Source organism: Elgaria multicarinata, chromosome 3, assembly GCF_023053635.1.
Source record: "Elgaria multicarinata webbii isolate HBS135686 ecotype San Diego chromosome 3, rElgMul1.1.pri, whole genome shotgun sequence".
Taxonomy (NCBI): domain Eukaryota; kingdom Metazoa; phylum Chordata; class Lepidosauria; order Squamata; family Anguidae; genus Elgaria; species Elgaria multicarinata.
In genome coordinates, this window is record NC_086173.1 from 164644198 (window position 1) to 164703897 (window position 59700).

The following is a 59700-nucleotide window of genomic DNA, read 5'->3' on the forward strand; positions in this document are numbered from 1 at the left end:
TCTAATCATTTTAACTATCACAAAACTCCCACATGTCTGTTTGGCATTTATCATCTGAAGTTTACACATTTGGCACCCACTCTGACAGTAATTCACCTCAGCACATATAACTCACAGTTTTATTTTATATATTGAAATCCTTCTCCATTTAACCCCTTTCTCCACATAGTTTGGAGGAAGGTAGTTTTTATCCCTTGCCTCAGGCGTATCAAGTGGTGGTGCTTGGCTTGAGCAGGGAGTAGCCGCGGCCAGGCTTGGTGTTCAGAGCTTGTGTCGTGACAGTAGTCTGTTCCTTTTCCTTGGCACCCAAGTTGTGCATCAAATTCACTATTTTGTGCATTAAACCCGGAGCTCCGATGCCATCAGCCCACCCCACCATCGATCCAAGTGACCAAAAATGCAAAAGAAGTGGATCAGATCCTCTTATTTCCACCCACATTTGCCAGTTTGCTAGATTCTACCTTTAGGAGAGGAGCTTGAATGGATACTTCAATATGGCTCTATATTTATTTGAATAATAATAATAATAATAATAATAATAATAATATAATAATAATTTTTTACCCGCCTCTCCCTTTGGATCGAGACGGGGACAACGGGGAACAACATTAGTACAGGAATCAACAGTGACCTAGGGTGGTGGTGGGCTCTCCCACAGTAGAGGCCTTCAAGAGGCAGCTGGACAACCCTCTGTCAGGGATGCTTTAGGGTGGATTCCTGCATTGAGCAGGGGGCTGAACTCGATGGCCTTGTAGGCCCCTTCCAACTCTGCTATTCTATGATTCTATGATTCTACCTAAAAGGTTGTCCCACAGAGGAGGGCCAGGATCTCTTCTCGATCCTCCCAGAGTGTAGGACACGGAATAATGGGCTAAAGTTAAAGGAAGCCAGATTCCGGCTGGACATCAGGAAAAACTTCCTGACTGTTAGAGCAGTACGACAATGGAACCAATTTCCTAGGGAGGTTGTGGGCTCTCCCACACTAGAGGCCTTCAAGAGGCAGCTGGACAACCATCTGTCAGGGATGCTTTAGGGTGGATTCCTGCATTGAGCAGGGGGTTGGACTCGATGGCCTTGTAGGCCCCTTCCAACTCTATGATTCTATGATTCTACATCTTAAAAATTAACAAAAATTAACAAAAATACAAGCATACACAATTTATAGGCAAATTAACAGTTAATTAGCTCAATTTGAAAACTGGTAATAAATTGGTGGATCCAATAAATTGGCTAATCCAACATAACCTTACTCACACTAAGGTGAAGCTGTATAGCCAACTAGACGGTAGTTACATACATACTTCATTCAACCAATCAATCATACACATCCAACTAGCAGTTACACACACACACACAATAATAATAATAATAATAATAATAACAACAACAACAACAACTAGCTGTACCCGGCGTAACATACGCCGTTGTAGCATATCTTAAAGTTTATTAATTAAATATCGCATTTTATTTATTCATTCATTCATATATTTCATTGTAAACACAGTTAACAATCTCGTTCTTTTCAGATACAACACTTAATGAGCCCAAGCCTGTACGGAAACATACCTAAGCATTTTGGTCGCAGCCTCCCTCCCGGCCACCAAGGGCCCCGGCTGTGCCTCGCTCATGCTCCCGACCGAGGCGCTGCTCCCTTCGTGGGGGGGGGGGGGGAGCGAAGAGGCAGAAAGGGGAGGAGGTTTTCCTTGAAAAAGAGTCAGGCGAGGGGCAGCAGAACGTAACAGAGCACCGTCCCGATCATGCTTGTACAGAAACATTAAGACGTTACACATTGTTATAGTTGCTACAGAAACATTAAGACGTTACAGGTTGTTACTGTTGCTTAGCAACCTGTATCAGCTGAAGCCTGTATGGAAACATACCTAAGAGGTTTATATATATATATATATATATATATATATATATATATATATATATTATTATCATGCTCATGCAGACTGCATCTCTCACATAGAATCTCACATACATTCGTCCCTTCTGCCTCTCACCCAGAGGGTAACCCACTTCAAACCACCACAGGTTCTCACCCTGAGCAGAAGAAGCAGGCCTAACTCACAAACAAACAGGGATGAAAGGAGCAAAAGAAGAAGAAGAAAAAAGGGAGGTGCCCTCGCCCTTGTGGCATTCCGAAGGGGCAAACCAAAGGGTGCACACCCTTTGGGGTCACCCCCTTTGGGGGCAGCCTGCTGGTAGCAGCCCGCCATCCCACAGCGACGCCATAGATATTTGTCTTTGGGCCTGAGATCGTCCAATGCCCAAGAGATCGTGAGGTGAGCTGGGTCTTCTGGCAGGTGACTTGATTCAATGCACTTGGTGAGAGTTTAGTACAGTGATATCCCTCCGTTCTTCCATCATGGAAGCGAAAACACTGGATGTAGGGTGACCATATGGAAAGGAGGACTGGGCTCCTGTATCTTTAACAGTTGCATAGAAAAGGGAATTTCAGCAGGTGTCATTGGTATGCATGCAGCCCCTGGTGAAATCCCCTCTTCATCACAACCGTGAAAGCTGCAGGAGCCCTTCCTAGCATGACCAGATACAAAAGAGGGCAGGGTTCCTGCAGCTTTCACGGTTGTTATGAAGAGGGGATTTCACCAGGGGCTGCAGGCATACAAGGACACCTGCAGAAATTCACTTTTGTAGACAACTGTTAAAGATACAGGAGCCCTGTCCTCTTCTCCATATGGTCTCCCTTCTGTACGTGAGTTTTCCAAGTCATTTCCCATCCAGGCGTTGAGCACACCCAAGCCTGCTTAGGTTCAGCAAGAGGGATGCATCATGTGCATCATGGGCCCTTATACCATGCACAGAGGTCCCTGCAAGGTAAACCAACACAGGGAAGTGTGGCAGTTCATCTGTTGTCATCACCCCCAGGTGCATCCACTGGCTTCTGCCTAGCGACATCGTCCTCAGCTTCCTCCCAGACTTCTACCAGCTTGCATCCATGAATATCCACCGAGCTTCTGTCAACCAGCTTAAGCCAGGTCCGTCGGCCAGACATCAGCCAGCTTCCGGTCCTGGATATCCGCTGCCTTCAGCATGCAAACTTGCCTCCCATGTAGCAAGTCCACCTGCTTTCGCTAAGGAACTCGCCTCTTCATCCCATCCCTTGCATGACCCGCTTCGCTCTGCTGGCTTGCCTCCTTCATTCAGACAACTTGTTTCCTCCACCTGAGACCCACGTTGGTCTGTGTGCTTGCCTGTATGGAAGAGAAAGGTTGAATGGGTACATTAATGTGGCGTAAGTAGGCTTCTCAAAGAACTCCGGGGCAGTTCTGTCTCAAAAAAAAAAATATGTAAGAAATGGAATGAAATCCAGCGGCTGAAGGACAACCCACCCAAGGTGGAGAGATTCCCATGACAGACATGTTCTTAAGAGACCAGTAGCTTCGAAGAAGACGAAGAGTGATGCTGAAAGTCCCAATCCTTCTGTGCTGAGATGCGATTGGCAAGAGCAAAAGGGGGTCAGGGAGAAAGGGCCCAGGGAGGAAAAGAAGGAAGGAAACCATCTTCAGTTTTTTATTTTATTTATTTTATTGCATTTATATCCCGCCTTTTTTCTCCAAGAAACCCAGGGCAGTGTACATAATCCTCCTCCCCGCCATTTTTATTCTCACAACCACCCCTGCGAGGTCTGAGAGTCTGTGAATCCCTTATATAGTCCTGCCTGCTGTGCATATCTTGATGTACACTATCTCTTAGAATCATAGAATCATAGAATAGCAGAGTTGGAAGGGGCCTACAAGGCCATCGAGTCCAACCCCCTGCTCAATGCAGGAATCCACCCTAAAGCATCCCTGACAGATGCTTGTCCAGCTGCCTCTTGAAGGCCTCTAGTGTGGGAGAGCCCACAACCTCCCTAGGTAGCTGATTCCACTACCACCACAGAGCTAGCTGGAGCGGAAACAACATAAACCGTTGTCAACAGGCCCAGCCAGGATTTCAAGAGGAGGGAAAGCAAGAAGAGAAGTTATGCGATTAATGTTTTTTTAAAAAAAATATTTTTATTATTGAAACAACAAACACAAATCAAAATCACTTAATACAAGACATTATAATACCTTACTATCATATATTCAATGTTAACCTATTAAACATAATATAATAAACATAACAGTGCTCCCCCCACCTCGGGATCTCATTCTTGTTTCCAAAAACTCATAGTTTCATCTTGTGAGGGAACTGGCTGTCACTTCCGGTTATGACCTTACCTCGGAGTAAATGAAGCCGTGCTCTTTGCGCATGCTTGAGGTCCGAAGCAGACATTCCTGCCGAACTGGTTTGAACAAGTTCTGTCATGCTGTCAAGGTGCGCACGCAATTCCTTTGTATCAAATGTGTGCGCGCGCAAGTTCCCTTTGTACGAAGGGCAGGCGTTCCCTTTGAATGAGGGGCGTGTATAAAAAGCCCCTCCCCCCAGTCCCGAGGGCAGCCGCCCGTGGACTCATCCCGTGCTGCTGTTTCGCTAGCGAATAAAGCTATCTGTTTGGACAAGAACTTTGGTGTGGACTCCGGTTTCTCCGTGTGGGCTCCAGTTTTTCCGTAACATTCCTGGCGCCCCAACGTGGGGCCGCTTCCTTCAACAAGGAAACCTCACGGAGTACTGGACAGCCTGCCAGGGAGATTTCCCCCACCAGCTCGCCTCCTTGCAACCCCCCCCGCAGGCGTACGTCGACACTCATTGGGAGCGCGCCTTCAGCTTGCCTTCGGCTTTGCTGATGCCTGGTGATCTGGGGATGGACTGACCGGAGGGGGTGGCGTGGACGCAGCTGAACCTCTGTGGAAGTTTTGCTACAGATACCTTTCTAACCGGCGCCGGAACTTCAAACAGGCAAGTAACAATGAGCTCTCTGTAATCTGTTTCTGTTCTGTCCAGCCAGCTCCCAGGAGCTGAAGGAGGGGCTGGATCAACCCCTCAGAAGCCAGAATGTTTCTCTCTGTAATCTGTTTCTGTTCTGTTCAGCCGGCTCCCAGGAGCTGAAGGAGGGGCTGGATCAACCCCTCAGAAGCCGGAAGGTTTCTCTGTTTTCTGTTTCTCTGCTGGGCTGGATTTGGGAAAGAGGGTGTTGTCTGTGTAATTGGTGTGTGAATGGCAGCCTGATTTCCATAGTTGGCCGTTGGATCCATCAGTCCTCTGGTGCCATTTGGTACCTGGAAATTCCGGCAACGTGGGCTGGCAGCGTGTGATTGTGAACCTATTGTTTCACCAGCTGACTCCCCCACTACCGATAGCCAGTTGGTTCCCCGTCTACCCACCTGATTTGTCTGTCTGTCTGGTGAATTTAGAAAGTTAGGATGGGGGGAGGTTCTTCCACTCCATTAGATCTCATGGTAGAGCATTTTGCACAAGTTTTTGATACTTCGCAGTGTAATGTTCAAACCATGACTTATAAGTGCCATTGGACTTGGCCGAGCCTAGGCCCCCTTGTGGCCTGGCCGCCACAAGGCACCTTTTCTGAATCCTATATTACCAGAATATATAATTTAGCTATAGTAGAAGGGGGGCCTCTGACTCCAGAAGATATCCCATACATTGAAGGGTGGCTGAAAGTGGCTAAGCTCCCCCCACCATGGGCGAAAAAGATGGTTGAAAAGGCAGCCCTAATAATGATGAACCAGGCGAAGAAAGATAAAAGAATCCAACCCCACCGCCTGAAGCAGCTCACTTACACTGCTTCAAAGGACAAACCAATCATACCTTGTCCTCCAGAAGAACTGCCGCCGCCTTATGTTTCGCCTACGGCGCCCCAGATGAGGCCCCCACCAGTGGTGCCCACTGCTCCAGTCCCGCTACTACCTGGACAAGCAGACATTCTGCCCCCCTCACCGGCCCCGAGCGCGTCATCTCCTCCCCGCCAGGAGGATGTGCCTGGCCCCAGCCTACCACCACGTCGCCAGGAGGATGTGCCTGGCCCCAGCCTACCACCACGTCGCCAGGAGGATGTGCCTGGCCCCAACCTACCACCACATCCACGACACGTTGTTGCCTCTGAAGCCAGTTCAGAAGAAGAAGGGCCCAGCCACCACCACAGCTCTAGCCGAAATAGAGAACACGTTGTTGCCTCTGAAGCCAGTTCAGAAGAAGAAGGGCCCAGCCACCACCGCAGCCCCAGCCGGAATAGAGACCTGACTGCTGAATTACAGAGGTCCAAAATGAAGACCCGAGCCCGGATGAAGGAAAAGGGGAGAGAAGCCAACAGAATCCTGCCAGTCAGGGAAGCCACAGCCCTGGTTCCTGGACAAGATGCCAACGGTCAACCAAGCTACCAAACTGTTACTACTTACACTTACCTGCCTTTCCAATCCTCAGACCTCCTTAATTGGAAAACTCATGGCCCAGGTTATGAAGAAGAACCAGAAAAGTTCCTAGATATGATTGAAGGAGTTATTGCTGCCCATAATCCAACCTGGAGCGACATCCAGCAACTAATGGGCTACCTCCTCACAACTGAACAGAGACTGCAGATCCAAGCCAATTTGGAAGAGGCTGCAGGAATCCGAGGGCAGTTAGACAACCAACCAGACTCCCAGGTGACCCTCGCCAAGTATGCACCTCGACTAGACCCAAGATGGGACATCCAAAATGCAGATCACCGGGCCCTTCAACGTGAATACCAGCAGGCTTTCATAGAGGCCGTGAAAAAAGGCAGACGAAAGATGATGAATATGCAAAAAATACATGATGTAGTACAACAGAAAGAAGAAAGCCCGGGGATGTTCCTTGAAAGACTGATGAAAGCCTACCGCCGATATACTCCCATAGACCCTGAACATCCGAACAACAGGCAGACCGTAGTTCTCTCCTTCGTGTCACAAGCAGCCCCAGATATTAGAAAGAAATTACAGAAGGCAGATGGGTTTGAAGGAATGTCACTAACGCAACTGAAAGCCTTGGCTGACCGAGTTTATGTCAACCGGGAGGTTGAAGAGAAAAAAGAGCAGGTTAAGTTGATGAAGGAAAAAGCCAGCCTCATTGCGGCCGCCCTGCGCCCGGAAGTTCCCCAACTGACAGATAAGAGATCACACCGGCCAGTCCTAGGCCGAAATCAGTGTGCATACTGCAAAGAAGAGGGCCACTGGAAGACAGAGTGCCCCGTAAGACCACAACAGAATGTCATTGCTGGACTAAATCGAGGCCGCGGACGTGGGGCCCCTCGAGGAAGAGGCCGTGGCTATCCTGGTCCTGCACCAACTGCCTTCCCCAGTCCACAAGGAACACCTCTGGAACCACACTTTCGCGATGCCGTCCGAACTATGACCATGGAAGATTGCTATGAAGAAGAAGACTGACAGCCTCCGCGGGGACCCTTACCTCCCGACCCCGTTATGGAAATAACAGTGGGAGGACAGAAAATTAAAGGACTAATAGATTCAGGAGCGCAGAGGTCAGTCTTGATTAATGCCTCCCACTTGCCCCTTCAGAAGAAAACTTCCGTGCCAGTTGTGGGGGCAGGAGGCCAGGTTTTACGAGCACCCTGTTTCAAGCCCCAAGGGATCCAGATAGGAGCCTGCGCCACGAAACATGAATTCATCCTGATCCCGTCCTGCCCCATACCACTTATCGGAAGAGACCTCCTTTGTAAAGTCCAAGCGACCCTGTCTTTCCATCCAGATGGCAAGGTCACAGGTACTGCTGGAGGGCAGCCACTTGTCATCACCTGTCCCCTCAGAGAAGCGTGGAGAATGGGACCTTCTATGGGCCTCTGCGCTCCACTCCACACTATCCATACCGAAGTCGCCCTTCGAGTCATCCGAGCCGTGCCAGGGGTCTGGGCCGAAAACAATCCCAGAGGGTTAGCATTGTCAGCTTATCCTGTCATCACTGATCTGAAGCCCACTCATGTTATTGTTAACCAGCCACAGTACCCCATTCCCTTAGAAGCCAGAGTTTCAATGCATGAGCACCTTGAAAAACTGCTGCAACTTGAAGTCCTGGTCCCCACCGTTTCACCCTGGAACACACCCCTCCTCCCAGTCAAGAAACCGGGCACTAACCAGTACAGACCAGTTCAAGACCTTCGCCTTGTGAACCAGCAGACGAAAGACATCGCAGCCACAGTAGCAGACCCCTACTCCCTCATCGGACTGATACCAGGTGACAGCCTATGGTATTCGGTCATCGACCTCAAAGACGCCTTCTTCACGGTTCCCTTGCACCCTGATTCCCAGAAAATCTTTGCCTTCACATGGGAACACCCCCGGACAGGGCGAAAGAGACAATTCACGTGGTCCCGCCTCCCACAAGGTTTCAAGAATTCCCCAACTCTCTTTAGCCGCCAATTGGCCGGGGATTTGCAAAAATACCAGGAAGAAGTTGGCCTAGTCCTCCAATATGTAGATGACCTCCTTTTGCCCCGGCATACTGAAGAGACCTGCCTCCTTGACACCATTGCCCTGCTCAGACATCTGGAGACTGCAGGTTACCGTGCTAGTCAAACCAAAGCCCAAATCTGTAAACAAGAAGTGACATATCTGGGGTTTATCATCAAGAAGAACACTCGACTTTTAGCTGCCAGCAGGACCCAGGCAATCAATTGTATACCCCAGCCCCGGAACAAAAAAGAATTACGAGTTTTCCTGGGCATGGCAGGGTACTGCCGGATCTGGATCCTGAACTACGCCGCCCTGACACAGTCCCTCTATGAACTCTTGAAACAGAAAGTCCCTGAATCCGGGACCCTAGACTGGACATCTGAAGCAAAAGAGAGCCTCCGGAATCTTAAATCAGCCCTTACCAGTCCACCCGCTCTAGGACTACCTGATATCAGCAAGCCCTTCCACCTGTATGTAGACGAAAGGAAGGGCACAGCCGTGGGCGTTCTGACCCAGAGAGTGGGTTCGTGGAATCGGCCTGTAGCATACCTAAGCAAGAATACTGATCCTGTGAGCAGAGGTTGGCCAGGATGTCTCCGATGTATCGCCGCCGCATGCCTGCTCTTAACTGAAGCCATTAAACTTACCTATGGGCAGCACATAGAAATCACTGCCTCACACTCCATGAAAGCTCTGCTAGAAACCCACGGACCAAAGTGGATGACCAACTCCCGACTTGTCAAATACCGAGCGCTGCTGTGTGAGAACCCTAACGTGCAAGTGAATGACTGCGTAGCCCTGAATCCTGCGACTCTGATGCCTTTGCCTGAGCCAGTTATACATGATTGCCAAGAAATAATGGACACTGTCCATTCTAGCAGACCCGACCTAAAAGACAGTCCTGTGCCTGGCAGCATCATCCTTTTTACTGATGGAAGCAGTTTTGTCCAGCACGGTGTCAGAAAGGCGGGTTACGCCATAGTAACAGAAGATGAGGTCCTAATCGCTGAAGCGCTTCCACCTGGCACGTCCGCTCAGAAAGCTGAACTCTTAGCTTTAATCGCTGCACTAGAATGGGGAAGAGAAAAGAAGATCACGGTCTACACAGATTCAAAATATGCATTTCTTACTCTCCAAGTACACGGAGCATTGTACCGAGAGCGAGGGTTCCTCACAGCCGAAGGAAGAGAAATAGCACATTCACAAGAGATCCAGAGGCTCTTACAAGCTGTATGGCTACCAGAGAAGGTTGCGGTGATTCACTGCAGAGCACACACCGGGAAATCTAACCCAATTGCTCGAGGGAACCAGAGGGCGGATCAGGCTGCCAAAGACGCCGCCAACCAGCCAGTACGAGAAACAAGCCACGCCCTCTTGATTTCCCTGCCACCTCTTGCCATGACGCCTCCGTATAGCCAAGAAGAAGAGAAAGAAGCTGAAGAACATAAATACAGAAAAGAAAAAGGCTTCTACATTTTGCCGGACGGCCGAGTTTGGGTGCCAGAACGTCTTGCCAGAACTGCGGTGTACCACATGCACAGACAATGCCATCTAGGCAAAGAAGCCCTTCGGCATCTGATCGAAAAGACCATGTACATAGACAAGTTAGCCACCCACTGCATGGAAGCTTCCAAAAGATGTGTCACCTGTGCACGAAATAACCCAAAGAAAGGACCTGTGCTTCCCCCAGGCCAGATACTCCGAGGCAGCCGACCCTTTCAAGTTATGCAAATTGACTTCACCCACATGCCGCCAGCTGGAGGCTACAAGGTCGCCCTCGTAGCCGTATGCACGTTCTCGGGATGGGTAGAAGCATGGCCAGTCAGATCAGAAGGGGCAAGAGAAGTAGCGAAACACCTGATCCAAGACCTCATCCCTCGCTATGGCCTGCCCCAGCAGCTGAACTCTGACAATGGACCAGCTTTCCAAGCCGAGCTCACTGAAAAACTTAGCAAAGCACTTCATATAGACTGGAAGCTACACTGTGCTTGGAGACCGCAGAGCAGCGGGGCAGTAGAAAGAGCCAACCAGACCCTGAAACTACACCTTCGCAAAATGTGCGCAGAAACACACTCTAAATGGACTCAGATGCTCCCTGTTGCCTTGCTCCACATGAGGTGCACCCCCCGAAGTAACGGGCTGACTCCATATGAACTAGTCTATGCCAGGCCTCCGCCGCTGCCAGCTACAGTCGAGACCCTGCCACTTCGTGGCGAGATCAACCTTAATCGGATTCTAAAAGAACTGAATCAGACAGTGCTAGAAATGAGCCAGCATACTGAACAGACTCCCTTAGGAATAGTTATCCCTGTTCATGGCTTCAAGCCTGGGGATGAAGTCTGGGTAAAGAGTTATAAAGAAAGCCTGTTAGGGAAGACATGGGACGGGCCATATACCATTATACTGACTACTCCTACTGCTTTAAAGGTCCAAGGGAATTCCAGTTGGATTCATTGGAGCCGAGCAAAATTAGCCGCACCCGAGAGATGGCAGGCCACGAAAGGCGCGGGCCTAAAGCTCACCCTGAGGAAACAGCCCTCACCGCTGGACGCGACGGGAGAAGACTCCTCGGGACCGGCAACCGAGGGAGCGAAATAACTGGGGGCGCTGCATCCCCTCTCAACCTGGAAAGAAGAGGTGGACACCGCCCGAAGCATGTTCTGCCTATTTTGCTCTTCCTTTTGACCCTGAGCATATCATCCCAGAAGTCAAAACTTGATCTCTGCTCCTCTTGTATACAAACAGTGAAACTGCATAACCAAATCAAACAGACTATTATATATCAGAGTAAATTGCAGTGTACTGAGACCAAAACGTCTTGCACTTTCCGTAATGTTTCTTTCTCAGTATGTTCACTGAATAACAAAGTCACATGTTTTGATCCCAGAGAAAATCCTGTTAAATGGCACTTAGAGGTCAGAGATGCTAACAAGCAGGGTACACTATTGCAGAAAATACCCCTTAGAACCCCAAATTCTCCAGCTTCTGTGATCATAGACCCTTGCAAGATCTCCCACTGGCCAGATCAGTGTGGGGATCTCAGCTGGGAGAAGACATACATGCACGAAGACAAATATATATGTCCCTCCACAGACCCGATGCGGTCTACCATCCCCAAACAAGCCAATTGCGATAACAGCTGTCCTTATTGGAACTGTGTATGGTGGGCCACTTATTCAACAACACCCCCCCTCGGTAAAATCCACGCCTCCTTAACCAAAGTGCCAGTCCTCAGTAACTGCAAGGCACAACAGTGCAACTTGGTGAATTTTACCGTTTTTAACCCACAACAGTTCGTGACCACTTTTGGGAACCAATTCGGGCTCCGCATCCATGGACGGGGAGCAGATCCCCTGGGGCGGATTTACCTAAAACTCGCTCAGTTTGTAGAAACAGGCCACACCATACAAGAGCACTTCTTCCAAGACTTTTGGAAAGAAGTCGAACAGCCTTTTGAAGTGCCAGAGATAGCGCGCAACCTCTTTGTCACTTTTGCAGAAACTGTCGCTGCAACGCTGAATGTATCAAATTGTTATGTATGTGGAGGAACCAACCTAGGAGACCAATGGCCTTGGGAAGCCCAAGAATACAATGTCAGCCAGCCGTATAATGAGACCACTGACCCCAACCCCCATAGTCAGTGGATGCTGACAGACACCCTAATTGGAAGGTGGTGCATCCAAAGAATATCCTCCGGGGCTCCCAAGATCGGGGAAACCCCGTGTCAGACCATTACTACGCTGAACCAAACTATCTTGTCCTATTGGCCAAATCAAACTGTCATACCCCCTAATCGACTATGGCCAAGCACACTTCAGGCCAGATTGAATACTATTCAAAATAGCGCCTGGACAGCCCCCAGAGGATTGTATTGGATATGTGGAAACTATGCATATTCCGAACTACCTGAACCCTGGGAGGGCACTTGTACCATAGGGGAGATCAGACCCTCTTTCTTCTTGATCCCTTTAACTGATGGGGTCCGCCTAGGTCATACAGTTTATGATCGAAAGCGTAAAGACCTGACCAATATAAAAATTGGTGACTGGGCAGATGAAGATTGGCCCCCTGAGCGGATAATCCAATATTATGGGCCTGCCACTTGGGCACAAGATGGTATGTTTGGTTACAGAACACCAATATACATGCTAAGCCGTATTATCCGGTTGCAAGCAGTATTAGAGTTAATTACCAATGAGACTGCACGCGCTCTGAATGTCTTATCCAAAACCCAGACCCAGCTTAGAAACGCAGTATATCAGAACCGTTTGGCTTTAGATTATTTACTCGCTGCGGAAGGAGGCCTTTGTGGGAAATTTAATCTCAGTAATTGTTGTTTGCAAATAGATGACAACAAGAAAGTCATCGAAGACATCACGAATCGAATGGTTAAGTTAGCCCATGTTCCAGTCCAGACGTGGAAAGGGTTTGAATGGGCCGAGGGCTTAGGCTCGTGGTTCAATTGGTTTGGTGGGCTAAAAGGGATGATCGGTATTGTTGTTGTAGGAATTTTGTTATGCTTGCTGGTACCCTGTCTTATGCCAATGATTATACAAAGTTTGAAAGATATGATAGAGCAAATTGCAGATAAACGTACTGCAGTGCACCTAATGGCCTTGCAGGAATACAGGCCAGTTCCTATCAATGAAGACACTCTGTAATAATGATAGCACTCTGTGCCTTCGCTAAGAGTGTATCAAAGGGGGGAATGTGAGGGAACTGGCTGTCACTTCCGGTTATGACCTTACCTCGGAGTAAATGAAGCCGTGCTCTTTGCGCATGCTTGAGGTCCGAAGCAGACATTCCTGCCGAACTGGTTTGAACAAGTTCTGTCATGCTGTCAAGGTGCGCACGCAATTCCTTTGTATCAAATGTGTGCGCGCGCAAGTTCCCTTTGTACGAAGGGCAGGCGTTCCCTTTGAATGAGGGGCGTGTATAAAAAGCCCCTCCCCCCAGTCCCGAGGGCAGCCGCCCGTGGACTCATCCCGTGCTGCTGTTTCGCTAGCGAATAAAGCTATCTGTTTGGACAAGAACTTTGGTGTGGACTCCGGTTTCTCCGTGTGGGCTCCAGTTTTTCCGTAACATTCCGTTGGTGGATCCCCCCTTCCTTTAGAAAATACAAACTCCAGGAACTTTTTCCAGATACTCTCAAAATCATTCGTTTTTACTATGCCTCTTTTCATTTTTATATTACATGTCAATTTATCGTTTATAGCAATGTCCCACACTTCTTTATACCATTCTTCAATACAATAATGTCCTGTAATTTTCCAATTCCTAGTTACTATCAACCTCGCAGCTGTCAGCAGGTTCGTTATCAATTCTTTCATTTCTTTATTACATTTAAGATCATCATGCAGTGAGAGTAATGCAATCCTTGGTGTAACTTCTACTTTAAATCCCACAATCTGTTCAATCTCATAAAACACCATCTTCCATAACTTTTGCACATGTATACAATCCCACCACATATGTAAATACGTTCCCTTTTCTCCACAACCCCTCCAACAATCTGCTGAAAGCTGTTTATTAATCTTATTTAATCTAACCGGAGTTAAATACCACCTCCATACAAGTTTATAGTAATTCTCCTTTATTCTTACTGACATATTTCTCAACACTCAGTCTCCATAGTCCATCCCACCTCTGTTGTCCTATTTGTATCTTCAAATCAGTCTCCCAAACCATTTTCCCAGCACTATCCACTATGTTTTTGTTCTTTATCAGATTTCCCTTTTAAAAACCAAAGAACAAAAGAACAAAAAACATTGATCCCATAACTTCTCTTCTTGCTGGTTTCTCTGTAAGGTATTTGCTGGAAACAAGGCCCTATTTTCTTTCTTTATTGCATTTATATATCCCGCCTTTTTCCCTCCAAGGAACTTGAGGTGGCGTGCATAATCTTCCTCTCCATGTTATCCTCACAACAACAACCCTGTGTCAAAGTGCTGGTATTGACATTTAAAGCCCTAAATGGTTTGGGGCCAGGTTATTTGAAGGAACGCCTCCTCCCATATCTATCTGCCTGGACCTTAAGATCATCTACAGAGGCCCTTCTCCGTGAGCCCCTGCCAAACGAAGTGAGGCAGGTGGCTACAAGGAGGAGGGCTTTCTCCGCTGTGGCACCCCGGTTGTGGAATGAGCTCCCCAGAGAGGTCTGTCTGGCGCCTACACTGTACTCCTTTCATCGCCAGCTGAAGACCTTTTTATTCTCTCAGTATTTTAACACTTAATTTTAACTTAAATTTAAATTTTACTGTTCTAACTCTGTATTTTAATCTTATATCAATTTTGCTGTGTGGTTTTATCCTGGTTGTGCTTTTTATACTATATTTTGTAATTGTGCTTTTAACATGTTGGTGGTTTTATTATGGTTTTAACTTTTGTGAACTGTCCAGAGAGCTTCGGCTATTGGGCGGTATAAAAATGAAATAAATAAATAAAAATAAAAATAAACCCTGTGAGGTAGGTTGGGCTGAGAGCCTGTGACTGGCCCAAAGTCACCCAGTGGGTTTCCATGGCTGAGTGGGGACTAGAACCCAGGTCTCCCGACTCCTAGTCCGACACTTTAGCCACTACACCACGTTGGGGCAGGCTCTACACTATTGCTTTATAACAGTTTATAATGGTTTTGACAACTGTTCAGGCCCGGGACACATTACATATACCATTTCCAAACTGTTAAATGCTGCTTGGTGTAGATCTGGCCTGGCTCTCAAGTTTCCCTCCTCAGAACCTCAACTTCTCTTTTCGGCCTTGCACCCACTGTTCCCTAGACTTCTGGAGCAGAACATCTTTTTGCCGCCATCTTGGCCTGGCATCCCTAGGGCAGCCTCTGAATCTCCATAGCTCTCCCTTCCTTGGAAGAAAGATGACACCCCCTTGTCCCTATGTCGGTCGGATGATGTTTATATCTTCCTTTCCTCTTCTCATATCCATAGGGTGATCATATGAAAAGGAGGACAGGGCTCCTATATCTTCAACAGTAACGTAGAAAAGGGAATTTCAGCAGGTGTCAATTGAAGTGGGTGAAATTCCCTCTTCATCACAACAGTTAAAGCTGCAGAAGCCCTGCCCTCTTTTGTATCTGGCCACTCTACTATAGCTAGTGTAGCTTTAACTGTTCTGATGAAGAGGGAATTTCACCCACTTCAATTGACACCTGCTGAAATTCCCTTTCCTGCATTACTGTTAAAGATACAGGAGCCCTGTCCTCCTTTTCATTTGATCACCCTACATATCCATCCATTCTTTGTAAACCGCCCGGAGAACTTTGGTTATGGGGCGGTATATAAAATAATAATAATAATAATAATAATAATAATAATAATGACAACTTCATTTCCCCCACCGCTCCTATTTTCTCTGTGCGCTCTCCAGGATCAGTTGCCACCTGCTGCCGCCATGGGCCTCTCTCTGAAGTGGCCATTACCCTAGTGAGCAAGCCCTCTTCAGCCATTGGCTGAAAGGAGCCTGTGATGTCACAAAGACCCAGCAGCCCAAGCTACCAAGGGAACCTGAGCCTCAGGGATTGGCTGAGCTCTGGTGATGTCACCAACCCCTCAAGGGCTTCTCCTTCCTGTTTCAGCCATAGGATATCTGCTATACAGATGGAAGAAAAATACAGTAAAAAAATAAATCCGGCACATGTGACAAAATGATATATTGTATTATGTTGTTTATGTGAACCACCCAGAGAGCTTTGGCTATGGGGCAGTATTTATTTATTTATTTATTTATTACATTTTTATACCGCCTAATAGCCGAAGCTCTCTGGGCGGTTCACAAAAATTAAAACCATAATAAAACACTTTTAAAAACACAAATACAAAATACAGTATCAAAAGCACAACCAGGATAAAACCACACAGCAAAAATTGATGTAAGTTTAAAATACAGAGTTAGAACAGTAAAATTTAAATTTAAGTTAAAATTAAGTATTAAAATACTGAGAGAATAAAAAGGTCTTCAGCTGGCGCCGAAAGGAGTACAGTGTAGGCTAGGGTGACCCTATGAAAAGGAGGACTGGGCTCCTGTATCTTTAACAGTTGTATTGAAAAGGAGAATTTCAGCAGGGGTCATTTGTATATATGGGGAACCTGGTGAAATGTCCTCTTCATCACAGCAGTTAAAGCTGCATGTGCCCTGCCCTCATTTAAATCTGGTCACCCTAGTATAGCTCCTGCACCTTTAAGTGTTGTGATGAAGAGGAAATTTCTCCAGGTGCGACATGCCTACAAATGACACCTGCTGAAATTCCCTTTTCTATGCAACTGTTAAAGATACAGGAGCCCTGTCCTCCTTTTCATAGGGTCACTCTAACAGTGTAGGTGCCAGGCTCACCTCTCTGGCAAGCTCATTCCACAGCTGGGGTGCCACAGTGGAGAAAGTATACAAATGCAATAAATTATTATTATTATTATTATTATTATTATTATTATTATTATTATTATTATTTAATGTTTGGTTGCAGGCTTGATTTACTTTACCTATCCTTTCTCTTACAGGCATTGGTAAATTTGTGGGGGAGGAGAGTTGGAATGTTTAGCTTTTTAAATGGTGTCTCCTGATTGGCTGGTCTGTTTTCAGTTCGGAGTGAAATAACTGTCAGTTGGTTTTTTGGGGGGAGTTAGATAAGAATGGGCTTTCAGAGGGGAAGGATGAGGGAATCTGGGCTCTCGATTTGAGGCGGGGGTTAGATTAAGGTGACCATATAATTAAATAAAACCCTCATTCTGAACCTGTGGAGAACTAGACTGGAAAATTCTGCCTGTTACAGCTAGATAGTATATTTTATGCTACTGGCCTAGAGGTATGGCCTGCCGATGAGTTCTGTGTAACTTGAAAACTTGCCTTCTTAAACTGGTATCATAAAAAAAAATTATATAAATAATACATAAAATATTCCACATATCATTTGACCTCTTTTTTATTTCCATAATTGTCTCGTAGCCTTGTGCATGGGTTCCAAATATCTGTGCTTGCGTATTTCTTCTTATGCTCCCGCACACCTTGCTCAGCCTGTTTTAGGATTTCTCAGAAACCACCTGATTTCTAGGGGTGTGCATGGAACCCCCACTCCGCTTCACTTCCAGATCCGCCATTTTTCGGATCGGGCCGCTCCGCCCCGGCCCCACTCCGCCTATGCCCATTCCGCTCCGCTCGGATCGGAGCTCCGTTTCCCCCCCCCCCATAGGGGGGGTTACCGGGCCCTGCCGCCATCACCGGTCCGATTAGAAGCGGAGCACATCCCTACTGATTTCTGTCTCTGCTGAGGCAGGAAGCAGCCGCCAGGGGGCAGTGGAGTTTCACAGAGGGAGGAGAGAAATCGAAGTTACAAATAGCGACTAAGAAATTAAAAAGAGTGAGTGAGCGAATGAATCCAATGAGAGAGGACTGGCTTCCACCAGAAATACAGCCCAGGAAGCCAAAAGACTGCCTCCTTCAGCAAAAGGGTCTAGCAATTTCTGTACAAATGACATTCAAATGAACAGCCGGAAATGCAATTGTAATTCTTTTGCTAATTTGAAATTCTAAAGAAATTTAGCAAGCCCTTTTTTAATCTTGCACCCATAGCCCATGCTATAGTGCCATGCTATGGTACCCATTACATGCAAAAATTCTAAGAAGCAGGATCTGTTGGGGGAACTACCAGGGCCGGTGCCAGACTATTTTGCACCCTAGGCAAGGTGAGCTACTGCACCCCCCCCCCCAAATTGCTTGGAAGTTCGAATGTGTGCACCGAGCAGAGAGCTGGGACTGGCTCGCTTCGATTTGGGACTGAGCCGTCTGGAATTCACCGGGACTTACTTCCGTGCGAACGCAGCCCGCTATGCAACCTGCTGTCCCAATCCCCTCCTCACGTTTACTTGTGGGAATAAGGCTTCCGAGTGAGGAGGCATAGGCGGATCGGGCCACACTGGTGCCTCCCGGTGCAACGCTTTCTCGGATGCAAGTCCCGTTGATCCACGCGTGCAGGATTGGGAAGCAGGAGAGTTTGCCTTGCGAGGAGTCCACAAGTCCCTAGCTTTCCAGGGGAAGGGAGAGGGAGTCCCGCTTGTCCGCCTGCCTAGACATCGCGGCCTGTTTGAGGAGAAAGGGGACGTACTAAACCGAAGGACACCGAATGGCCATTGAAGTGCATTGTGTCATTCCGAATGGCCATAGGAAATCATTGAAGGAATTTAGGGATCATCTACAAATTAAAATATCTAAAGGAGTTAAACATTTAGTTTTCATAGAAAACCACACAGAATCAAAATACAAACCAACAAAGTGGTTTTGGGGAACAATTCCTATGACCTCCAACACAGTGGTTTCTAGGGATCATCTCCAAACATAAAAAGAAAACAGAATACAATAAAGAGAAGGTGACTGCCGTTTCATGCAATGCTTCATAGGCACCAGTTTTAAAAGACCAAAATAAGTGGAGGGGGGTTGCCAAAAACTGTCACAGATTATTTCCATGTTTACAAATCCCCCCCCACACCCTCTCCTCACAAAGAAAACAATGGGCTTCTCTGGCAGCCCTCCCACATCAGGGGGAGCCCCAAAATTCTCATAGAGGCTTGTAATGAGACCCTGAGCATCCTAAGAGTTTTTGCTGCAGGCGTGCTCCATTGGAATGGCCCCTAAGCTGCGCACGGCCACATGAGGTTCCTTCAGAATGGCCATAGGAAAACAATGGGCTTCTCTGGCAGCCCTCCCAAATCAGGGGGAGCCCCAAAATTCTCATAGAGGCTTGTAATAACACACTAAGCCTGCTAAGAGTTTTTGATGCAGGTGCTCTCCATTGCAATGGCCCCTACATTGCGCACGGGCACATGAGGTTTCTTCAGAATGGCCATAGGAAAACAATGGGCTTCTCTGGCAGCCCCAGAGAATCAAGGGGAGCCCCGAAATTCTCATAGATGTTTGTAATGAGACCCTAAGCATCCTAAAAGTTTTTGCTGCAGACGTGCTCCATTGGAATGGCCTCTAAGCTGCGCACGGCCACATGAGTTTTCCTCAGAATGGCCATAAGAAAACAATGGGCTTCTCTGGCAACCCCAGAAAATCAGGGGGAGCCCCAAAATTCTCGTAGAGGCTTGTAATAACACACTAAGCCTGCTAAGAGTTTTTGTTGCAGACGTGCTCCATTGAAATGGCCCCTAAGCTGCGCACGGCTGCATGATGTTTCTTCAGAATGGCCATAAGAAAACAATGGGCTTCTCTGGCAGCCCTCCCAAATCAGGGGGAGCCCCAAAATTCTCGTAGAGGCTTGTAATGAGACCCTGAGCATCCTAAGAGTTTTTGCTGCATGCGTGCTCCATTGGAATGGCCCCTAAGCTGCACACGGCCACATGAGGTTTCCTCAGAATGGCCATAAGAAAACAATGGGCTTCTCTGGCAGCCCCAGAAACTCAGGGGGAGCCCCGAAATTCACGTAGAGGCTTATAATAACACACTAAGCATGCTATGAGTTTTTGCTGCAGGCGTGCTCCATTGGAATGGCCCCTAATCTGCGCACGGGCACATGAGGTTTCTTCAGAATGGCCATAGGAAAACAATGGGCCTATCTGGAAGCCCCAGAAAATCAGGGGGAGCCCCGAAATTCTCATAGAGGCTTGTAATGAGACCCTAAGCATCCTAAGAGTTTTTGCTGCAGACGTGCTCCATTGGAATGGCCCCTAAGCTGCACACGGCCACGTGAGGTTTCTTCAGAATGGCCATAGGAAAACAATGGGCTTCTCTGGCAGCCCCAGAGAATCAAGGGGAGCCCCGAAATTCTCATAGATGTTTGTAATGAGACCCTAAGCATCCTAAGAGTTTTTGCTGCAGACGTGCTCCATTGGAATGGCCTCTAAGCTGCGCACGGCCACATGAGGTTTCCTCAGAATGGCCATAAGAAAACAATGGGCTTCTCTGGCAGCCCCAGAAACTCAGGGGGAGCCCCAAAATTCACATAGAGCCTTGTAATAACACACTAAGCATGCTAAGAGTTTTTGATGCAGGCGTGCTACATTGCAATGGCCCCTACGCTGCGCACGGGCACATGAGGTTTCTTCAGAATGGCCGTAGGAAAGCATGGTGCTATCTGGAAGCTCCAGAAAATCAGGGGGAGCCCCGAAATTCTCATAGATGTTTGTAATGAGACCCTGAGCATCCTAAAATTTTTTGCTGCAGACGTGCTCCATTGGAATGGCCCCTAAGCTGCGCACGGCCACATGAGGTTCCTTCAGAATGGCCATAGGAAAACAATGGGCTTCTCTGGCAGCCCTCCCAAATCAGGGGGAGCCCCAAAATTCTCGTAGAGGCTTGTAATAACACACTAAGCATGCTAAGAGTTTTTGATGCAGGTGCTCTCCATTGCAATGGCCCCTACGCTTCGCAAGGGCACATGAAGTTTCTTCGGAATGGCCATAGGAAAACAATGGGCCAATCTGGAAGCTCCAGGAAATCAGGGGGATCCCCGAAATTCTCATAGACGTTTGTAATGAGACCCTAAGCATCCAAAGAGTTTTTGCTGCAGTCGCGCTCCATTGGAATGGCCCCTAAGCTGAGCACGGGCACATGAGGTTTCCTCAGAATGGCCATAAGAAAACAATGGGCTTCTCTGGCAACCCCAGAAAATCAGGGGGAGCCCCAACATTCTCGTAGAGGCTTCTAATAACACACTAAGCCTGCTAAGAGTTTTTGCTGCAGGTGTGCTCCATTGCAATGGCACCTACACTGCGCACGGGCACATGAGGTTACTTCAGAATGGCCATAGGCTTGTAATAACACACTAAGCCCATTCTTTTCCTATGGCCATTCTGAAGAAACCTCATGTGGCTGTGCGCAGCTTAGGGGCCATTCCAATGGAGCGTGACTGCAGCAAAAACTCTTAGGATGCTTAGGGTCTCATTAGAAATGTCTGTGAGAATTTTGGGGCTCACCCTGATTTTCTGGGGCTGCCAGAGAAGCCCATTGTTTTCTTATGGCCATTCTGAGGAAACCTCATGTGGCCGTGCGCAGCTTAGGGGCCATTCCAATGGAGCACGTTTGCAGCAAAAACTCTTAGGATGCTTAGGGTCTCATTACAAACGTCTATGAGAATTTCAGGGCTCCCCCTGATTTTCTGGGGCTTCCAGATAGCACCATGCTTTCCTACGGCCATTCTGAAGAAACCTCATGTGCCCGTGCGCAGCGTAGGGGCCATTGCAATGTAGCACGCCTACAGCAAAAACTCTTAGCATGCTTAGTGTGGTATTACAAGGCTCTATGTGAATTTTGGGGCTCCTCCTGAGTTTCTGGGGCTGCCAGAGAAGCCCATTGTTTTCTTATGGCCATTCTGAAGAAACCTCATGTGGCCGTGCGCAGCTTAGAGGCCATTCCAATGGAGCACGTCTGCAGCAAAAACTCTTAGGATGCTTAGGGTCTCATTACAAACATCTATGAGAATTTCGGGGCTCCCCTTGATTCTCTGGGGCTGCCAGAGAAGCCCATTGTTTTCCTATGGCCATTCTGAAGAAACCTCATGTGCCCGTGCGAAGCGTAGGGGCCATTGCAATGGAGAGCACCTGCATCAAAAACTCTTAGCATGCTTAGTGTGTTATTACAAGCCTCTACGAGAATTTTGGGGCTCCCCCTGATTTGGGAGGGCTGCCAGAGAAGCCCATTGTTTTCTTATGGCCATTCTGAGGAAACCTCATGTGCCCGTGCGCAGCTTAGGGGCCATTCCAATGGAGCACGTCTGCAGCAAAAAATTTTAGGATGCTTAGGGTCTCATTACAAACATCTATGAGAATTTCGGGGCTCCCCCTGATTTTCTGGGGCTGCCAGAAAGCGCCATGCTTTCCTATGGCCATTCTGAAGAAACCTCACGTGGGGGACGTACTAAACCGAAGGACACCGAATGGCCATTGAAGTGCATTGTGTCATTCCGAATGGCCATAGGAAATCATTGAAGGAGTTTAGGGATCATCTACAAATTAAAATATCTAAAGGAGTTAAACATTTAGTTTTCATAGAAAACCACACAGAATCAAAATACAAACCAACAAAGTGGTTTTGGGGAACAATTCCTATGACCCCCAACACAGTGGTTTCTAGGGATCATCTCCAAACATAAAAAGAAAACAGAATACAATAAAGAGAAGGTGACTGCCGTTTCATGCAATGCTTCATAGGCACCAGTTTTAAAAGACCAAAATAAGTGGAGGGGGGTTGCCAAAAACTGTCACAGATTATTTCCATGTTTACAAATCCCCCCCACACACCCTCTCCTCACAAAGAAAACAATGGGCTTCTCTGGCAGCCCTCCCACATCAGGGGGAGCCCCAAAATTCTCATAGAGGCTTGTAATGAGACCCTGAGCATCCTAAGAGTTTTTGCTGCAGACGTGCTCCATTGGAATGGCCCCTAAGCTGCGCACGGCCACATGAGGTTCCTTCAGAATGGCCATAGGAAAACAATGGGCTTCTCTGGCAGCCCTCCCAAATCAGGGGGAGCCCCAAAATTCTCATAGAGGCTTGTAATAACACACTAAGCCTGCTAAGAGTTTTTGATGCAGGTGCTCTCCATTGCAATGGCCCCTACACTGCGCACGGGCACATGAGGTTTCTTCAGAATGGCCATAGGAAAACAATGGGCTTCTCTGGCAGCCCCAGAGAATCAAGGGGAGCCCCGAAATTCTCATAGATGTTTGTAATGAGACCCTAAGCATCCTAAGAGTTTTTGCTGCAGACGTGCTCCATTGGAATGGCCTCTAAGCTGCGCACGGCCACATGAGGTTTCCTCAGAATGGCCATAAGAAAACAATGGGCTTCTCTGGCAACCCCAGAAAATCAGGGGGAGCCCCAAAATTCTCGTAGAGGCTTGTAATAACACACTAAGCCTGCTAAGAGTTTTTGCTGCAGACGTGCTCCATTGGAATGGCCTCTAAGCTGCGCACGGCCACATGAGGTTTCCTCAGAATGGCCATAAGAAAACAATGGGCTTCTCTGGCAACCCCAGAAAATCAAGGGGAGCCCCAAAATTCTCGTAGAGGCTTGTAATAACACACTAAGCCTGCTAAGAGTTTTTGCTGCAGACGTGCTCCATTGGAATGGCCTCTAAGCTGCGCACGGCCGCATGATGTTTCTTCAGAATGGCCGTAAGAAAACAATGGGCTTCTCTGGCAACCCCAGAAAATCAGGGGGAGCCCCAAAATTCTCGTAGAGGCTTGTAATAACACACTAAGCCTGCTAAGAGTTTTTGCTGCAGACGTGCTCCATTGGAATGGCCTCTAAGCTGCGCACGGCCACATGAGGTTTCCTCAGAATGGCCATAAGAAAACAATGGGCTTCTCTGGCAACCCCAGAAAATCAAGGGGAGCCCCAAAATTCTCGTAGAGGCTTGTAATAACACACTAAGCCTGCTAAGAGTTTTTGCTGCAGACGTGCTCCATTGGAATGGCCTCTAAGCTGCGCACGGGCACATGAGGTTTCCTCAGAATGGCCATAAGAAAACAATGGGCTTCTCTGGCAGCCCTCCCAAATCAGGGGGAGCCCCAAAATTCTCGTAGAGGCTTGTAATAACACACTAAGCATGTTAAGAGTTTTTGATGCAGGTGCTCTCCATTGCAATGGCCCCTACACTGCGCACGGGCACATGAGGTTTCTTCAGAATGGCCATAGGAAAACAATGGCCTTCTCTGGCAGCCCCAGAGAATCAAGGGGAGCCCCGAAATTCTCATAGATGTTTGTAATGAGACCCTAAGCATCCTAAGAGTTTTTGCTGCAGACGTGCTCCATTGGAATGGCCTCTAAGCTGCGCACGGGCACATGAGGTTTCCTCAGAATGGCCATAGGAAAACAATGGGCTTCTCTGGCAGCCCTCCCAAATCAGGGGGAGCCCCAAAATTCTCATAGAGGCTTGTAATAACACACTAAGCCTGCTAAGAGTTTTTGATGCAGGTGCTCTCCATTGCAATGGCCCCTACATTGCGCACGGGCACATGAGGTTTCTTCAGAATGGCCATAGGAAAACAATGGGCTTCTCTGGGAGCCCCAGAGAATCAAGGGGAGCCCCGAAATTCTCATAGATGTTTGTAATGAGACCCTAAGCATCCTAAGAGTTTTTGCTGCAGACGTGCTCCATTGGAATGGCCTCTAAGCTGCGCACGGGCACATGAGGTTTCCTCAGAATGGCCATAAGAAAACAATGGGCTTCTCTGGCAACCCCAGAAAATCAGGGGGAGCCCCAAAATTCTCGTAGAGGCTTGTAATAACACACTAAGCCTGCTAAGAGTTTTTGCTGCAGACGTGCTCCATTGGAATGGCCTCTAAGCTGCGCACGGGCACATGAGGTTTCCTCAGAATGGCCATAAGAAAACAATGGGCTTCTCTGGCAGCCCTCCCAAATCAGGGGGAGCCCCAAAATTCTCGTAGAGGCTTGTAATAACACACTAAGCATGTTAAGAGTTTTTGATGCAGGTGCTCTCCATTGCAATGGCCCCTACACTGCGCACGGGCACATGAGGTTTCTTCAGAATGGCCATAGGAAAACAATGGCCTTCTCTGGCAGCCCCAGAGAATCAAGGGGAGCCCTGAAATTCTCATAGATGTTTGTAATGAGACCCTAAGCATCCTAAGAGTTTTTGCTGCAGACGTGCTCCATTGGAATGGCCTCTAAGCTGCGCACGGGCACATGAGGTTTCCTCAGAATGGCCATAAGAAAACAATGGGCTTCTCTGGCAGCCCCAGAAAATCAGGGGGAGCCCCAAAATTCTCGTAGAGGCTTGTAATAACACACTAAGCCTGCTAAGAGTTTTTGCTGCAGACGTGCTCCATTGAAATGGCCCCTAAGCTGCGCACGGCTGCATGATGTTTCTTCAGAATGGCCATAAGAAAACAATGGGCTTCTCTGGCAGCCCTCCCAAATCAGGGGGAGCCCCAAAATTCTCGTAGAGGCTTGTAATGAGACCCTGAGCATCCTAAGAGTTTTTGCTGCAGACGTGCTCCATTGGAATGGCCCCTAAGCTGCACACGGCCACATGAGGTTTCCTCAGAATGGCCATAAGAAAACAATGGGCTTCTCTGGCAGCCCCAGAAACTCAGGGGGAGCCCCGAAATTCACGTAGAGGCTTATAATAACACACTAAGCATGCTATGAGTTTTTGCTGCAGGCGTGCTCCATTGGAATGGCCCCTAATCTGCGCACGGGCACATGAGGTTTCTTCAGAATGGCAATAGGAAAACAATGGGCCTATCTGGAAGCCCCAGAAAATCAGGGGGAGCCCCGAAATTCTCATAGAGGCTTGTAATGAGACCCTAAGCATCCTAAGAGTTTTTGCTGCAGACGTGCTCCATTGGAATGGCCCCTAAGCTGCACACGGCCACGTGAGGTTCCTTCAGAATGGCCATAGGAAAACAATGGGCTTCTCTGGCAGCCCTCCCAAATCAGGGGGAGCCCCAAAATTCTCATACAGGCTTGTAATGAGACCCTGAGCATCCTAAGAGTTTTTGCTGCAGACGTGCTCCATTGGAATGGCCCCTAAGCTGCACACGGCCACATGAGGTTTCCTCAGAATGGCCATAAGAAAACAATGGGCTTCTCTGGCAGCCCCAGAAACTCAGGGGGAGCCCCGAAATTCTCATAGAGGCTTGTAATGAGACCCTAAGCATCCTAAGAGTTTTTGCTGCAGACGTGCTCCATTGGAATGGCCCCTAAGCTGCACACGGCCACATGAGGTTTCCTCAGAATGGCCATAAGAAAACAATGGGCTTCTCTGGCAGCCCCAGAAACTCAGGGGGAGCCCCGAAATTCTCATAGAGGCTTGTAATGAGACCCTAAGCATCCTAAGAGTTTTTGCTGCAGACGTGCTCCATTGGAATGGCCCCTAAGCTGCACACGGCCACATGAGGTTTCCTCAGAATGGCCATAAGAAAACAATGGGCTTCTCTGGCAGCCCCAGAAACTCAGGGGGAGCCCCGAAATTCACGTAGAGGCTTATAATAACACACTAAGCATGCTATGAGTTTTTGCTGCAGGCGTGCTCCATTGGAATGGCCCCTAATCTGCGCACGGGCACATGAGGTTTCTTCAGAATGGCAATAGGAAAACAATGGGCCTATCTGGAAGCCCCAGAAAATCAGGGGGAGCCCCGAAATTCTCATAGAGGCTTGTAATGAGACCCTAAGCATCCTAAGAGTTTTTGCTGCAGACGTGCTCCATTGGAATGGCCCCTAAGCTGCACACGGCCACGTGAGGTTCCTTCAGAATGGCCATAGGAAAACAATGGGCTTCTCTGGCAGCCCTCCCAAATCAGGGGGAGCCCCAAAATTCTCATACAGGCTTGTAATGAGACCCTGAGCATCCTAAGAGTTTTTGCTGCAGACGTGCTCCATTGGAATGGCCCCTAAGCTGCACACGGCCACATGAGGTTTCCTCAGAATGGCCATAAGAAAACAATGGGCTTCTCTGGCAGCCCCAGAAACTCAGGGGGAGCCCCGAAATTCTCATAGAGGCTTGTAATGAGACCCTAAGCATCCTAAGAGTTTTTGCTGCAGACGTGCTCCATTGGAATGGCCCCTAAGCTGCGCACGGCTGCATGATGTTTCTTCAGAATGGCCATAAGAAAACAATGGGCTTCTCTGGCAACCCCAGAAAATCAGGGGGAGCCCCAAAATTCTCGTAGAGGCTTGTAATAACACACTAAGCCTGCTAAGAGTTTTTGCTGCAGACGTGCTCCATTGAAATGGCCCCTAAGCTGCGCACGGCTGCATGATGTTTCTTCAGAATGGCCATAAGAAAACAATGGGCTTCTCTGGCAGCCCTCCCAAATCAGGGGGAGCCCCAAAATTCTCGTAGAGGCTTGTAATGAGACCCTGAGCATCCTAAGAGTTTTTGCTGCATGCGTGCTCCATTGGAATGGCCCCTAAGCTGCACACGGCCACATGAGGTTTCCTCAGAATGGCCATAAGAAAACAATGGGCTTCTCTGGCAGCCCCAGAAACTCAGGGGGAGCCCCGAAATTCTCATAGAGGCTTGTAATGAGATCCTAAGCATCCTAAGAGTTTTTGCTGCAGACGTGCTCCATTGGAATGGCCCCTAAGCTGCACACGGCCACATGAGGTTCCTTCAGAATGGCCATAGGAAAACAATGGGCTTCTCTGGCAGCCTCAGAGAATCAAGGGGAGCCCCGAAATTCTCATAGATGTTTGTAATGAGACCCTAAGCATCCTAAGAGTTTTTTGCTGCAGACGTGCTCCATTGGAATGGCCTCTAAGCTGCGCACGGCCACATGAGGTTTCCTCAGAATGGCCATAAGAAAACAATGGGCTTCTCTGGCAGCCCTTCCAAATCAGGGGGAGCCCCAAAATTCTCGTAGAGGCTTGTAATAACACACTAAGCATGCTAAGAGTTTTTGATGCAGGTGCTCTCCATTGCAATGGCCCCTACGCTTCGCACGGGCACATGAGGTTTCTTCGGAATGGCCATAGGAAAACAATGGGCCAATCTGGAAGCTCCAGGAAATCAGGGGGAGCCCCAAAATTCTCGTAGAGGCTTGTAATAACACACTAAGCATGCTAAGAGTTTTTGATGCAGGTGCTCTCCATTGGAATGGCCCCTAAGCTGAGCACGGGCACATGAGGTTTCCTCAGAATGGCCATAGGAAAACAATGGGCTTCTCTGGCAACCCCAGAAAATCAGGGGGAGCCCCAACATTCTCGTAGAGGCTTCTAATAACACACTAAGCCTGCTAAGAGTTTTTGCTGCAGGTGTGCTCCATTGCAATGGCACCTACACTGCGCACGGGCACATGAGGTTACTTCAGAATGGCCATGGGCTTGTAATAACACACTAAGCCCATTCTTTTCCTATGGCCATTCTGAAGAAACCTCACGTGGCCGTGTGCAGCTTAGGGGCCATTCCAATGGAGCACGTCTGCAGCAAAAACTCTTAGGATGCTTAGGGTCTCATTACAAATGTCTATGAGAATTTTGGGGCTCCCCTTGATTTCTGGGGCTGCGTGACTGTCCAATGCTTTCCTATGGTCATTCTGATGGAACCTTATGGGCCCATGTGCAATGTGGGGGTCTTTCCGGTGGAGCATGTCTCCAGTAGAAACTCTTAGGTTTTTTGGGGGTTAGTTCAAATCTCCATGAGCGTTTTGGGGCTCCCCCTGATTTTCTGCGTGCCTGCTTGTGACAGCCTAATGCTTTCCCATGGCCATTCTGAATGACACCCCGTATTATAGCTATGCGTAAGTTGGGGACAAGTCCAATGCAACATGTATCAAGCACAGAGTCTTAGGATGCTTGGGTTTCTAATTTCAACCTCCGAAAGCATTTTCAGCTTCATCTGATTCTTAAGGGGCTTGTGGTATCATTCCCATGTATTCCTATGACCACTTTGAAATGTAAGCCAGTTGTGAGGAGAGGGTGACGGTGGGGGGGGGATTTGTAAACATGGAAATAATCTGTGACAGTTTTTGGCAACCCCCCTCCACTTATTTTGGTCTTTTAAAACTGGTGCCTATGAAGCATTGCATGAAACGGCAGTCACCTTCTCTTTATTGTATTCTGTTTTCTTTTTATGTTTGGAGATGATCCCTAGAAACCACTGTGTTGGGGGTCATAGGAATTGTTCCCCAAAACCACTTTGTTGGTTTGTATTTTGATTCTGTGTGGTTTTCTATGAAAACTAAATGTTTAACTCCTTTAGATATTTTAATTTGTAGATGATCCCTAAACTCCTTCAATGATTTCCTATGGCCATTCGGAATGACACAATGCACTTCAATGGCCATTCGGTGTCCTTCGGTTTAGTACGTCCCCCAGTTTCTTCATATTTGGCTTCCCGCCCTCCGCCAGGCAAAGAATATGACGAGAGCGGCCCAGTTTACAGACGCCACAACTACCCAGTAACCGATGCCGTAATCTCAACATCTTTTTCCCATTGGTGGAATCATTCCGCCCTCGGCCAATCCTTGCTTCGCATTCCTCTGGGTTCCTTCCTCCGCCCACACCTCTCACTGCAAAGCGAATTACAAGCGACGAGAGCGCCTCTGGAGTAAGACCGACATGGGGCCGCTTCGGTGGCGTACTTTGATCCTGGGAGTAGCTGCCTTCATGTTGGGGAGCTGTTCCAGTGAGTAGAATTCGTAGCCTATTGGTCTCTACTTCTTCCGCTGCCCCTTACGCCTGGAACGCTCTTCCAGAACATTTGTGAACTACAAGTTCAATCGCAGTTTTTAAAGCTCAGCTAAAAACTTTTCTTTTTTCTAAAGCTTTTAAAACTTGATTTTGATCTGACTTTTATACTGCCTGTTTGGTGCATTCTCTTCCCCTTCTTATTGTTTTATTATGACTCTATTAGAATGTAAGCTTATGTGGCAGGGTTTTGCTATTTTATTGTTTTACTCTGTACAGCACCATATACACTGATGGTGCTATATAAATAAATAAGAATAAGAATACATTGAGAGGGCGTGTGTGTGTGTCTGCCTTATGTTGGACTTGAAACGCGATCAGGGAAACAAATCCCCCCCTCGTAATCCGAATCCAAGCAAGTCCCCTTTCTGTGTTGTTCTGAGCCAGAATGCATCAAAAGAGGGACTTGGGGTGTCCTTGAGCAATCCTGATGTTTACCCTCTATCTGTCAAGTGAAGGAGATCAAATGCATTTTACTGCTTTTGACTAAAGAATATTGGCTGGTTGCAATTTAGGCTCTTTTTAGGCTTTCATTGCTCTTCCTTTATTTTTATTTTCTTTATTTAGTTATTGCATTTATTACATTTTTGCTCTTGCAAGGAACCCAAGTCGGCTATCCTCTCCATTTTATCCTCACAACAACCCTGTGAGGTAGGTTAGGCTGAGAATCAATGGTCGTGTTCAGAAAACACCTTAAACCACGGCTTTAACCACAGTGAATAAGGCAAAAAGCTTTATTCACTATGGTTTAAGGTGTCTTCTGAACACGGCCAATGACTGGCCCAAACGCATTGCATTGATCTTGTGGCTTGCTTCTGCTAGGCCCCAGTCAAACTAGATTCTTTTGATTTCCAAGATGAAACAAAGCCACTTATGTAAAAAGATAATCATTTATTGGTAAAAAATGGACGCAGTAGAAATATGCAAAGAAAGCTCATACCTCTTCCCAGCTAATCAAGCTGTCATAGCTGGGTGTGTATCAGGGTCTCCATGATAGATGGAAGCCATTGCCCCTTGGAGCGAGACCAACTTGGCATGCTTAGTTTAAACGATGCTTATATACCTTTTCTTACATGCATGAAGCACCACAGTCAGAGCAATAAATTACCTTCCTCAAAGAGAAAAAGGCCCCAAATACCAATTTGTGCTAGGAAGCTTCCCCACTCATCATGGAGACATAAAACTATGCTATAATCTGAGAGGAGTTAGGACAAATTGGCAAGACTCAAACAGCTTCATGTTTGTTGATGTATAAAACATTGCCTTGCCTGATACCAACATTCCCGTGTGAGGCAGTCTACTTAATCATCTAAAAACTGCTCTCTGTTCTAGGTTAACACAGGCCTCTCTGCACTTAACAAACTGTGTAGAATGCAACTGTGGAAACTCACTGTACTCCTCGCCATGTCTTCTGGTGTAACCTACTACAGTCACTCAGTGAGCTTCATGGCTGAATGGGGACTGGAACCGGGGTCTCCTGGGCCCTAATCCAGCACTCTAACCACTACACCACAATGGTTTTTACTTCAAATTGCTTCATGACAACCGCCCCCTCACAGATCATTTTTAAATAAAATTTTAAAAAGTAAATTAAATCAAGTTATTTCGGTGCCTGAAGAGAGAAAGGTTCAAGTGGAGGCCTTTGCCATTAAAAACCAACAACCAGACTATTTAAATAAAACTGCCCTGTAAATCATAGAATCATAGAATAGCAGAGTTGGAAGGGGCCTACAAGGCCATCGAGTCCAACCCCCTGCTCATTGCAGGAATCCACCCTTGTCCAGCTGCCTCTTGAAGGCCTCTAGTGTGGAAGAGCCCACCACCTCCCTAGGTAACTGATTCCATTGTCGCACTGCTCTAACAGTCAGGAAGTTTTTCCTGACGTCCAGCTGGAATCTGGCTTCCTCTAACTTGAGCCCGTTATTCCGTGTCCTGCACTCTGGGAGGATCGAGAAGAGATCCTGGCCCTCCTCTGTGTGACAACCTTTTAAGTATTTGAAGAGTGCTCTCATATCTCCCCTCAATCTTCTCTTCTCCAGGCTAAACATGCCCAGTTCTTTCAGTCTCTCTTCATAGGGAGAGAGTGTTGACCAGTGTTCAACCAGTGTTGAATGACCAGTGTTAATCATGTGATTGGCACCATCAGTACTTGAATTCCCTTCTCATCCCACTGTTGGATATTCTTCCTCCCACATGTGATGCATAAGAAGGTGGACTCTCTCCATAATACACCCTGCAGCTAATGAAGTAGGTTCAAAAGTTTCTTCCAGAATAAGGTTGCAATCCTATGTATGTTTAGACAGGGGGAAAAGCCCTACAATTCCCAGCATTCCCCAGCCTACCATGCTGGGAATTGTAGAACATCTAAGCATGCATAAGATTGCACCCTTATGTTCAGAGCTGTTGTTTTGAACTGGGCCAGGCACCAGAGGAGAAGATGGTCCTGCTGGCATTCATTTTAGGTTCCCTCCCAGGGCCTGCCCTACTATCTGCCCTCCTCAGGGAGCAGATTTTGAGCGCCATGAACGGGCAGCAAAATGTTAGGTGTGTTTTTAAAAAATGCTGTTGCTACTGTATTTTGTTGCCACGGTTGAGAAGAGATATTTGTGGGATCTTTTTGCTGCTTCTGCTAAAATAAATTGCTTGGTTTTGTATACTATGCAAATATACACCCTGACTTGGGGGGTGGCATTTGCAGCTCTCCCCTACCCTTTCTCAATCTCAACTGTGGGTCAAACTGCACATTATGTGTAATGAGAACATTAGGGCCTGCTCCAGTTGGACTACCTTCTCTTCCCGCACCACCACACCCGGGAGATGTGAGGGTAATGCAGGGCATTCCACTAGCCCTGCTAAAAGTCTACTTAGATTTTTTTCCCCTCTTTACACTCCATCCCTTTTTCCTTGTGTGTCATGTATTAAGATCTTTTTTTATTGTAAACCTGTGGGCAGGGTCTTGTTTATTAAAAATATTTTTAAAGAAATACTTTAAGCATGTTGTTTTAAAAGTGTGCTTAACACTGGCCTGGTTCAGGCAACAGGCTAAACCATGCTGCTTAACCACAAAATGGTGCATTCCACTAGAATCATAGAATCATAGAATAGCAGAGTTGGAAGGGGCCTACAAGGCCATCGAGTCCAACCCCCTGCTCAATGCAGGAATCCACCCTAAAGCATCCCTGGCAGAGGGTTGTCCAGCTGCCTCTTGAAGGCCTCGAGTGTGGGAGAGCCCACAACCTCCCTAGGTAACTGATTCCATTGTCGTACTGCTCTAACAGTCAGGAAGTTTTTCCTGATGTCCAGCTGGAATCTGGCTTCCTTTAACTTGAGCCCATTATTCCGTGTCCTGCACTCTGGGAGGATCGAGAAGAGATCCTGGCCCTCCTCTGTGTGACAACCTTTTAAGTCTTTGAAGAGTGCTATCATGTCTCCCCTCAATCTTCTCTTCTCCAGGCTAAACATGCCCAGTTCTTTTAGTCTCTCTTCATAGGGCTTTGTTTCCAGACCCCTGATCATCCACTAACCAGTTTATGGTTAAGCAGCGTGGTTTAGCGTGTTGTCTGAACCAGGCCACTGTTACAAAGAGCTTCAGCTCTTGGGTGATACAGAAATATAATAAATAAAATAAATAATTTTGAAGGGCAGGCAGCTATTCAGCAGCTGTTACAAAGAGGCAGTCCAACAGTAAACACAGCTGTCTCCTCCCTTTCCTCACCCCACAGCAGAGAGTGTAAAAGGAGCAATTGGGGGGGGAACATCTCTCTCCCCCATAGCTTCCTCTGAACTCTGCTGCTGGGGGTGGGGGGTGGGGGTGGCAGGCCTGCCAATGGATGAGAAAATAGATTGCTTTTTTTTTACTGTGGACAGTTTGATCGCCTTTTCTCACCAGCAACAGCTTTTGCTCGGCTGCTCTGCTTTCAAAATAGAAATAGTGCTGTTATGCACAATTTGGCTTCCCATGTAGTTGGAAAGGCAGCTGAAGTGGAGGGAGAGAAACGACAGAGTTCTTAGAAAGACATCAACTTTCCATGCATGAGCAGTTAGACAATGCGGCCTCCTGTGGGTTTTGAGACTCCTCCTCCTCTTCCTCCAACCTTTTGACTGATTTCTTTTTTCAGGTTTCCCTACTAAATACTTTTGAGATGAGTCTTTTTTTAATATATAAAATGAAAGTTTCATTGTAACATTTCAACAACAAAAACCTCCCCCCCCCATCTTTTTTTGTTTTGTTTTGAGATGAGTCTTAAAGTAGCTTTTCATGGCTACAGATGACAGCCAGCGCATGAAGCTGCCCAAAGTAAGTTAAACATACTGTTATGTGCGTCCAAACTCCCCAGGCAGTAAGAAGTTCTGGGGGCACAGGACTTGCCCAGAATAGGTTTCCTTTAGAACAGGGACAGGGAGTTGTGGAAAGTCCAGGGCCCATTACCTCCCTCCACCCATCTACTGGTATGGGGTGTGTGTGTGTGTGTGTGTGTGCGTGTATGCCTATTTGTCACCAAAAATCAGTTGCAAACCACACCATGGCCCTTAGTAGCACTAAAAGGGAGTTCAAATGTTTTCAGGAAGATTTAAAGGAGTATGAAAAAGGAAAGGAACCTCTCGTGCAAGCACTGAGTCATTACTGACCCTTGGAGGGACGCCAGCTTTCGCTGACGTTTTCTTGGCAGGCCTTATAGCGGGGTGGTTTGCCGTTGCCTTCCCCGGTCGTGATTACCTTTCCCCCAGCTAGCTGGGTACTCATTTTACCGACCTCGGGAGGATGGAAGGCTGAGTCGACCCGAGCTGGCTGCCTGAAACCAGCTTCCGCTGGGATCGAACTCAGGCCGTGGGGAGAGTTTCGGCTGCAGAAACTGCTGCTCCAACCCTGCCTCCCGTCTTATCCCCTTCACCAGTTTTCCTTCCCACCCACCCCACACACATCTCCCTTCTGAATTTGTTTCCTGGGGATCCCTCTTCTCTCTTGCTTAGTGTCTATGTCAGAGGTCCCCAAACTTTTTGGACCCATGGGCATATTTGGGAATTTGAGAAACTGCTGTGGGCACCACCACAAAATGGCTGTCATGGAGGGTGTGGCTAGTCCCATCATGGCTGTTGTTGGGGCGTGGCTTGTTGAAAGAGGTGTGGTGGGGAAAATAGCAAGGCTAGAGGCTGGGAGGAAGGGGAAAATAGCAAGGCAGAGGGGAGAGAAAGGCTGCATTCAGACAACACGATAGTCAATGGTGTGTGTGTGAGGGGGGAGTAGTCAACTCAGTCGTTTTTTGCGGGTACTCCCCACACAACATGTTTCTACACAACTGTGGGTGGTTGGGGGTGGTGCTGAGTGGACTAATAGTCAACCCAGCATTTGACTGACACCGCCCCTGCCCCATTCCCCTCCCTCAGTCTTCCCGGTGCTATCCCAGCAGCCTCTGCAAGTTGTGACAGCTGTAGCAGAGCGTCCGCTGCGGTTTTGGCTACTCTTGCCTGGGAACTCTGTAGCCAGCCGAGTTAATCCCCTCAACCCTGCAAATTAGTCATTTCAGACAACATGCTAACCAATGGCTATGTGACGAGTCAACTCTGCAGCGGCTTGTGTTTCTCGGTGGGTTGTTTTAGCAAAATAGTCAACCGTGGGGTGGTTTTTGCCTGACACAATTACCAACCATGAACTGATGTTTGACAACTTAAACCACTGCTGGTGATTGTGTTGTCTGAACTGAGCCAGAGTGAGGCTATAAGCTAAGAGGGGGCGCAACAGCAAGGTAAAAACATGGGGGCAGGATCTACGCTACTGCTTTAAAGCGCTTTATAACAGTTATAAAGCGCTTTAACTGCTTTAAAGCACTGTAGAACTGTTATAAAGCGCTTTAAAGCAGTAGTGTAGATCCGCTCGGGGTTTTTTTTGTGTGAAATAGCAATTCTAAAGGCATTTTTAGGGAGGGATAAACAGGAAGGCAAAGGAGCAGAGAAAGAGCAAGACCAGAGGCGAGGAGGTAGAGAAGCAGTGAGCTAAAGAGATGAGGATGGGATAAAATAATGAGGCTAGAAATGGAAAATCCTATATGAAAAGGAGGACAGGGCTCCTGTATCTTTACGGTTGTATTGAAAAGGAAATTTCAGCAGGTATCATTGATGTATATGGGGAACCTGGTGAATTTTCCTCTTCATCTCAACAGTTAAAGTTGCAGGTACCCTGCCCTCTTTTAAATCTGGTCACTAGTATAGCTCCTGCAGCTTTAACTGCTGTGATGAAGAGGGGATTTCACCAGTTTCTCCATATATACAAATGACACCTGCTGAAATTCCCTTTTCTATGCAACTGTTAAAAGATACAGGAGCCCTGTCCTCCTTTTCATATGATCACCCTATGTTTTACTGTGTTTTAATTTTTGTGAACCGCCCAGAGAGCTTCGGCTATTGGGCGGTATAAAAATGTAATAAATAAATAAATAAAATAAAATAAATATATAAAATGCCAGACTGCTCCTCATCACCAGTTATAGTTTTTGCCCTTTGGCGCCATCTAGCGAACTGTGGCCTTCCAACTGCCAGGAATTTCCGGCCTAGCAGACGGGCCAAAACCCACTCTCAGTAACTAATTTGTCTTATGAGGGTAAATTTGATAGAAGGCTAACCTCACCAGTTATAAAAATGTTAGCAAGGCGTTTACTTTAATGTTGTGGCAATGTCCAGAGTCCGACGGTCTGAGGGCATGAAGTTAAAAATTATTGATGGGAAAGAACCATTTTGGTTCAAAATCTTAGAAAAGGGTATACCAAAAATATTGTATCCAAAGAAGTCCTAACAAAATAAATACACCTGTCGTATGACGGGCTTTCTCACTAGTTTAAAATAAAATAAATACATTTCCCAAGGTTTTTATTTAAACATTATTTTTTGAAGGGGGCAGAAGCAGAAGAGCTGCTTCAGCTCAGCAATACTACAAACGAGAAGGATTTTGGAATTGTTGTAGATCACAAGCTGAATATGAGCCAACAGTGCAATATGGCTGCAAGAAAGGCAAATGCTATTTTGGGCTGCATTAATAGAAGTATAGCTTCCAAATCACGGGAGGTACTGGTTCCCCTCTATTCGGCCCTGGTTAGGCCTCATCTAGAGTATTGCGTCCAGTTCTGGGCTCCACAGTTCAAGAAGGACGCAGACAAGCTGGAGCGTGTTCAGAGGAGGGCAACCAGGATGATCAGGGGTCTGGAAACAAAGACCTATGAAGAGAGACTGAAAGAACTGGGCATGTTTAGCCTGGATAAGAGAAGATTGAGGGGAGACATGAGAGCACTCTTTAAATACTTCAAAGGTTGTCACACAGAGGAGGGCCAGGATCTTTTCTCGATCCTCCCAGAGTGCAGGACACAGAATAACGGGCTCAAGTTAAAGGAAGCCAGATTCCAGCTGGACATCAGGAAAAACTTCCTGACTGTTAGAGCAGTACGACAATAGAATCAGTTACCTAGGGAGGTTGTGGGCTCTCCCACACTAGAGGCCTTTAAGAGGCAGCTGGACAAGCATCTGTCAGGGATGCTTTAGGGTGGATTCCTGCCTTGAGCAGGGGGTTGGACTCGATGGCTTTGTAGGCCCCTTCCAACTCTGCTATTCTATGATTCTATGGGTGTTCTTGGAGGTGCCGGCGGGCACTGCCTTGGGGATCCCTGGTCTGTGTTCTACTTATAGACAGACACACACACCCTCACACACAGGCAGTAAGCCTGTGTACACCAGTTGCTGGGGAACATGGGTGAGAGGGTGCTGTTGCACCATGTCCTGCTTGTTCACCCCTGGCCGAGGGCTGGTTGGCCACTGTGTGAACAGAGTGCTGGACAAGATGGACCCTGGGTGTGATCCAGCAGGGCACTTCTTATGTTCTTATAGCCTGGCCCTCCTAACTGGAACCTGTAGTAGGACCTTTGAGCGCGCTGTGTTTTGGGGAGGTGTGTCTCCCTCCGTTGCATTTCCCCCTAACTCGGCCCCCTTCTCTTCTCCTCAGGCTCCTCCTCCCTCTTCTTTCGCACGATGTACACAACGGTGTCGCAGCCCGGCCAGGGACTGCACCATTTCACTGCTGTGGCGTACGCGGACGACCAGCCCATTGGGCGTTACGACAGCCATACGAGGAGGCTGCTGCCTCAGATCTCCTGGATGAAGAAGGTGGAGGAGGAAGACCCGGAGTACTGCGACAGGTACACCCAGATGGCCCGGAACGATGAGAAAGATTTCAGAGGGGACCTGGTTTACCTGCGGAACCGCTACAACCAGAGCAAGGGTGAGTGGCAGGAGGGGGCGTGGGATATGGATCCTCCCCATGGGGGATTCTACACGTCGTACTGAGGGCGCTTCCATGCGCCCCCAGTGCGTCCCCAAAGCGATCGTGTAGCTTGCCTGTTCGAAGAGACGAGGAAGAGGCGTTTAGATAGATTTTTCCTCAAAAAGCATTTTATTTAAAAAAAATAATCCGATTTAAATAATAAAAAATCTGATTTTTAAAGAAACCATTGATTTTTATCCAACCTGCTCTCTGGCCAAGGCAAAGCTGCCAACCCCCTGTTGCCGTCCCCCAACTTGTCTCGATAAAGGCCGAGCAGGTTGAGGGAGCGCCTTTCCCTCCTCGTGGATCAACCCCCCTCCTCCTGCCATTTTCACACACACTTCATAGGCACTGAAAACAGGGGTGAGAAATTAATAGAATTAAAAGAAAATGGTGTCCATAGCTGCTTCGGAGACCCCAAAGGGTCAAAATTAGTTTGCAAACAAACTGCTCTTTTCATGCTCCCTAGCAGCTCTGGTGCTATTTTCTTTGCTTAGTTTTTTATTTTTAATGAGTCGGAAGGGCCCCTCTCTCCACAAACTTTAGGTGCAGAGAGGGCTGCCTGTTGTCCTAAGGTGACCCTATGGAAAGGAGGACTGGGCTCCTGTATTTTTAACAGTTGTATAGAAAAGGGAATTTCAGCAGGGGTCATTTGCAGGCATGCAGCACCTGGTGAAATCCCCTCTTCATCATGACATTGAAAGCTGGTAGATTCCAGCCCAAGTTGCTTAGAGGAGGGAATTTCAGCGGGTGTCACTTATGGAATCATAGAATAGTAGAGTTGGAAGGGGCCTACAAAGCCATTGAGTCCAACCCCCAGCACAATGCAGGAATCCACCCTAAAGCATCCCTGACAGATGGTTGCCCAGCTGCCTCTTGAAGGCCTCTAGTGTGGGAGAGCCCACAACCTCCCTAGGTAACTGATTCCATTGTTGTACTGCTCTAACAGTCAGGAAGTTTTTCCTGATGTCCAGCTGGAATCTGGCTTCCTGTCACTTGAGCCCGTTATTCCGTGTCCTGCACTCTGGGAGGATCGAGAAGAGATCCTGGCTCTCCTCTATGGGACAACCTTTCAAGTATTTGAAGAGTGCTATCATGTCTCCCCTCAATCTTCTCTTCTCCAGGCTAAACATGCCCAGTTCTTTCAGTCTCTCCTTATGGGGGTTTGTTTCCAGACCCCTGATCATCCTGGTTGCCCTCTTCTGAACACGCTCCAGCTTGTCTGCGTCCTTCTTGAATTGTGGAGCCCACAACTTGTAAGAACACCTGCTAAAATATTTTAAAGGAACAGGAGCCTTGTCCTCTTTTCCACCTGTCCACCCTGGGGTGGGGGGTTGATACATGGGGGGGGGGAAGCTGCCCTCCTTGTTCCGCTCTCTCCCTGACGTTGCGGGCGTCTCTTTTAGGCTTTCACACCTTACAGATGATGATCGTCTGTGAGGTGAGGCCAGACGGGAGCAAAGGGGGGCACTGGCAGTACGGCTACGATGGGAGGGACTTCCTCAGCTTCGACATGGAGACCTTCAGTTGGACAGCGGCCGATGTGGAGGCCCAGCAGACCAAGAGCCGGTGGGAGGCCGAGACCATCATTGTCCAGCGCTTCCAGTTCTACATGGAGAAGACCTGCGCTGAGTGGATGCAGAAAGACCAGGACTATGGCACGGAGAGGCTGCTGAGGAAAGGTGAGGGGCAAGAGGAGGAGAAATGCAGTGGGGAGAGGGGCGACAACTCCTTTACATTTTCTCCCTTCCGTAAGAACAGCCCTAAGGCTGGGTCAGACTGAGGGTCCATCCAGCATCCAGTCCAGCCCTCTGCTCACTCAGTGGCCAACCAGCTGTTCACTAGTGACCAACAAAGCAGGACATGGCACAACAGCACCCTCCCACCCATGTTCCCCAGCAACTGGTGTATATGGGCTTACTGCCTCAGATACTTGAGGTAGTTCCCCCCTCCCCCATAGTTCCCCCCTCCCCTATAAGAGAGACTGAAAGAACTGGGCATGTTTAGCCTGGAGAAGAGGAGATTGAGGGGAGACATGATAGCACTCTTCAAATACTTAAAAGGTTGTCACACAGAGGAGGGCCAGGATCTCTTCTCGATCCTCCCAGAGTGCAGGACACGGAATAACGGGCTCAAGTTAAAGGAAGTCAGATTCTGGCTGGACATCAGGAAGGGGCCTACAAGGCCACCAAGTCCAACCCCCTGCTCAGTGCAGGAATCTACCTTAAAGCATACCTGGCAGATGGCTGTCCGGCTGCCTCTTGAAGGCCTCTAGTGTGGGAGAGCCCACAACCTCCCTAGGTAACTGATTCCATTGTCGTACTGCTCTAACAGTCAGGAAGTTTTTCCTGATGTCCAGCTGGAATCCGGCTTCCTTTAACTTGAGCCCGTTATTCCGTGTCCTGCACTCTGGGAGGATCGAGAAGAGATCCTGGCCCTCCTCTGTGGGACAACCTTTTAAGTATTTGAAGAGTGCTATCATGTCTCCCCTCAACCTTCTCTTCTCCAGGCTAAACATGCCCAGTTCTTTCAGTCTCTCTTCATAGGGCTTTGTTTCCAGACCCCTGATCATCCTGGTTCCCCTCCTCTGAACACGCTGATCACATGGTCAATTTTTTTCTGGTTTGGGCTAGTTCAGACTGGAGGTGGTGACCCTCCCCCATGTTGCAAGAACTCCTCCCCTCCACCTGCTTTGCATCGTTTTCTCCTGCCAAAAATGGAACCCACCACTTTCCTCTTGCCCCGTCCAACTGCCCCTGACTGACAGACAGGGGCCTACAATTTAAGGCTGGGCTTGGTAGCCAAGAGGTAGTTCCTTGTGGTCCAACTTGAAGCCTAGAGCTTCTCTACACGAGCAATTTATTGCATGTTCGTGATTGGCCACTCACAGAAGTTTGCGGGGCCTTTACACGACATCGTCAACCTCCAAGAAGTCTCCCGCGCTTTCCCCCGATAAATATAAAAAACAAATAGAGATAATGCAGTATTTAAAATTTTCACAGGGTGTTTCTGCCACTGGATGGCGCTGTTTCATTGAACATAATAGCATTACCAAGAAGGGACGTTTTCATTTCAAGATCACATGGTTGCTGTCTAAAGCAGCCTGTAGTAAACGCAGGCTGTTTTATTTATTTATTCTAGCATTTTTACTCCACTCTTTAGCCAAAAAGGCTCTCAAGGTGGCTTACAAAAATATTTCTTAAGACAGTCACTGCCCCACAGGCTTACAATCTAAAAAAAAAAATGACACAAAAGGAAAGGGGATTGGGAGGGAGGAGGAAAAAAGCAAATTCAGACTCTAGATTCTTAGTTGCAAAGTTCAGCAGCAACAGGTGGCCGCAGGAGGGAGGGGGCTCTCAGCTGTATCGGTCTGAGTGATGTTCAGTTGGTGATGGAAACTGACGGGCACCACTAGAAAGCCACCGAGGGCGTTGTCCTGGTTTCAGAGTGGCTCATCCACCTTGCCAGCTGCTGGAGAGACGCTGGTTTAACGCAGGTGTTGTTGTGTTTGCAGGACCCCCAGCAGTGAGGGTGACCTGCAAGGTGCACTACGACGGCATGGAGACCCTCGTCTGCCGGGCCCACGGCTTCTACCCCAGGGAGATCGATGCCGTCTGGATGAAGGACGGGGAGGTCTGGGTGGAGGACACGTTCCGTGGGGTGGTGGCCCCCAACTCGGATGGGACCTACTACACCTGGCTGGGCGTTAAGATCGACCCCAAGGACAGGGGGCGCTACCGGTGCCACGTGGAACACGACGGCCTGCTGGAACCTCTGGACTTGGCCTGGGAGGAGCCTACAGGTGGGAGATTGCAGAGGGATGGCGTCTTTGTCAGAGTGAAGGATTCTGGGAGGGGAGTTTTCACCCAGGGCAGAAGATGGGGCAAAACACAGAGACTTTCTCAGCAGCATCACAGGCTGTGTCCGTAGCATCCTGACTGTGCTTCTGGATACAAAGCAAATTATATTCACAGGTGTATGCCTTTTGGACAAGTACCTGCTTCCTTGTAAGCTTTAGGCCTTCTTCTCCTCCTTATTGTTTTATTATGATTTTATTAGAATGTAAGCCTATGCGGCAGGGTCTTGCTATTTACTGTTTTATTCTGTACAGCACCATGTACATTGATGGTGCTATATTAATAATAATAATAATAATAATAATAATAATAATAATAATAATAGGCCAAAGCTGGCTGTCTCTCTCGCCCGGAAAGCCTGAGTGGCTGTGTGGGCATGAAATAGTCACATATTCGGTGCAAATGTGTCAGCAACAGTCTCATTATAGATCCCCCCCCTGCTATGAGAAGAGACCCCCACTTCCCACTCTAGAAGCCCTCTTGCCATTCAAGGCAGATGATGGGTAGGGTGCCCATATGGAAAAAAGAGGACTGCGCTCCTGTATCTTTAACAATGGTCTTGAACAAGGAATTTCAGCAGGTGTCGTTTGCATGCATGCATGCAGCACCTGGTGAAATTCCCTCTTCATCGCAACAGTTGAAGCTGCAGGAGCCTTGCCTAGCATGACCAGATAGAAAAGAGGGCAGGGCTCCTGCAGCTTCAACTGTTGCGATGAAGAGGGAATTTCACCAGGTGCTGCATGCATGCAAACGACACCTGCTGAAACTCCTTTTCCTATACAACTGTTAAAGATGAAGATGCAGGAGCCCTGTCCTCCTTTCCATATGGTCACCCTAATCATGGGGAAGGGGGGTGCTCTTTGGATATCCCCACACACCATTTAACCACCTCTCAACTCCACGTTCTCCCCAGCCCCGAGGCCTCCTCCACAATAGGAAAACATTGTCTTGCGTTTCCCTTCAATTATTTTGTCCTTTGTCCCAATTCAGGTTTAGCATCCAACATGGTTCTCGTCACTGCGTGTGTTGTGGGGGCCGTCCTGCTGGGGGCTCTGTTGGCTGGGATCTGGTTTTACAGTAAGTAAACCATGAATGCATTTGTTGGAAGATGTTCCATGTTTAGCCTGGAGAAGAGAAGATTGAGGGGAGACATGAGAGCACTATTCAAATACTTCAAAGGTTGTCACACAGTGGAGGGCCAGGATCTCTTCTCAATCCTCCCAGAGTGCAGGACACGGAATAACGGGCTCAAGTTAAAGGAAGCCAGATTCCGGCTGGACATCAGGAAAAACTTCCTGACTGTTAGAGCAGTACGACAATGGAACCAGTGACCTAGGGAGGTTGTGGGCTCTCCCACACCAGAGGCCTTCAAGAGGCAGCTGGACAACCATCTGTCAGGGATGCTTTAGGGTGGATTCCTGCATTGAGCAGGGGGTTGGACTCGATGACCTTGTAGGCCCCTTCCAGCTCTGCTATTCTATGATTCTATGACAAAGAGTCCTTCTGCACTCTTTTTGGGGGATCAGATGGGTCCAGTGCTGGGCAATAAATAAATACCTTCCATCAGCTCTCATCATGATGATCATCTGAAGTCTTGGCCTCTTGCTCAGGGATCTGATCATGTCCCAAGGCATTCTGGTACTTGGTGGGATGATGATAGTAGTAGTAGTAGTAGTAGTAGTAGTAGTAGTAGTAGTTGGTGGGATGATGATAATAGTAGTAGTAGTAGTAGTAGTAGTAGTAATAATTTTAAAAATTCTTACCGGCCTCTCCATTTTGATCGAGGCAGGGATCAACAGTAAGTATAAAATACATAAAATACTGATTAAAAACATAGTATACATTGTTAAAATATCCTAAAAAAAATCCTAAAAGCATCCTAAAATTCCATTGGATACTAAAAACATACTAAAAGCATCCTAAAATTCCACTGCCAGAAGTGATCAGTCTTTATAGCTTTCTTAAATGCTAAAAGACTGTTAAGTTGACGAATCTCCTCAGGCAGGCAATTCCCTATTTCTCTCCATGGGTGGAGAGATCCCAGTTCTATCCCCACAAACCTTTTGGTCAAAAAGCAGTGTAGAGATCTTTAAAAAAATAAAATAATGTAAAACGACACCCATCCACCCAACCTGCCTCTTCAGAGGCTGGCTTGAGCAGCGCTGTTGCACCATGTCCTGCTTTGTTGGTCCCTGGCCGATGGCTGGTTGGCCACTGTGTGAACAGAGCGCTGATCCAGCATGGCACTTCTGATGTTCTTACGTTCCAGTGTACATTAGTAAGTCACCTGAATGCATTTGCTGGGTCATGGGGAGGTATTCTTTTGGTAGATGGATTCGTTTTTCTGATGTTTTCCCATGCAGGGGTTCTGACGAGTTCTGTCTCCTCAAAACTCTTTGGCCCAAAGCATCATAGAGATCTTTTTAATATATATATATATATATATATATATATATATATATATATATATGCATAAAGCAACTTTCGCCCATCTACCCAACCTGCTTCTTCTGATGCTGACTTGAGTGGCCCTCCAGTGTTTGATCCAGAAGCAATGCGGTTACTTTGGAGCCAATCAAGTGGTGGGGTTGATACCTGGGCAGAAAGCCTTCCTACCTCTCATAATGGCAGTTCCTTGCTGGAGAGCTTATGAGACCCCTCCCCTGGAGTCTGTTAGGAAGAGAGGGGCGAAACATCTGCCAGGGGCTCTTCCTCACTGCAGAGGGTGAGAACGGATGATATTTGGGGTTCCTTTGTTGTCCGTTTATTTATTTATTGCATTTTAATCCTGCTCTTTAGCCATATAAAGGCTTACAGAGGTGAGAAATAGGATCTCAAAGACATGGCACAAAAGGAAAAAGGATTGGGAGGGAGAAGGAAAAAAAGTGAATTCAGGCACTGGAGCTGTATCCAGGCATGACGGAGGGGGTGCCTGAACAGTGCTTCCTGACGCTCTGATTCTCTCCTTTCAGGAAAATGCCAAGATGGCTACAAAGCAGCATCAGGTGAGTGATGTTTCCTCTTTTGCATGTTTACTCCATCACGGGGCAGAATAGGAGTAGGAGGTTGGGAGCAAAAGAGGATTAGTGAGGTGTGTGTATGTTTCAGCTCAATGTTTTCATTCCACAGTCTGGGAGCGGCAGAAGAAAAGGTCCTCTGGGTAATAGTTGTCAGCCTTGTTTTTGTTGACTGGAGTGAATTCTTCCCAGAGGACCTGAGTGTGGATTGTACGGGAGAAAGTGATATAGCTGCAGTATATATACTGGTATTTCAGGATGTCCCCCGCTCCCCAATTTCTTGACATCTCCCTTTCTTGAGGCTGCTCCATCTGCTTCCTTATTATTATTATTATTATTATTATTATTATTATTATTATTATTATTAATTTATATAGCACCATTAATGTACATGGTGCTGTACAGAGTAAAACAATAAATAGCAAGACCTTGCCGCATAGGCTTACATTCTAATAAAATCATAATAAAGCAATAAGGAGGGTAAGAGAATGCACCAAACAGGCAGTATAAAAGTCAGAACAAAATCAAGTTTTAAAAGCTTTAGGAAAAAGAAAAGTTTTTAGCTGAGCTTTAAAAGCTGTGATTGAACTTGTAGTTCTCAAATGCTCTGGAAGAGCGTTCCAGGCGGTCCTCTCCTGCTTGTGGGAGAGATGCCAAGATCCGCTCTTTGAATCTGGAGATTTCATGGTCTGGGCATCATCCTCAACCTGTGTTTCTTTCTGCAGCATGACTGACCTCGTCTGTATACCTCTGGGGCTGGAAGCAGGTTCCCCATGGCAAGAAGTGGGATGATTTATACTTGGGATCCCTTTTGATTGCCGAGAGCTTTCAGTGACTGCAGATTTTATCTATGATAAATGACTGGTTAGACAAAGTGTGGGACTCCGCAATTATGGCAAAGTTCACACGTTCCGTTAGAATGACAGGGACAAGTTTACAGAATATTGATTGAGTTTTGAGTTTGTTTGTTTTTAAAAAATAAGATATCCAAATATACATTTCCATTTTTTCCCAGAAATTTGATTTTATAATCTATCAATTCAATGTGTTTATTTCTGTTTGCTGAGAGGTGAATAAGCTGAGTTTAGTATTTAAATAGTTTCTGTAAAAAACAAACAAACTGAAAATTGATATTATATATTAGAATGTGCAGTGTAATTTTGGTATTGGGAAATCTTTTTGTAATTCTTTTCTGAATATGGAAAAAGATAGATGCATCTGTTTTCCACTTCTTAATTCCAAGGTCATCCAGTAAGTCAAGAGTAAAATACTCTTAGCCTTTGCCTGACTTCCCTTGTGGTAGAACTAGGCCTTAAGACGGGATGATGTAGCAATTAGTGCTGGTCCAGGCTCAAATCCCCATTCAGTCATGCAGCTCACTGAATGACCATGGGTCAGTCACAATCTCTCAGTGCTTTTCTTCACAAGGCATTTATTGTGCGCTAGTTATTCCCTTACTCACGGTCATTTATGGGTTCTTTAGATGATGTCCACAACCCTCCAGTTTCACCTCGGAGTCCAACGAGCACTTTCGGCAAGTTGTTTTAGAGCGGGGGAAATGCAGCATTTAATTGTGAAAGCAAAAGAAAGCACAATTTCCTCTTGTGTATTTGTGCTATTCCACTATACTACAGTACCACCTAGAGGTGATGTCGCTGAATAGCAGGAAAATGTTTGGATCTGAAAGTAGATGCAACAGATTAACAGCCTTGTGTAGAAAAGCTCTTGGCCTGATCTACCTCACAGGGGTGTTCTGATGATAAAATGCTTGCTTCAGGGGTGTCAGGGAATATTCCAACACCTGCTGGAGTAATAACAGGAAAGGCTAATAAAGGGAAGGACATCAGAAGCTGGGAAAGAGCGAGGGGAGCTGGTTTGACTGGGATTTGCTAAGTGAGAAGCAGTGTGAAGTATTCCAGGAAGAGAGCTGGTTGATGTGGCATTACACCCTACAAGTCAATTCCCAAATGTATGTCTGCAGTTTGTAAGTCTGTGGATTTTAGAATGTTGACCTGAGTGGGCGGAGTTAGAATGTCTGGGGAGGGGGAGGAGTCATATATAAGGGAAGGACGGAGGGGATTGTGAGAGACTTTTTAGGTCCTCTTAGAGTCTTTAGTGCTCTCTGTGTTTAGAGTACTTAAGTTCTGGGAAATTTGAGAGTCAGTGTAAAGAGTGGTGTCTTTGGAGTGTGGTGTGCACGTAGTTGATGTATATTAATACTGATAATAAAGAAAGTTCAAGATTGATTGTGTGAGAAAAAGGAAAGCGCGTATGTGAGTGAGTGAAAGGATTGTATGACAGGTTTCAATTTTTAAATGGTTTATTTGAAACAAAGCTTGTGTACTTTTGAAAATAAATTTTGATTGTTTTGTTTTTAAACTACCACAAAAATCCCACGTGTCTGTTTGGCATTTATCATCTAAAGTTTACTTATTTAGCACCGACTCTGACAATCATTCACCCCAGCACATATAACTCACAGTGTTTTATTTTATATATTGAAATCCTTCTCCGTTTTAACCCCTTTCTCCACATAGTTTGGAGGAAGGTGGGTTTTATCCCTCGCCTCAGGCGTATCAAGCGGTGGTGCTTGGCTTGAGCAGGGAGTAGCCGCGGCCGGGCCTGGTGTTCAGAGCCTGTGTAGTGGCAGTTGATACTGTGTGTTAGAGAGGGAGAGGAAGAAAACGAATGAACTGATGTTACTGTGGGATTAGCAGGGCCTGTGTTCTCGCTGATGTACCTCAGGATACTTGCTTAATTTGTGCATTGTGAAAAAGATTATTTCCCCCAAAAAATACTTCAGACTGTTGCGTTCAAGCTCCCGTCTATACGACGAGATTGCTCCTCATTAAATAAAAACTCATTTTTTTGTTGATTCGAATGTAGGTAAAGAGCGTCACACTGCAGCAGCAACAGCAATTTATCTCGTGATTTTTTTTAGGGCATTTATAAATGTGCCTATGTGCATTATCACATTATGGGATATGTGGTCCAGTGGAGTAGAGATGAGGGAAGCGATATAATTGATCTGCGGAGCACCGCAGATTCATATAGCACAGCCTTCCTCAACCTGGGGCGCTCCAGATGTGTTGGACTACAACTCCCAGAATGCCCCAGCCAGCTGGCTGGGGCATTCTGGGAGTTGCAGTCCAACACATCTGGAGCGCCCCAGGTTGAGGAAGGCTGATATAGCAGCAATACGGGAGCGGGAGGGAAAGGAAAGCAGCTGCAAAGGAGGACGGCTGCTCGTTTCCGCATGTTTCTTTCTGTGTGACTCCGTAAGGTTGCATATCTCAACCTGTAAATGGTGTGAAAAGACGAGCCAGCCGATAGGTGGGAAATTGGCCAATCACGTTGTCATACCCTCAAAGCTCCGCCCACCTGTCAAAATGCGATTTAACTCCCCCAACGACACGTAACCATAACGCAGAGCAAACTTGAACATAATCGAAAAGTCGCAGTAAATCGCCGATGCGAATATGTGCCTTGTCACAGTTAAAACGCAATGCTACTGCGGACGGACTGCTGTCTCGTGTGTCCTAAAATGCGAATATGCGCAGCTGCGTCAGGGTAAACGAGCTGTATAGACAAGCCCCAAGGAAGGACAGCCCACTTCTAACAGCAAGGAAAGCTAAAATAAGCTCTGCCTGTTGGATCCTGGATTGGATCTTGTTTTACTTTTACCACTGTTTTTCAAGTGCCTGGAGGCCTAAAGAAATATGCAGAAGTCAGCAGAAATGTATTTTCTAAATGGCAAGGTCTCAGCTGGACAATTATTGAATTATTGGCTGGAGATGTTTTTCAATTAATCAGTTAGTGATTTCACGACTGTACAGTTTTTCCTCTATATAAATGTGTGTTTCTCCATCTTTTTCCACTCCATCTGTAATGCTGCTGCTGTGTAAAACCGTTAGGATCGTCTGTGAGTATGTGCGTGTGTTGCTGTAACTAAGTTATTCAACTGCCAGTAAAAGGCTTTGTTTTAACCAAGCAAAGAATCCTTAGCCTCATTTGTGTCTTTGCTGTGTCCTACGCTGAGAGCCGCTGCTAATTCAAAGTGCTGGTATTGACATTTAAAGCCCTAAACGGTTTGGGGCCAGGTTATTTAAAGCCTCCTCCCATATGTACCTACCCGGACCTTAAGATCATCTACAGGGGCCCTTCTCCGTGAGCCCCTGCCAAAGGAAGTGAGGCAGGTTGGCTACTAGGAGGAGGGCTTTCTCCGCTGTGGCACCCCGGCTGTGGAATGAGGTCCCCAGAGAGGTCCGCCTGGCTCCTACACTGTACTCCTTTCGTCGCCAGCTGAAGACCTTTTTATTCACTCAGTATTTTAACACTTAATTTTAACTCAAATTTAAATTATACTGTTTTAACTCTGTATTTTAACCTTATATCAATTGTGCTGCGTGGTTTTTATCCTGGTTGTGCTTTTTATATTGTATTTTGTATTTGTATTTTTAACTTGTTGGTTGTTTTATGATGGTTTTAATTTTTGTGAACCGCCCAGAGAGCTTCGGCTATTGGGCGGTATAAAAATGTAATAAATAAATAAATAATAAATAAATAAATAAATTCTGCTTATCTCTGGAATAGAGTGTAACTTCCAACACTCCCTTCGTCAGCCTTTGTCTGTCAACAGTTCTAATAAGGAAGTCCTTTTGCCTAGCTGTAAATGTGCCTCAGGAGAGTTCATTGCTGATCATCTGGGAGAGGAAGGCGATGTTTTGCAACCAGAACCCTCCATAGATTATGAGATCCTTCATGCAGCTCAGGGAACCATCACCGCATATTTTTCATACCAATGGAATGCAAAAGCCTTCTGCCAAGACTCCTAATTCCCGGCCTCTGGCGTCTGTGCTGGCTCTGCCCTCGCTAAAGAAGAGCATGTCCGGGATTGGATTTCTATTATCCACAGTTTTAGATTTGCCCATATTGCAGAAGAAGATTGTTAATTGTCAAGGCCAACCACCTGGACTTTGGCAGGCCATTTTGTGGGGTGACTTGATTGCCAATTAGTGGCTAAATTGGTTGTACAGATAATCTGTTGTATATATATATGTCCAGTGTTTGAATGTGCCTTACTTCTCTCCTGTGTATGCGCTGTTGCTGTGAGTATTGTGTTACGTGCCGTGTATCCTGTAAATATATATAAAATATATAAAAACTGATATTAATTGGGGGGGGGTTAATCGGTTTTTAATGCTTTATGTTTGTATGTTCTGTGTTTTACAGTTTTAAATTTTGTATACTTGTTTTTCACCTCAATTTTAGAATTTCTGTAAACCGCCCAGAGAGCCCTGGCTATGGGAGCGGTATATAAGTGTAAAAAATAAATAAATAAATAAATAAATAAATAAATAAATAATATTTTTTATCAACCTAAGTTAGAACCTCAGTAAATGTTATTGAAGAACTCTAGCCTACTGTGGTTTCCGGTTATCTTCGCTGTCTTTGGCTGTGTCTCCGCACATTAAATCTTCCAGCTGTCTTCTCTCTAACAAGAGAAACTTAGCTACCTCGACATAGCAAAGTGTGTGTGTGTGTGTGCATTGCAAAGATGGGTCAGCCTTCTTACCTCTGAAGCAGTCAATAACTCGATGCCTCAAATCTGTGTCCATACACAAATGCCCCTTTCTTAGCCCGATTCATGTATTGATTATATATTTACATATCACTTTTTCCCCATCCTGGAACTCAACGTGGGATTTGGAGGCCGTCTCCCATCCAGGCCTGCCCCAGACCTGCCTTGCTTCACTAACAGGGCTTCATCATGTGCCCCTGAACATGCATAGTCAGTTTCATGGATCCGATGAATGGGAAAATGCCCCACTCAAAGTCCCACCACAAAAGGTAGGCTTTAGGGTAGATTCCTGCATTGAGCGGGGGTTGGACTCAATGGCCTTAGAGGGCCCTTCCAACTCTGCTATTCTGTGATTCTATCATTCTATGATTCTATAAGGAACCAGTTTAGTCTCTTGGGTGAGGCTGGAGATTTGTCTCTGTGAAGTGAAGGGTAGAAGTGGGGTAGAGAGAGTGAAGGAGTGATTAAGGAATGTGTATATGATTCTGTGAGGAATACAGTGATATAGGAGAGAAGTGGACGATTTTATGAGACTAAAGACAGTTGAGTATATAGACAGTAGAATTCTATAGTGGAACCTTGTAAGAAAGAACTGACAGGAACCATCATGCTTTAGAACAGCCTTCCTTAACCTGGGGCGCTCCAGATGTGTTGGACTGCATCTCCCAGAATGCCCCAGCTGGCTGGGGCATTCTGGGAGTTGTAGTCCAACACATCTGGAGCGCCCCAGGTTGAGGAAGGCTGCTTTAGAACCTTGAAACCACACACATTTGAACTGAGGAAACCAATAAGCTTATGTACACAGTTATGTTAATAAACTCTAATAAACTCTTAGAATACTGTGAACAGTTCTGGTCACCACACATAAAAAGGATATTATAGAGTTGGAAAAAGTGCAGAAAAGGGCAACTGAAATGATGAAGGGGCTGGAGCATCCCCACTACGAGGGAAGGTGACATCAACTGGGATTGTTTAGCTTGGAAAAAAGGAGGCTAAAGGGAGACAGGATAGAGGTGTACAAAATTATGCATGGTTTGGAGAATGTGGATAGGGTGTTATTTTTCTCCGTCTTGCAAAATACTAGACCCCCAATGGGTCATCTCATGAAACTGGTGGGAGAATCAGGACAAATAAAAGGCGGGACTTCTTCACCCAGCGCATAGTTACATTATGGAACTCACTACCACAAGATGTGGTGATGGCCTCCAATTTGGATGGCTTTAAAAGGGGGATGGATAAATTCCTGGAGGAGAAGGCTGTCGATGGCTACTAGTTCTGATAGCTATATGCTACCTCCAGTATCAGAGACAGTAAACCTGATTGCTGGGGAACATGGGTGGGAGAGTGCTGTTGCACCATGTCCTGCTTGTTCATCCCTGGCCGATGGCTGGTTGGCCACCGTGTGAACAGAGTGCTGGACTAGATGGACCCTTGGTCTGATCCAGCATCAGGGCGCTTCTGATGTTCTTAATTACTTTCAAATGACTAGTGTGGTCTGTGGAGGAGTGGCTGAGAAGAAAACAGTTAATGGTGGCAGTGGAATGGGAAACGGAGGGCCAGGTTGCTGGGCTGTGAGGCCTAAAGAATAAAGGCGAGACAGGAGCAGCAGCGGTAGGCCTAAACCCTCACACACGTCATCAGCACAGGGGGGATTGAAGTGGTCCAGGGTGCTAGTGGCGTGGAGAGGCCGGTCAGGTACCTTGTGGGCATCTCAGGTGAAGCCAAGACCACATTGATGGGCAGGACGTCACAGAATGCAAATAACAGCTGCTTCCCTGCTCCTCATTGCTCGCTCCCAGTGCTGTGTTTCTTTTGAAGAAGCAGACATGCGTTGTTGGGTCCCAAGAAAGAGGTTCTGGGTCTCAGGCCTGCCTCTATTATTTATTTATTTATTTATTTATTTATTTATTTATTTATATAGCACCATCAGTGTACATGGTGCTGTACAGAGTTGCACTCCCTGGCATGGAATCTCTCCTGTCCTGATCCCAGATGTGTGAGCAGGCAAGAATGGTTGTGTTCACTCAGTGGTAACATGAAGGCACCCTGCATATGTTCAGAGGCACTCTTGTGTGTCTGCCCTAGGCAGGGCCCGTCTAGCCTGGAAACATCTAATGTTGTTGTTTATTGTTGTTTATTCGTTCAGTCGTTTCCGACTCTTCGTGACTTCATGGACCAGCCCACGCCAGAGCTTTTTGTCGGTCGTCGCCACCCCTAGCTCCCCCAAGGTCAAGTCTGTCCCCTCCAGAATATCAGCCATCCATCTTGCCCTTGGTCGGCCCCTCTTCCTTTTGCCTTCCACTTTCCCTAGCATCAGCCTCTTCTTCTCATTATGTGGCCAAAGTACTTCAGTTTTGCCTTTAATACCATTCCCTCAAGTGAGCAGTCTGGCTTTATTTCCTGGAGTATGGACTGGTTTGATCTTCTTGCAGTCCAAGGCACTCTCAGGATTTTCCTCCAGCACCACAGTTCAAAAGCATCTATCTTCCTTCGCTCAGCTTTCCTTATGGTCCAGCTCTCGCAGCCATAGGTTACTACGGGGAATACCATTGCTTTAACTATGCGGACCTTTGTTGTCAGTGTGGTGTCTCTGCTCTTAACTATTTGATCAAGATTTGTCATTGCTCTCCTCCCAAGAAGTAAACGTCTTCTGATTTCCTGGCTGCAGTCAGCGTCTGCAGTAATCTTTGCGCCCAGAAAGACAAAGTCTGTCACTGCCTCCACATTTTCTCCCTCTATTTGCCAGTTATCAATCAAGCTGGTTGCCATAATCTTGGTTTTTTTGAGGTTTAACTGCAACCCAGCTTTTTCACTTTCTTCTTTCACCTTCGTCATAAGGCTCCTCAGCTCCTCCTCGCTTTCAGCCAGTCTGAAGTTTTTGACCTGCTTCTTCAGGTGTTTTCAGTGATCTCGGCTGTATTAAGATTCCTTTAGTAGTGATGCCTGAGAAAGATCCATTAAGGAATCCGAGCTGAACTCTAAAAGTAAAACCTCAGCCTGAACCTCTGAAGAACCAGGTTGGAAAACCCTGCTTGCTACTGCCAGCTAGTATTGGATGTGTCAGTGGGCTGGAGGCCTAGCCTGACAAAGAGTTGGGTGTAACTTGAAAGCTTGCATTCTTGAACTCGTTCATTGAAACTCAAAAACCTGCATTCTTAAAGTGGTAGCATAAGATATATTTATATGAATAGTATATAAAATATTATACATGTATCATTTTTGCCTCTGTTTTTTATTTCCTTAACTGTCTCTGTTTGGATCCCACACATCCTGGCGGGGGACGACCTTTCGAGTATGTATTTTTTATGCTCCCACACACCTCGTGACTTGCATGAACAGTCCCTTTTACGGTTTCTTAGAAACCACTTGATTTCTGTCTCTGCTGAGGCAGGAAGCAGCCAGCAAGGGGCAGTAGAGCATCACAGAGGGAGAGAGAAGAAAAATCGAAGTTACAAACAGGAACTGCTAAGAAATTAAAAAGGTGTCTGTGTGTGTGTGTGTGTGTGTGTGTGTGAGAGAGAGAGAGAGAGAGAGAGAGAGAGAATTTGGGCAGACACGCTTTTTTTTTGGCTTTTCTCAGCAAAACGGTCTATCGATTTGTATAAAAATGACATTCAAATGAACGACCTGAAATACAATTGTTTGTAATTCTTTTGCTAGTTTGAAATTCTAATGAAATTTAGCAGGTTCTATTTATTTTTTTTACTACTGGAACTAACATTTGTTTATTGCACCTGTGAACGGATAAGCCCTCACCAGGGTATCCCACTTCTAATCTTCCACCAAATGTGGCAAAACCACATTGGTTTTCCACCGCTTTTCCCTTTTTGAATAATTTGAGACTTGGGCCTACGGAACTCCTTGCCACGCGTTCAGCTTAATTATGAAAACCCTTAGTCATAAAGCCACTACCATCAAAATAAACCATTTGCACCTTCTATACCTCAGTAGCCTGGTAACTGAGGCAGAGGCATGGAATTGACACTATCACAAGAGACAAGAAGAACAAAACTGAAGTGGTTTATTAAAGGATTTATATACTCAAGGGGACAGAGTGTTATTCCAATTATAGGATGAGAATGCTAAAGTTACCCGGTAGCAACGTCTTCACAGCTTCCTGTAGTTTAAAGTTAGAACTGGGAGCATTTAGTTTAGTAGAATTACATTTCTTATTCAGTTAATATTGCTATTCACTGAACACCCTAGAGCGAAGGAAATGCAGCTTGCATATTTATTTGTCGCCTGCGTGATTGCAATCTGCCCCTCCTCATCTTGATAACGAAAGGTGGTGCTAGTACAGTTGTTTACTGGGGAAAACCAGGACTGGGACCAAAGGCCACTGGGAAACATTTCCAAACCGGAGGTGAGAAGCACAACATGAAAGCTTGGGCCATCGCAAATGTGTTAGTCCAGGGGTGGGGAACACGTGGGACTACACCTCCCATCAGCCCCATCCAGCATAGCCAAAAGGGGAATGATGGGAATTGAAGTCCAACAGCATCTGGAGGGTGACACGTTCCCCATCCTTGTGTTAGTCTTTCAGATGCAACAAAACACTTGATTGTTTCAACCCACCAGTGCCGGTGAAACAGTGACACGTGTAGCACCATGGGAGGGCCCAGTCTCCTTGGGAGGGGGAGAACACCACCTGGATCAGCTAGAGAGGAAGGGGCTTTGCCTTCCAAAGACACCAAAAGAGCAAAGAGTAGGACCCCGGAGTCTTAGGGTCTCTCTATAGACGCGGGGAAAGCCCCGTGGTGGTTGTGGATCTGTGCTGCGTCAGTTACATGACGCAGACACCGCTTCACGGCCACTGTGGGACTTTCCTGCAAGGCTGTGCGATGAAAACGTCGGGACTTACCCAAACTTTTTCAATGGGAGCGAGGTCAGTACGGTGCTTCTGATGTCACTCCGGGGCCAATCCAGGGGTGGACCCTGGTGGAAGGCGACCGGCGATTGGTCGCCTTTCACCAGGAAGAGGGCAGGGGAGTGGCTCCGATACCCAGATGGCTGCCAGAACCCCCCCACTTCCTCCTTGGTGTCGCGATTACCCGACGCCACCGTGGGAGAGGAAAACTGGGGTTTTGGAAGTGGCGCCAACTCAGTGCCGTGAAGACGGCCCCTGGCTCCTGTTTGTGGTCATGTAGCTTTTTAGAAAGAGGGTTTTGTAGCCAACAGGACTTTGCCCTGGGCTGAAATTACAGCCACAGCTTGGATTGGGACATGTGTGCACAAGCTGAGCTACCAATCTCTTCTGGTGGTGCAGGGATAAATGCGAAGACCTCACCCTTAGACACTGTGGTCACTGGGTTGGGCAGTGAGGGAGGTGAAACGTCGTCTGCTGGCACTGCTGTGGCAGGAACGGAAGTCATTTTGCAAAAGTGCTCCTCCTCCGGGTGCCTACTCTGAGAGAGGCTCGGAGTGTGGCAACGAGGGACAGGGTCTTTTCGGTGGTGGCCCCCAGACTCTGGAATGATCTCCCTGACGAGGTTCGCCAGGCACCAACGCTGCTATCTTTCCGGCGCCAGGTTAAGACTTTCCTCTTTGCCCAGGCATATGGCGGCACATCTTAATTACCCACATGTTTAGTTTTTAAACGGTTTTTAATGCTTTATGTGTGTATGTTCTGTGTGTTAGAATTTTAAATTTTGTATAGTCGTTTTTATCTCAATTTTAGAATTTCTGTAAACCGCCCAGAGAGCCCTGGCTATGGGAGTGGTATATAAGTGCAATAAATAAATAAACAAATAAATAAATAAATAAAATAAAAGCCGGCTGTGAAGAACGGATGGACTCGCATTGTCCTACCCCAAGTAGCTGTTTTGCTGGTGTGATCAGAAACATCTGGGTCTGGAACCATTGCCTCGTGGGGGAAGGGGACATCCCATCATTCAGTGGTGGAGCCTGTGCATTGTATACAGAAGGTTCAAATCAAACTCAGCATGTCCAGGCAGTTACAGGATTTCAGACTGGAGGGCCAGGAAAGGGCCCTGTCTTTTTTTTTTTTTTTTTTAATAATTTTTATTCATTTTCAACACTATATAAACATAGATAAACATTACCAAAATATAACTGAAACAAACACAATAAGAAAAAAAAAACATCAAATATCTGCTGCATACATATTGAATAATTGTTGAGTACAAATATCAAAAACTATTACATATGCCTTATCATACTACAACATCTTCGTTCTTAACATAAAAGTGCACCCCCCACCTCGGGATCATTCTTGAGTCCAAAATCTAATCGTTTCTTCTGCTGGTGGTTTCCCACTTCCCTTAGTAAACACAAACACTAGGAACTGTTTCCAGATTCCTTCGAACTCATTTATTTTAGTTACGCCTTTTCTCCACTTAATATTACATGTCAGTTTATCATTAATGGCTATGTCCCATACTTCTTTATACCATTCCTCAATAGAATATTCCCCTTGGATCTTCCAGTTCCTAGCTACCATCAATCGTGCTGCAACCAACAAACTCGATATCAGCTCTATAGTTCCTTTTCCACACTTTATATCTTCAAATAGTGACAGCAATGCTATTTTTGGTGTTTGTTCTATTTTCATTCCCACTATTTCTTCAATTTCTGAGAACACCATCTTCCATAATCTTTGTACATATTTGCATTGCCACCACATATGTAAATACGTTCCTTTTTCCCCACAACCTCTCCAACAATTTGCTGAATGTTGATCACTTATCTTATTCAATCTAACCGGGGTTAGGTACCACCTCCATAAAATTTTAAAATAATTCTCCTTTATTCTTACTGATAAACTTCTCAACACTCTTTGTTTCCATAGTCCCTCCCAGCTCTGTCGCCCTATTTGTATCTTCAAATCTGATTCCCAAACCATTTTCTCTGTATTCTCTCTAAACTCCTTCTCTAACAATATTTTATATATTTCACTCATTAATCCTTTTGAAACTATACTACCTCCTTTTCCTTTCTCCTTACTTACTACTAATTCTTCAAACCTCGTCATCTTTCTGCACATTCTATTATCTTTAATCCACTTTTTATTCCATTGTTCTAATTGACCATATTCTAGCCAAGATAGCTTCTTCTCCTTTAACAAATTTTCCATATCCTCTCTTGTTTTAATATCTCTTACCCAATCCTTTAATTTTATTTTATTTTTCTCTTTTAATATTTTACATAATCTACCCTTTAGATCCTCTGGGAAATTCTTTAACATTATTATCGGTGCTAAGGGAGAGTTGCTCGGAAGCAGCTTCCCTTTAAATCTACTCCAAATTTCCCATTGAGTCCTCAGGAGTGGATTATCTATACTTCCAACCCACTTTCTTCCTCCGTCTTTAAAAAAAACATTCTCCAAATTCATCTCTACCTTACTTATGGTTTTTTCTTCCATCCAATATAAATCTCCTACTCCCATAATTGCTTCTACAACATGTCTTAATCTATTTGCTACGTAGTATAATTTTATGTTTGGGAGACCCATTCCCCCCTTTTTTTGGCTTAGGTACCAATTATTTTTATTCACTCTTGCTCTCTTTTCTCCATTACAATATTTATTAATACTATTTTGCCAACTTTTTATCTCGGTTTCTGATATTTTTATAGGTAACATCCTAAATACAAAATTAATTTTGGCTAATATCTTCATTTTTATCAAAGCTATTCTCCCAAACCAAGATAAATTTAATCTTTTATATTTCTCCAATTTCTCTAGTACCTCCTTCTTTAACCTCGTTAAATTTTCCCTTTCTAAATTCTCTAGATTTTTTGTAATTTTAATTCCCAAATATTTAATCTCGTTCTTAACTTTCAATTCCATTCCCTTAAATTCCCAATCCTTTTCTTCCCTGTCTGAGGCCTTGGGGGGCCGTTGGCAATGAGAGTAAACAGCACTGGCCAGGCTGTATAGGCCAAGGGGCTGTATAGGCCAAGGGGCTGACACTGCAGATGGCAGCTTCTTTGGTCACACATCACTCCTTAGTCAATGGGCCTGTTCAGACAACCCGTCAAGCCATGGTTAGGCCGCTAACCCTGTTGCAGCAAATGGTTAGTGAGCGTGTTTAAACCGTGGTTATGTAGCCACCATGGTTTGGAATGGTTCATATGACACGCTAAGTCATGCTTCACAGGACAGGCTAAGCCATCATGTTTAGCTCAAAACGCTTCACCACCACCGTGGCTTTGGGGGTCGTCTGAACAGGGTCTATAACTTCACCAAAAGGCATCAAGCAACGCCTGGACAAAAAGCCCCTGCACCTGTCTTCCTTGGTTTCTCAGAAAAGGCAGCGAGCGGCAACTTCTGCCTGGCTCATCTCATCCTTGTCTTGTGTTTCAAACTCACTAAGTTCAGACCAAAGTCCTGCTGGCAAAGCATCCAGCCAGGGACTGATGTTTTCCAACCTTAGAATCATAGATTGGAAGGGGCCTACAAGGCCATCAAGTCCAACCCCCTGCTCAATGCATACTTGACAGATGGCTGTTCAGCTGCCTCTAGTGTGGGAGAGCCCACCACCTCCCTAGGTAACTGGTTCCATTGTCGTACCGCTCTGACAGTCAAGGAGTTTTTCCTGATGTCCAGACGGAATCTGGCTTCCTTTAACTTGAGCCTGTTATTCCGTGTCCTGCACTCTGGGAGGATCGAGAAGAGATCCAGGCCATCCTCTGCATGACAACCTTTTAAATATTTTAAGAGTGCTATCATGTTTCCCCTCAATCTTCTCTTCTACAGGCTAAACATGCCCAGTTCTTTCAGTCTCTCTTCATAGGGCTTTGTTTCCAGACCCCTGATCATCCTGGTTGCCCTACTCTGAACACGCACCAGCTTGTCTGCGTCCTTCTTGAATTGTGGAGCCCAGAACAGGACGCAATACTCTAGATGAGGCCTAACCAGGGCCGAATAGAGAGGAACCAGTACCTCACGCGATTTGGAAGCTATACTTCTATTAATGCAGCCTAAAATAGCATTTGCCTTTCTTGCAGCCATATCGCACTGTTGGCTCATATTCAGCTTGTGATCTACAACAATTCCAAGATCCTTCTCGTTTGTAGTATTGCTGAGCCAAGTATCCCCCATCTTGTAACTAGGCATTTGGTTTCTATTTCCTAGATGTAGAACTTGGCATCTATCCCTATTAAATTTCATTCTGTTGTTTTCAGCCCAGCACTCCAGCCTATCAAGATCACTTTGAAGTTTGTTTCTGTTTTCCAGGGTATTAGCTATCCCACCCAATTTTGTGTCATCTGCAAATTTGATAAGTGTTCCCTGCACCTCCTCATCCAAATCATTAATAAAATTATTACTAACATCCCAAAGTGCCAATCCCACCCCACCCCCAAAAGACTGCAGTTTTATGGGACCCTGTGCACTGGGAGGACAATATAAACAATGCCTCTTGAATGGGAGGCAAATTTTTGTCCTTTCCACTCTGTGCATGCTTGTTGCAGATATCAGAAGCCTGGAAGGGAAG

At 46.5% G+C, this 59700-nt stretch overlaps 2 protein-coding genes across 2 annotated transcripts; both read left to right on the plus strand.

The window, feature by feature from the left end:
• Positions 1-6389: 6389 nt before the first annotated feature.
• Positions 6390-10778, plus strand: LOC134395737 (uncharacterized; the record flags this gene model as incomplete). The annotated part of the gene is made up of 4 exons (XM_063121900.1): positions 6390-7112; positions 7440-8501; positions 8613-9739; positions 9848-10778. Coding segments are annotated over exons 1-4 (3843 nt in total), but the record flags the coding sequence as incomplete, so codon positions are not given.
• Positions 10779-29340: 18562 nt separating this feature from the next.
• On the plus strand, positions 29341-47055 carry LOC134396439 (major histocompatibility complex class I-related gene protein-like). Its single transcript, XM_063122942.1, has 7 exons — positions 29341-29426; positions 37473-37748; positions 39197-39472; positions 41305-41592; positions 42638-42724; positions 44620-44652; positions 45390-47055. The coding sequence occupies exons 1-7, from the start codon at positions 29360-29362 to the stop codon at positions 45392-45394; spliced, it is 1032 nt and encodes a 343-aa protein (XP_062979012.1). The 5' UTR covers positions 29341-29359; the 3' UTR covers positions 45395-47055.
• The last annotated feature ends 12645 nt before the right edge of the window (positions 47056-59700 follow it).

Coding starts and splice junctions, on each gene's coding strand:
- LOC134396439 (XM_063122942.1), top strand. CDS start 29,360: ATGGGGCCGCTTCGGTGGCGTACTTTGATCCTGGGAGTAGCTGCCTTC. Junction 29,427..37,472: donor CATGTTGGGGAGCTGTTCCA/GTGAGTAGAATT, acceptor TCTTCTCCTCAG/GCTCCTCCTCCCTCTTCTTT. Junction 37,749..39,196: donor CCGCTACAACCAGAGCAAGG/GTGAGTGGCAGG, acceptor CGTCTCTTTTAG/GCTTTCACACCTTACAGATG.